This window comes from Rhinatrema bivittatum, chromosome 3 (assembly GCF_901001135.1).
Source record: "Rhinatrema bivittatum chromosome 3, aRhiBiv1.1, whole genome shotgun sequence".
In the NCBI taxonomy this organism is placed as follows: Eukaryota; Metazoa; Chordata; class Amphibia; order Gymnophiona; family Rhinatrematidae; genus Rhinatrema; species Rhinatrema bivittatum.
The window spans coordinates 350,415,153-350,487,241 of NC_042617.1; positions in this window are offsets into that span (position 1 = coordinate 350,415,153).

Consider the following 72,089-nt stretch of genomic DNA (forward strand, 5'->3'; position numbering starts at 1 on the left):
CACCGCCAGCCTGGTCTCTAGTGGCGGCTAGCTGCAATGGTCTTCTTTGCTTCGACCCCCGCCGGCCTGGTCTCTGGCGGCAGCTGGCAGCATCGCTCTTCTTTTCTTCGGCCCCCACCGGCCTGGTATCTGGTGGTGGCTAGCTGCACTGGTCTTCTTTTCTTCAGCCCCACTGGCACAGTGTGCACAGACTCCTCTTGGACAGTGCAATGAGCAGTCATGGCCGCTCAACAAGCTTGAAACTTGCTCCATTTGCTGAAGTGCCGCCGATTGCCTGACACTTAATCTTGACGTGGTCTGTTCTGTTGTTAGCACGCCATAGTCTTATTATTTTTTTCCCTTGTTTTGGGTGGGCCTGAATGGAAAGTGGGTGGGCCACTGCCCACCCAGGTCCACCTGTAGCTATACCACTGGTACCATGTATTACAGGTAATCACCACACCAAAGCAAAACAAAAAAGAAAAGGACAACTGGATATCTTGTACTAATAAATAGCTTGTGGTAATAAAAGGGAAAGGTAATAGACAAAGAGGCAATGAAAGTAACAGGTATGATTTCTAAATGCAGTAATGATGATAGCTTGACAATGCAGAAATATTGTTAGTTACTCAGCAAATAAGTTTTTTATTTGGCAAATGCTTACTTAACCAAAACAGACACCTGAAAATTCCCCACAAGATAGTTTCCCCTTGAGTAACCAGGGATCTAACTCCCTATTTATAACTACTCACTCTATAGTAATGTGCACTTCCAGAAGAGAGAAAACATTTTGAGGCCCTTTGAGCTTTAGATGAACTTGGTTTGTAGACATCCTCAGTATGATTTCTGCAGACTATGCATTTATCCACTTTCCCTGATGAAGCCTCAATCCTCTGTGGGAGCAGGCTGGAATCAAAATTACTTGGCAGACATCTGGCACTGAGAGCAGTGTCCTGGCAGGCAGTACCCACAGAGGGACTCTGTGTTCCAGATGGAAATAAACTGCTACAACAATAAGACTGCAAGAAAAGACCTCCCATTAGAGATGTGCATCGGGTGCCCGATCGTTTTCGCTTTCGGGTTCGTGTGGCCACAGGAAAATCTCGTTTTCCCGCGGATCGACATTTATTTTTCGTCAAAAATCATTTTTCGGCTTAGTGCGTGCTAACCCCCATTAGTGCACGCTAACAGAATAAAACGTTCATTTTTGTTACTTTTTGTTCTTTTCACGCATGGAGCCGGCCACCCGCCCGCACATAAAAATCTGGCATGCATGTGCGCGCGGGACCTGTTAGCGCGCACTAAGCCGAAACATGATTTTTGAATGAAAATTCGGGGAAAGTGCGAACATTTATCCATTTTACCAATATATAACAAATTAAGAAATATCGTACGATATTTTAATTCATCATAAAAACGATTCACATCCCTACCTCCCATATTGCTCTCACTAGAGTGTATCTCACGCAGGTTATTGTACTTATCTCAATCCTTGTGTGAGGAGAGTCCAGCTCAAGCTCCCCGATGCTAGAGAAATCTTGCAGGGGACACTATACTGCTACTGTTTCCCACTGGTCCAGCCTTGTCTGTCTGTCTGTCTCTCTCTCTCTCTCTTTCTTTCCCACCCTGCACAATACAAGGCTGCAGATATCAGATCTGTTCTCCCAGCTCACAGCCTGGATCCTCTCTGACCAGTCTCTTTCTGAACTATGGCTACAACCTTTTACCAGGAAAAAAATAGAAAATTGTTGCCCTGCTAGTATTTCTCCTTTCATTGGCTGAAGACCCACACTGACATTTGTTCCCTAGTTCTCCTGGAGACTTATCGGCCAAACTTATCAGGTGACCTCCTAAGCCAGTGATGGCGAACTCCAGTCCTCGATTGCCACAAACAGGCCAAGTTTTCAGGATATCCACAATGAACGTGCATGAAGTATATTTGCATACTATGGAGGCATTGCATTGCAAATCTTTCTCATGTATAGTCATGGTGTATATCTTGACTGGCTAGCTGAGTCCGAGGACTGGGTTGAGAGCCCCTGCTTTAACACCTACCCACACAGTTATAAAATTATCAAGAGGCACAGTAATTTTATAACAGCACGCATAGTGGTAAAGTCTGCGTGTACAATGTACATGCAGCTTTATGGAGTATTTTCAATGTGAACTCACGTGCATAAATTTGCTTTGAAAATTCTCCAGTAATTGGCCAAGTACACTCACAAATAACCTTGCATAAATCTACACCTTCTCCAAGCAAGGCATCATACATTTTCAGCCTGATTTTAAAAAGGCCACACTCATAAAAAACAGGGATTATGCGTGTGGCCGGGCCTTGAGCACACCGCACACATTTTGGAACAGGCCCAGCCACGAGTGTAACCCCTGTTACGCACAGAAGTGCCGGGCCCTGCAAAAAGGGCAGGCTGGGGGGCATGGTCTGGGTGGGGAGGGGCGAGGCGGGGTAGGCCGGGACAGCACCATTAGCCACTGTCCTGCTGGCACGCGGAACTTACTACTATTAGATAGGGTAGGTTATGGGGTCAGGGAGGAGAGGGGAAGAGGTAGGAAGGGTAGGGTTAGGGATAGGAAAGTTCCCTCTCAGTCCGCTCTTTAATTGGAGCAGACTGGGAGGAAACTGGAGAAGGCCCGATTGCATCGCTGCACATATTTTTCTAAAATCCCCCCCCACACACACACACAAGCATGGAGCAGGCCACCCGCACGCACATAAAAATCTGGCATGCATGTGCGCGCGGGACCGGTATTTTATAACATGTGTGCATCGGTGCGCGCATGTTATAAAACAGCCACATCGATGTGTGCGAGCTAAGAGCCGCACACACATGGATGCATGCACATATTTTTTTAAATCTACCTTTTTGTGGGGTAACTTACCGGTATACTCATTAAAATCAAGAAGTATGCATATAAGTTGCAAGTTCTCCCCATTCCGCTAGCTCTGGAATGCCTGTCCTCAATGCACATAAAATTTCATTTTGAAACCATGTTATGCATGAGCACTGAGCTACTTCTAGATGGAACTGAAGGTTGAGCAGATATAGAAATTTTTGTTCATCACTTAGCACTGTTTATTCTGCTATAAGCGGCATAGAAATCCTGCAAATAAATAAATAGATACATATATAATGCAGACAAACCACTTGGAACAATTTCCTGTGAAAGATGGGAAAATAACTTGCAGGAAATTCTCCTTAAGAACTCTGACGCATGATAACCAGCCAGCTAGTATAAATTCATTTGCCAGATCATTTATAGTGATGAAAAAGGCCAGAGGGTTTACGAGAAAACTGATGCAGAATAGGGGAAGAAAACTGTGCCCTCTTGCAGTTTTTATTTTCACAACAGATCCATCAAAATGTATTCACAGATATTAAGGAACCAAAAGCCTTGGGCACAGTGGTAGTTTCTAATTGATTTTACACAGGTAATCCCATGTCCCAAGACATTTTGCAAGATTAACCAAATTAAAAAAAAACAAAACAGTATCTACAGAATTTTAATTTTATCCATTAAGGGTTAGATGTACCACAGTTTTTTTTGTAAAAGATTAATTTGCGGAAAGGGCCCATCCACTTTACACAGGTCAAAGCTCCCTCATATGTGAGCAGCGCGGGGACCTTTACACATGTACCTTTGGGGGCATTCCCGGATCAGGATTAGACAGGGGAGGCACTAATGTAGGGAATTTTCAGTAATCAAAATGACTCACCTGGTTTTGCCTTTAAAAAGTACCCACCAAAACAGCAGGTGCACATTTGTGTGGCAATCATCAAAGCAAAACGGCCCACTTAGTTTTCCTTTGATTATTTTGGCAAACTCCACAAGCAACAACTTCCCTCAGGTTTTGCATTGACCATGGGCAGTTGAATATCTACTCCACAATGTGAAATACCCTTTATTAACATAGGCCTCTAGATCTGATTAAAAAATAAGTTTTAACTTGACAAGAAATGTATTATCTCTCCTTACATTTGTTATAAAGATGTTATTTTTTTAAAAAAATATTAAATCCATGAAAATCATCCATCCATAGGCTGTAATTCTATCTTTCTGGACTGGAAGAGCAGCCTGGTAATTACAGCAGTAACCTGCAAAACAGGATAACCAGTGTTCAAATCCTTCTGTTGTCACTGCTGACCTTGGGCAAGTTACTTCACCTTCTATTGGCTCAGGTACAAACTTAGCCCCTCATTCACTAAGGTATTTCCCCCATTCTGCGTCTATGGGAAAACGCCTTGATGAAATCAGGTCCTTAGATTGCAAGCCCTTGGGGGCACAGAAATACCTACTGCATCTGATTTGTAACTTGCCTTGAGCTTGTATTTACAAAGGCAAGTAATTAAATCTAAAAAAAAAGCATAAGCAAGCTTACCTAGTTGAAATTCAGTGCACGTATAGATGATTGCAACATGACTTTGTATGTTATTAAACATACAATTAAATTGCAGGGTTGGATTTGATGATGTTAAGTCCATTCTTGAAATCGTATTTGTGCTTGATTAGCCTAATTTGCATAGGTGGACTAATGTAATATAATGTTAGTGCTATTCCCTTTACCATTTTGTGTTTGGTGATTGTCAGACATGAAGGCGGCATTGTCACAGTGGAATTTATTGGCCAACCTGTGGTTTTCCTACTGTTTGAAGCTGATTGTGTACTTTTTCATTGAGGGAGACAAGGAAATAGATTCTCTCACTTCTGTAGCTAAAGGATTATTACTTTAACCACTCCTGCAGGGCATAGGGAATTCATTAAAAAAAAAAAAACCCACAAGAAAAATACATACGCCAGCTCAGTCAGAAAGTTGCCACAAGGTGGACCTCTCCATTTCATTTACAAACTACTGTACGCCAAAAGTATATTTTGTAAAATACTGTAGATTGCAGCAATCTTAATGGGGCAAGTATATGGCACAAGGGAGACATTAATGGCCAACAAAGGAGTCTCTATTGCACAAAGCTGAATATTGCTTTTGGAAGCCATTATTCTATACCAGAAGTATATTGTTTCCTGCCAGTATGTGAGATATAGAACCACCATTCTTTGCTCATTATCAGTGAGCATAAGCCCCTTATTAATTTAATAGACAACCAGTTTGTGTTCTGTTTATATGCAGTAATGACAGTTTGTTTGAAAATAGATTAAATTAGCTCCTAGTGCAGCCGTTTCTGGCTCTTTTGATTTGATTTCAACTGTCAGAATGTCTTTGTGATGTTGCAATCCATTGTGAAAGCAGTCACCTTCTGAGGTATCAATTATATCTCTTTGGTTGCATTGCATGTTATGACTCATTGGGCACAAGTAAGACAGTGCAGATAATGGCACAGTTTTCTCCAGCTTAGGACTCAACAAGCAAAGAGGAATGGCACTGTAAACGAGTGGTTAGAGTAGTGGGCTGAGACTCAGGGAAGGTAGGATTTAAATCCCAATGATATTCCTTGAGATCTTGGACAAGTCACTTCACCCTCCATTGCCTCAGATTTAAACTTACTGGGCCATTTATCAAAATGTGTTAGGGACTTATGGTGCGGGATAATGCCATAATATTCACGATAATGCCATAATGTACACGATAAATACTGTAACGCAAAATGCATATGCAAATGAAAAATTTAGCAATCGTGGGTAGAGCTTGGGCAGAGTTAATGGAAATGAGATTCTGCTAGCATAGAACGTGATACACTAATACACACTAATGTGGTATTTAACACTAGAAATAACTACACCTTTTTTTGTGCATTATGTTGAAAAAAACTATTTATTGTGCTGCCACGGCCAATATCACAGATCACGGGAATTATTGCAGCGATTATCATGCATGACAACATTGAGTGGTCATCATTGCTCTAGCCTGTGTTTTCTAACGCAATTTACGGTTTCATTCTGATTGGTCTGCAGATAATCTTGTGGTTTCTCTTTAAATAAAGCGCGGTAAAGTAATGGTGGATCCTGCTTCTTCAAGCTGTGATCACGCACAAAGCGTCTATGTGATGGGACAAGCTTTCAACAATGAATGCCTTCAGCATTGGATGACGTACGTTCAAATACTTTTTTGATTAACCTATGGTTTATATGTTTAACCTTTGTTATTTTTGTTGTAGACACCGCTGCAAAATTAAACCCCTGAAGAAGTCCACGAAACACGGACGTATCGGGTTCATGCCGGTGTTCTTAGGAAAGCTGTCACCTATGCACGCTAAGCATACAACGACAAGTGATCGGTTTCCATCTTATTTTTACTAAAATGTAAAATCTTCAAAAAATTGCAAAAGTATTGTTAAAATTAAGTGATTGGTGATACCAGTGATTATAAACAAAGCAAGTCTACAGAGCGTATAACCTTGTTCATATAGGGGGTAATTTTCAAAAGGAGTTACATGCGTAAATGTAGCTACTATTGTAGCAATTTTCAAAAGCCATTTACTCAAGTAAAGTGCACTTATGTGAGTAAATCCTATAGACAAGTCAATGGCATATATTGTAGCAATTTTCAAAAACCCACTTACTCAAGTAAAGTGAATTTACTCCAGTAAATCTGGTTTTTACTCGAGTAAATGCTTTTTAAAATCAGGCCCATATTGTGGTTAACGCTTGAAACGTGACTTTGTCTTATAAGAGAGCACCCTCTGACAAACATTGAGAGGCTCTATACGTTTATGAGGTATCACAATCTCAAACACAGCATTTATCTATGATATTCCTAACACTCTGGCAGAGACGAGGTACGAGGCCTTATGTGCTACCCGCTGTGTCATCAAATGCACCTTCAGAGTTCTCAAAAGTCAATTTCGCTGTTTGGACAAGATGTGTAGAGCTTTAATATATACCCCACCCAAAGCTGGAGATATAGTGCTGCTCTGCTGTGTCTTCCATAATCTCACTCTATGCCATGGACTACGAATGGATATACTTCTGGATCTCCTCCTGGATCCACCATGTGTTCCTACACGAGCCAAGGACACCATGCTGAATGGTAGTCAGCTTCACCAAAACCTTATACAATGCTACTTTGCCTGATAGGTCTCACCTACCCCATCTCCTTCCAGGGAAGGGAGGCCAATAGAGAGTTAGCTGCTGCTCTCACGTCTCACGTTGAATGTGAAAGTGGCCCCTAACCCCCTACACTAATACTTAAACCTCACCTCGAGTTACTAGGTTGGCCTCCCTTAGGGATACAAATACCTGTCTAGGGAGGAGGTACTATGGCAAGGTTCTCTCTCTCTCTCTCTCTCTCTCTCTCATGAGGCCCTATGTGACTAAGATAATTAACATCTCTGCACATTAACTTGGATTTTAGTTTTAGGCCACATTCACTAAGTCAGACAAAAACCAGTTCTAGGCTTTGAATATGAGTTTCAAAATCCATAGAAAATATCAAAATGTCATCCAGATATAATAAGAAGATGTTGAATACATAATCACTCAGGGTCAACTTCATCAAACTCTGATAGGTAGCAGCAGCATTGCTAAGACCAAACAGCATTCTAGACCATTCAAACAGACCAAAAGGTGTGGTCACTGAAGTTTTGGGCTTGTCTCTCTCTTCCAAAGCCACCTAAAAATATCCTGAAGTAAGACCTAGTGAAGAGAACCAAGAAGCTTGACTCAAAGCATCTAAGGATTCTTCTATTTGTAGTAATGGATAAGCATCCTTCACTGTCACTTGATTAATTGTCCTGTAGTCACAGCAAAATTGAATTTTACCAGCTTTTTTCTTAACTATGACTTTTGGCAATAACGAGGGGCTATTACTATGTGCTACTAGGTCTTGTATATGGCATTTAAATTCATCATAAATGTGAGGTGATACTCTTCAGTAATGTTTAATAGGTGGGTGATCTTTAGTATGTATTGAGTGTTTCACTAATTCCATATAACAGATATCTGCAACATTTCGTGACAATATGTGTTTATATTTTATTAGTAGAGCTTTCAATATATTTGTTTGATCCATTGTTAAATTATTCCATTGCACTTCCACTGGTATTCCTTCACTAAGTTCTATTGATTTTACTACCCCTTTTAATTTTGAAGGCTGTATTTAAATCTCCATGTTTTTTTGATGGAACATAGTGGGAGCTAGTACATGAATTGCTACAGGCCTAGTTTTCTCTGCTACTCTTGCTTAAGGCTTTTTTCTCTGACATGCATTTAGCAAATGAACAGGTACTCTGCCATCCATTGGTATAGCCAATACATTTGCCACTAATACATCAGATGGCAAGGTCACCAAAAGAGTTGCTGTAATCATCATAGGGCTTGTATTTAGTTGTAATGCTGGACACCTCCCTTCTACTAGAGCTTTTGCTAAAGGAGATAATGTTATTCCTTTATTACCTATTAATTTTATATATCCAATTTTTCCTGGTTCCATGTACTGAATATTAGCCCAAATTATATATATTCCAGATTTTCTATGACTTTCTCCAGCTAGTTGAGAAAGTTCCTTAAAAATTCCCCCTAAACCTTGTAGTATGTTCATCCCAAGTATGCCCAGAATCTTTTCTTCATTGACAAAATTTGTCTAGTTGACATCAGGTACTATAAATATACATTTTTGTTTCAAAGTTTGGCCTAAACAGGTGCTATTAGTTTTTATGCATCCCTTCACTGGTAGGTCTAACCCATTTATGGCTACTAGCTTCTAGAGATGTGCTTCAGGTCTAAATTTCATGTCGGGCTTCGTTTTGGGATTCCCCCGGGGAATTTTGTTTTTCCCACGGTTCAAGTTTTTTTTCTTAGGGGGCCCCGATTTTCGGGTTGGAGCACACTAATGGGAGTTCAGAAAAAATGTGATCATTTTTTTGTTCTCCCGCACTATTCCGAATTAGGCAATTTTGTTGAAATTTTGTTGAAATTGCCTAATTCAGGAAAAATGATTGCATATCCCTACTAGTTTCACCCAACTCACATCGGCTAATTTTGTTATCTTTTCAAAGTGTTGAAACATCTGAGCCTGTGTCTATATAACATTTAACTTTTGTGTTCTGCATCAATACTTCCAGAATTAGACTTTTTCCAAAGGCTTTCTCTTTTTGTGTTGCAGATAAACATGGCTGTTTTATTAAACTCTTCTGAATCTTTACCGTGCTTGTATTAGGAATAAGTACCAGAGGTGTTGTACTGGATGTACCATTCATTGGAAGCTCTTGTGCCTTTGTTTGTGATATTTGTTGATACATTTTCTTCCAATATCAATAGGTCTTTCTAATCTGTAGTATCTAGCTATGTGACCCGGTTCCTGACAATGATAGCAAACTAGTTCTCTTCTCTCATTTCTCAATGGAGATCTTACTGGGGGTCATCTTACAATTATGTCTGTTCTTTGCTCAGTATTATAATTTACTGGTGGTTCTGGTCGATATGAAAACATATTTCTTGAGCTTGGCATTGTGTCTGTTTTATCTATTTTTTTCATAAACTTATTCCTTGAGATACATTGTATATTTGCCTAGTTAATTCTTCTTGTTGTCTCCTAACACATTATTGTTGTGAACATATGTTAGTTATTGTTTTTGTCAATGTGGCCACCTCTTTAGTTGACGGACTATTTTCTTTCTGTTCTATATGTTAATCCCTTATTGCTATTTCTCCTTTATTACTGGTTAATAATTATGGTGTACTCTTTTTTTCCATTTGGATTTCCTCATCTTCTTCCACTCAGACTATTGCCTCTTGTATCAATTTGGGTTAAGTAATAATTTTTCTTCATTTCCTTCTCAGACCTGCATCTGTATTTCCAACTATGAATCCTTCTTTCAATCTGGTTCCCACATTTCCCATATACCCAGGTTCTCTATTAATAGCCCAATTTAATTTTTCTTGTAATCTATACACATAAGTCCTCAGATTTTGATTGACTTGTTGCTTCCTCTCGTAGAATTCCTGTATACCTACACTTACTGTCTCCATATACTATTTTTAACTGTTCAAACAAATCATCTACATCCCTTAATTGGTCTGTAGGATATATTTAATTGTGTCACCAGCTTGTTCTATTAAATGATATTTCACAATTTTTAACTGATCCTCCTCACGGATTCTTAATACCTTAAGTGCTGCTTTAGTTCGTTCTATGCATTCTTCTACTGTCATGTCTCCTTGTTTTCTTGGAATGGCAGCGAAGTATGATATTTTCTTATCTTTCAGGATATACATTGAAATGGTTCTATGACCTTCCATGTACGCACTAACTGGGAGTTAGTGCGTTCTATGACCTTCCATGTACGCACTAACTGGGAGTTAGTGCGCACTAACTGGGAGTTAGTGCGCACTAACTGAAAATGATACAATTTGACACTTTTCAGGTCAGTTAAGGTCAGTTTAGGAATGAATATGTATTCCTATTGGCTGCCCTCTTATTTATTCATGTTACCAAGTTTCCTACTGACAGTATATGGGGGATGGGAAATGGAAACAGTTGGTAGCTTGACAAAACAAGTAATGTGATCAGTCAATGTGACTAGAACTTGTGCCCTAACCCTGATACCAGGGGTATTGTGATCTTCCTGCACACAGTGCCCTATCCCTATTAATACCAGGAGTGTTGTGATCTTCCTGCACACAGTGCCCTATCCCTAATACCAGGGGTGTTGTGATCTTCCTGCACACAGTGCCCTATTCCTGATACTGGGGGTGTTGTGATCTTCCTGCACACAGTGCCCTATTCCTGATACCGGGGGTGTTGTGATCTTCTTGCACACATCCCGATATCAGGGATAGGGCACTGCGTGCAGGAAGATCACAACACTCCTGGTATTAATAGGGATAGGGCACTGCATGCAGGAAGATCACAACACTCCTGGTATTAATAGGGATAGGGCACTGCATGCAGGAAGATCACAACACCCCTGGTATCAGGGATAGGGCACTGTGTGCAGGAAGATCACAATACCCCGGAGGAGTGAGGGTCAGGCAGCTCCCCCCTGTCTGTGAAGCCAGCCTCTCACTAGTAATGCAGGGAGGGAGCTGTCTCAGACTTCACCATCCTCCCCCCCCCCCTTACCCACACACCATTCACTAGCTGGGACATGGGGGAAGTCAGGAGTGAGGGTCAGGCAGCTCCCCCCTGTCTGTGAAGCCAGCCTCTCACTAGTAATGCAGGGAGGGAGCTGTCTCAGACTTCACCATCCACCCCCCCCCCCCTCACCCACACACCATTCACTAGCTGGGACATGGGGGAAGTCAGGAGTGAGGGACAGGCAGCTCCCCCCTGTCTGTGAAGCCAGCCTCTCACTAGTAATGCAGGGAGGGAGCTGTCTCAGACTTCACCATCCTCCCCCCCACCCTCACCCACACACCATTCACTAGCTGGGACATGGGGGAAGTCAGGAGTGAGGGTCAGGCAGCTCCCCCCTGTCTGTGAAGCCAGCCTCTCACTAGTAATGCAGGGAGGGAGCTGTCTCAGACTTCACCATCCTCCCCCCCCCCTCACCCACACACCATTCACTAGCTGGGACATGGGGGAAGTCAGGAGTGAGGGTCAGGCAGCTCCCCCCTGTCTGCGAAGCCAGCCTCTCACTAGTAATGCAGGGAGGGAGCTGTCTCAGACTTCACCATCCTCCCCACCCCTCACCCACACACCATTCACTAGCTGGGACATGGGGGAAGTCAGGAGTGAGGGTCAGGCAGCTCCCCCCTGTCTGTGAAGCCAGCCTCTCACTAGTAATGCAGGGAGGGAGCTGTCTCAGACTTCACCATCCTCCCCCCCCCCCCTCACCCACACACCATTCACTAGCTGGGACATGGGGGAAGTCAGGAGTGAGGGTCAGGCAGCTCCCCCCTGTCTGTGAAGCCAGCCTCTCACTAGTAATGCAGGGAGGGAGCTGTCTCAGACTTCACCATCCTCCCCCCCCCCCCCTCACCCACACACCATTCACTAGCTGGGACATGGGGGAAGTCAGGAGTGAGGGTCAGGCAGCTCCCCCCTGTCTGTGAAGCCAGCCTCTCACTAGTAATGCAGGGAGGGAGTTGTCTCAGACTGGTATCAGGGTTAGGGCACTGTGTGCAGGAAGATCACAACACTCCTGGTATTAATAGGGATAGGGCACTGTAAGAGATGACTGTAGTAGATTGAATAAAGATCTGATGTTTCTGCTCTCCTCACACCAAACAAAAACAACACACAAGCAGAGAAGCCCTTCTTACAAAGCTGAGCTAGTGAGTTAAGTAGGAGGAAAAGTAAACATACTGGTGCCAGTGTGGCTACTTAAAAAATACACTTACCAACAATCAATTACATATATTTGAACTGTGTACAGTTCCAGCCAGGACCACCTTTCTAAATGCACAGTGATTGGCAAATTCAACATGCACTAGCATTTCAGGTGCCTGCTAACAAAAATAATAAACAAACAAGTTCTAGTCACGTGAGTGCTGATCATTACATTACTTTTTTTGTCAAGCTTCCAACTGTTTCCATTTCACATCCCCCCAACCATATTGGTAACATCAATAGATAAGAGCACAGCCAGCCAATAGGAATACATACATACATATTCATTCCTAAGTGACCTTTACTGACCTGGGAAGTGTGAACACTTTGTTTCATTTTCTGTTGGTGTTCGTTAGTTTCCAGTTCCATTTCCCATCCCCCCAACCATCACCTCAGTGGTAACCTTGGTAATATCAATAGATAAGAGGGCAGCCAGCCAATAGGAACACATATTCATTCCTAACTGACCTTCAGTGACCTGGAAAGTGTTTATTTGTATCATTTTCAGTTAGTGCGCACTAACTCGAGTTAGTGCGCACTAACACAATTTAACGATTTTTAACGATAAATCGTTAGAATTTCTATTGTATCGTGTTCTATAACGATTTAAGACGATATAAACATTATCGGACGATAATTTTAATCGTTGAAAAACGATTCACATCCCTAACAAATGATGTAAACCTCTATACTGTGTGAGTTAAAGACTTGTATGTATCATGGCTGATATAGATGGTATATAAATAGTCATGAGTAGTGGCGGCAAATGAACTGATGTTATAACACAGTAGTACGACTAAACATTTGATATAATAACCAACACTTGTTATTTCTTTAACGCTGTTTAAGTTTTATTTAAACAATCAAAATATAGTATATTCAGATTATATGTACGCTTATATCAAATACTTATGCCAATTACTTTCTTGTCATATATCATTTAACAACAATATAAGACTATCAGAACAACATAAGCACTAATTTTCTTCTATATTATTACTAAAGAAAACATATATGTATAGGAATATATGTTATACCCCTATTCTATTTCAGTTCCTCTTAGATAACGGTCTTTCTGCTGGTAAATTTCTTTCTTTGTTACGCTCTGCGGCCACAGACGGCTGTGGCCACCCTTGCTCACCTCCCTTTTTACAACTTTGGCTCCATTGGGCGAACTCGCGGCATTGGCCAGCTACCACCGGTCTTCTGGCCTTCGTTCCTGGGCCTATCCAAGCAGCATGGATGCTGCCGACTGCCATCTTACCCGTGGGGTTCCCTAGGCACGCGCACACGCTCCCCAACCAGCTTTAACCACATCATGGTGGGAACCTCAGGGGTGTCCCTACCAGATGACGTCACTCTGCTCTGATATTTAAACTTGCCAGCCCAGACAGCCGGCAACTTGGCAACGAGTTCACTTGCTGTTCTACCAACTTCTACTTCAGCTTGTTCCAGTTTTGCTTCCATGGTGCGAGACTATTGGGTACCCACTCCTCGGGGGCACCCCTCACCTCTTGGCTATCTGCTCCTTGGAGGGCCTCTCACCCGGACTCCAGCCTACCTTTCTCCTTAGGCCTTCTATGAGATTTCTGCTTACTTCCTGTTGCTGTGAGTACCACTCTCTGGATCCCTATTCTGAATTCTACATGGGAATCTTCGCCGGTGTACCCCGCTCTGCGGATCACTACCGTGTTTTCTCATCGAGGAACCCTCCTGTATAACTTCACTACAGATTCAGTGTGTTACAGTGAATGTACTTTACCGGCACCCCATTCCTCGGGTAGTGCCGCTTCCTCCCTTGACTATGTCTCAAGCGAGTCTGATGTCAGTATCTGTGCTGCTGTTCCGTGGCCCACCTCCTGGGGTCACCCTTTACGTCTCCACCTCTACTTCTGTTGAATCCCATCCCACAGCCGAGGCTCCACCTCCCGACGGTGATGCCCAGTGGGGCTCCTCCCCCTGGGTGGTTCCACCTCTAACCAAGGCTAAAGGGTCCACTCACTTATCCTAACATTCTTTTTTTTTAATTCACAGTCTTTTCCTTATATTAATTTTTGAGCTCAGGCCTGGCTATTACTTTGTTTTATTTCTGGTACTTATCATTCATTGTTTTCTAGGGATGTGAATCGTGTCCTCGATCGTCTTAACGATCGATTTCGGCTGGGAGGGGGAGGGAATCGTATTGTTGCCGTTTGGGGGGGTAAAATATCGTGAAAAATCGTGAAAAATCTAAAAATCTAAAAATCGCAAAACCGGCACATTAAAACCCCCTAAAACCCACCCCCGACCCTTTAAATTAAATCCCCCACCCTCCCGAACCCCCCTCCCAAATGAGTTAAATAACCTGCGGGTCCAGCGGCGGTCCGGAACGGCAGCGGTCCGGAACGGGCTCCTGCTCCTGAATCTTGTTGTCTTCAGCCGGCGCCATTTTCCAAAATGGCGCCGAAAAATGGCGGCGGCCATAGACGAACACGATTGGACGGCAGGAGGTCCTTCCGGACCCCCGCTGGACTTTTGGCAAGTCTCGTGGGGGTCAGGAGGCCCCCCACAAGCTGGCCAAAAGTTCCTGGAGGTCCAGCGGGGGTCAGGGAGCGATTTCCCGCCGCGAATCGTTTTCGTACGGAAAATGGCGCTGGCAGGAGATCGACTGCAGGAGGTCGTTCAGCGAGGGTTCCGGCGCCTCGCTGAACAACCTCCTGCAGTCGATCTCCTGCCGGCGCCATTTTCCATACGGAAAATGGCGCCGGCCATACGCGTATGGCCGGCGCCATTTTCCGTACGAAAACGATTCGCGGCGGGAAATCGCTCCCTGACCCCCGCTGGACCTCCAGGAACTTTTGGCCAGCTTGTGGGGGGCCTCCTGACCCCCATGAGACTTGCCAAAAGTCCAGCGGGGGTCCGGAAGGACCTCCTGCCGTCCAATCGTGTTCATCTATGGCCGCCGCCATTTTTCGGCGCCATTTTGGAAAATGGCGCCGGCTGAAGACAACAAGATTCAGGAGCAGGAGCCCGTTCCGGACCGCTGCCGTTCCGGACCGCCGCTGGACCCGCAGGTTATTTAACTCATTTGGGGGGGGTTCGGGAGGGTGGGGGATTTAATTTAAAGGGTCGGGGGTGGGTTTTAGGGGGTTTTAGTGTGCCGGCTCACGATTCTAACGATTTATAACGATAAATCGTTAGAATCTCTATTGTATTGTGTTCCATAACGGTTTAAGACGATATTAAAATTATCGGACGATAATTTTAATCGTCCTAAAACGATTCACATCCCTATTGTTTTCTTCTTCTTTCTTTGGTCTCATTGCTGGCCAGTGAATTCTTTCATTTTCTTCTTTGTTCTTTCTTTAACTCTATTCTTTAAATAACTAAAATATCAAATTAACTACCATATCAATGTATAACCTGAGTGTAATATGCTATAGTCTTATTGTAACAGTTAAATAACTACCTTTCAAATTAAATAATAATTATTTTGCCTTATTCTTAGTTTAAAAGAATATACTTGTAATAATTCAATTTAATTATACCCTTTCAAACTCTTCTCTTCTTGAAATATCTAGTAATATTAATATATAGAGCTGTTACAATAAATTATTCAACTCTATAATTAATCTCTTTATTTTATTAATTTTTTAAGTACCCCCTTTACAAACCATTAACGGAAATACCACACAATGAATGGAACAAACCAGAAAGTATATTTTTCAAACCAGTGAGCACTTTATTTGCAAAGACCTGTACTGCACTGTATGAAATAAAGTCAATATCTTTGGTAATCACATTCAGGAAGGACAAGAAAGCAAATAGCTGTAAACATACATGAACAACACATTCTGTGTAGACCTGTACATACATTGTTTAAAATGGCATCATTACATATACAGGTTTAGCATCTTATCCTTTTGGAACATACAGGATTACAACAAAGAACATAGAAAGCAGAAGTGGCACTCCCAATAGCTACAGTACAGCTGTAATTTATTTATTTAGATTTTTATATTCCGCTTTTTGGCACTTCAAAGTGTACATCAAAACAGATTACATTCTAGAAATACTATTGGTATTTCTCTATCCCCACAGGGCTTCCAATATAATTTTGTACCTGAGGCAATAGAGGGTAAAGTGATTTGCCCAAGGTCACAAGGAGTGACAGCAGGATTTGAATGCTGGTTTCTCTGGCTTGTAGCCCACTGCTCTAACCACTAAGCTACTCCTCTACTGATAGTAGCCTTGATATGTGATGGGTAGGAAAAGGCCCCAGATAGTTCATGTTTAAAGAGTGCACTCAAGGAGACAGCCTAAGGGCCAAGGCAGCAGAGGTCAAGTGAAGGCCACAGACAGTTCATGTTAAGAGTGCACTCAAGAGTTCATCCTAAGGAGCAAGGCAGCAGAGTTTGAGTGAAGGCCCCAGCCAGTCCATGTTGAAAGTGTGCACTCAAGGGTGAGCCTAAGTGCCAAAGCAGCAGAGTTCAGCAAGAAGGCAGCAGGACTAGGACCAAGGAGCACAGCATTGAGGCAGGAGGTCCAGGAGAAGAAACAGCAGCATGGTGGCAGGAAGCCCAGGAGAAGACACAGCAGCATGCAGGTGGAAGCAGCATGCGTGAGATGAAATGGCACACCAGCATCCGGAGCAGGAGATGAGACATGATGAGAAGAGGCAGCAGCTGGACCATGACTGGAGGCCACATTAAAGAGGATAGAATATGGGCAGAGCATTGAGAAGGACTTTAGAGTTAGACTTCAGGACCACAATGGCTGACAGTAGACCATCCCTTCTGCGAGCTGGCACAGGAACTCTATAGTGAGGATGAACCGAGCAGGCTTCTTCAATCTAGCCAGCATAGGTACTCTGTAGAGGGGCCTACCCAGGATTGTTGATACAACTCTTCTTATTTGGCATTCATTGCCATGACCTTTGGTGCTTTATGACCCCTTGCCACGTCATGGCTTGCCACTTGGGGGGCATGTCTTTTAGTGGCCTACCCCTCATGCATCTGTCAGCCTAGTGACTGCTGTGGGGTGTGGCCTCCATTGATGCTGGAGAAGACTAGGATGGCTGCTCCAGCATCCTTTGAATGATCTACATCAATACGTTTGTCATAAAAGTGACTGCTTCAGCCAGCATCGTAACACTCTGAGCATATTCGGCAGTCTGATCTCACAGGATCTGGTTCTGCCTGCTGATAGCCCTCCTAAGGTATACTAGTTCTGCCTGTATATGTTGGAGGTATACCCCATGCCTCCTTTCCAGCTGGTCAGCTGATCCAGGTATTTCAGCATCGACTTTCTGTTGGTAGTAGGAATGTTATCAGTGCTGGTGCCGGGCCTGGTGGTGGTGCTGGTGGTAATGCTGTGATGGTGGTGTGGAGTGCAGAAATTTGGACCTCCAAATGTGGCATGATGGGGCTTCTGAGCTGCTCCTCTCAAGGGTTTTGGGCTTCAGACTGGCTCTGTGGTATGCTGGAGCGAGGTTATGATGAATCTATAGGCTCCCACTCAAAGCTCTTTTCTTCCATGAAGCCAGAGAGATTGAGGGGCACATTGAGTGGGCTGGGTAGACCCAAGGGATGTGGGATCTACAATGACTCTGAACCTGTGGCTGCTGTTGCTCCTCCTCCTTTTTGCTCACCTGGGCCTGGGCATCCATCAGGAAGGCCCTCTGCAAAAGGACTTCTGCACTGCTGATCCCTGGGTCTTGCTGGCTTGTCCCTAGTACTTCCTGGCTGGGACCAGTAGCTTCATGGGTGAGAGCTGTGGAAACAAAACATAAAACATAAGTACCAATGGCAACATCCTTTTTTCATTTGGCATCAGAGGTGCACTTTGTTTCTTAAGTATTGTGAGCATCTTATACCAAATGATGTGTACACCCATTGCAGCCTGCCCATTTACAGTTGAGGTGAACTTGCCAGCTGCAGCTCACATGGTGTCCAGCCTCTCAGTCATGCCCTTGAAGGCTTCCGGTCCCAGCCTTTGCATGAGGTGCTTCTCCATGGGGGTGAGGATGATGGGACAAGTGTCTCCTCCTCCTGTCAACCGTATGTATTTATTTCTGTCGCCACCTTGGTTTTCAACTGCAACTTAATGTTCTGGTACCTGTGGGCCACCTGCTCCCCACTTCGTTGTACTCTGCTCCACCTGGAGATGCCCTGGGCTATGTTGTGCCATATCTGGCCCTTGGCTGCCTTCTAGGTCTTGGCCACCTGGTTGCTGAACAGCATGGCATAATGCTCCAGCACTCCTACAATGACCATTTCATTATCCTGCACACTGAACTTGATAGCCCTGAGATGAGGGCATCCTGCTGCCTGCCAGAAGGGGGTGCCACTTCCACTTCTGGAGTGATGTCCTCTCTTTCCCACATGCTCTCTTTGAATCCCCTCTCTCCTACCTTCCTCCCCTCTCCTGCCCCTGCCCTGCCAACTCCCTTCCCCTCTGCCCTCTCTATATCCCTAGCCTGCCGCCTCCTCTCTCTGTCCTTGCCTGCCTATCCCCTTCCCCCTCCCTCCTCTTCTTATTCTTTCCCTCCTGCCTATCTCTACTCCTGTCTCTGTCCCTATTCCTACTCTACTCCTCCTCCTATCACTCCTCCCCCTCCTCTCCTCATGCCTTTCGCCCTCCATCCTCGTCATGCCTCCTCATGCTTCCTCACCACAAACACCACTCCTCCATATTACTCTACCAATACCACTCCTCCACTCACACCACTTCCTCTACAGTCCTCCACACTCCTTCTCACTCCTCCACACTCCTCCACCAACACCACTACTTACTCCTCCACTTACAACACTCCATCTTACTCCTCCACCACCACTTCTCCACTCCCCCTCACTCCTCCACTCCTGCACACGAAACAACAGACAGACCAAACTGGACTAACAAACAAAAACTTTAACTCCAACAAAGAAGGCAAAAGACCAAGGTAATGGGAAACACATGGCAACAGAAGATTAGACAACATATTCAGTAATCAATTAAGAAAAAGCTCCTACTTAGCCTATACAACTCAACAAATCTCCTATCCTCTTTCTCCCATGCCTAACACCCTCAAAGAGGCAGCTGCAGGAAGCCAGGATATATAAACTGAAAAAATAACACACCATGCACTAATCTACCGTAACCATGTATAATGATGCAGCATCTGGTGACACAATGCATGATGCAATGACGCAACCCATGATGTGCTGACACAACGAGCCAGTCACTGACACACCATGCGTTATTTACCTATGCGATGTGGTACACTACAAATTATCCTACCTCACCCTTTTTTATCGCGGGCGCTATTTTTGCAATATTTATAACTTTTTGATGAATCTAGGCCTTAGGGCCTTATTTACTAAGCATTTTTTTTTTCCATAGACACAAAATGGGAGAAAACATTTTTTTAAATGGGTCCCTTAGGGACCCATTTAAAAAAATGGGTCCCTTAGGGACCCATTTAAAAAAATGGGTCCCTAAGGGACCTAAGTGGAGTGGTATTGGTAGAGTAATATGGAGGAGTGGTGTTTGTGGTGCTGGCTCGTTGTGTCAGCACATCATGGGTTGTGTCATTGCATCATGGGTTGCATCATTGCATCATTACTAATATTACTAATATTAGTAATATTACTAATATTACTAATTTCCCTAAGGACTGTGAAAGTGGTGCTGGCTCGTTGTGTCAGCACATCATGGGTTGCGTCATTGCATCATGGGTTGCGTCATTGCATCATTACTAATATTACTAATATTAGTAATATTACTAATATTACTAATTTCCCTAAGGACTGTGAAAGTATTACTTTCACAGTCCTTAGGGAAATACCTAAGGACTGTGAAAGTAAACTGCTTTGAAGTGGCTCACCAGTCACCAAAGAAAGTCTGCAATACCAAATAAATAAATATAAAATTAAAAGTGTCTGTAGCCCTGTAGTCTTAAACATAAGAACATGCCTTACCGGGTCAGACCAAGGGTCCATCAAGCCCAGCATCCTGTTTCCAACAGTGGCCAATCCAGGCCATAAGAACCTGGCAAGTACCCAAAAACTAAGTCTATTCCATGCTACTGATGCTAGTAATAGCAGTGGCTATTTTCTAAGTTAACTTTATTAATAGCAGGTAATTGACTTCTCCTTCAAGAACTTATCCAAACCTTTTTTAAACTCAGCTACACTAACCACATCCTCTGGCAACAAATTCCAGAGTTTAAATGTGCGTTGAGTTAAAAAGAACTTTCTCCGATTAGTTTTAAAAGTGCTACATGCTAACTTCATGGACAGCCCCCTCCGAAAGAGTAAATTACTGATTTGCATTTACCCGTTCTAGACCTCTCATGATTTTAAACACCTCTATCACATCCCCCCTTAGCCGTCTCTTCTCCAAGCTGAACAGTCCTAACCTCTTTAGTCTTTTCTCATAGAGGAACTGTTCTCCCCCTTATCATTTTGGTCACACTTCTCTGTACCTTCTCCATTGCAATTATATATTTCTTGAGGTGCAGGAGCCAGAATTGTACACCGTATTCAACGTGCGGTCTTACCATGGAGCGATCCAGAGGCATTATGATATTTTCCATTTTATTCAACATTCCCTTCCTAATAATCCCTTATATTCTCTTTGCTTTTTTGAATACCTCAGCACACTGAGCTGACGATTTCAATGTATTATCCACTATGACGCCTAGATTTCTATACTGGGTGGTAACTCCTAATATGGAACCTATCATTGTGGAACTATAGCATGGGTTATTTTTCCCTATATGCATCACCTTGCACTTTTCCACATTAAATTTCACCTGCCATTTGGATGCCCAATTTTCTAGTCTCATAAAGTCTTCCTGCAATTTATCACAATCCGCTTGTGATTTAACTACTCTGAATAATGTTGTATCATCTGCAAATTTGATTACCTCATTCTTCATATTCCTTTCCAGATCATTTATAAATATATTGAAAAGTATGGGTCCCAATACAGATCACTGAGGCACTCCACTGCCCACTCCCTTCCACTGAGAAAAATGTCCATTTAATCCTACTCTCTGTTTCCTATCTTTTATCCAGTTTGTAATCCATGAAAGGACATCACCACCTATCCCATGACTTTTTACTTTTCCTAGAAGCCTCTTATGAGGAACTTTGTCAAACGCCTTCTGAAAATCCAAATACACTACATCTACCAGTTCAACTTTATCTATATGTTTATTAACTCCTTCAAAAAAGTGAATCAGATTTGTGAGACCTAACCCTTCCCTCCTGGGTAGTAGCCTCAGAAACACATCCTCGGTGCGAGAGGACAATGTACCACCTGGAGATCAGGTCCTTGCTACAGGATCCTTTCTTGCTGCACCAGGTTGATGCTGTCTGATCATGAGACCTTTTTCCTCCAAGGCAGTACCAGGGTTGCCAGTCTGAAGTTGGGAATTGGCTACTATGTCCCTGAAGGTCTCATCTATATACCTCTGTCTGCCTCAGCTCCTCCAGGTCTGCCACTCTAGCCTCCAGAGATCAGACTCATTCTCTGAGAGATAGGAGTTCTTTGCACTGGATGCACATTTACAACGTCTCACCGGCGGGTAAAAAATCATACATGTGCTACTCAATAAAAAAGTCTGTATGGCCCCCCTCTTGCTGCTGGACTGCTGCCTTCATGTGCTTATTAGCTGCCTTAGTGACTGACTATTTAAAAATAAACACACTAACTTCTGTTTATTTATTCCTTACTAACTATTAAAAGCACAAACACACTAAATAATATACCACAATAGTCTACTTCTCCCCAATACTTTAAAAATAATTTCCCAAGTAAAACTTACTGATTTGTTTCAGCCACCAGCAAGGTGATCCTCTCCTCTCCTCTCAGTGCTCCATTTGGCATCAGAGGTGCACTTTGCTTCTTAAGCATTGTGAGCATCTTATGCCAAAGGATGTGTACACCTGTTGCAGCCTGTCCATTTACAGGTGAGGTGAACTTGCCAGCTGCAGCACACATGGTGTACAGACACTCAGTCATGCCCTTGAAGACTTCTTTATTTCCCAAATGTGAAATTTGTAAAACCTAGTTTCTAAATTAGAGCTGCCAAAATTATAATCCTGCGTATCCTTATGGGTATGCACTTTGTGGGTTCATGGCAAACACTGTCGCCGTTGCCGATCCACGGACACCGGAGAGAGCAGCATGAAGACGTGGCAGCAGCCATCTTCCCAAGGCTTGAGGAGAGAGAAGGAAGAAAGGTGAGGCACAGAGGTCAAAGCCATCTGAGACTGATGGATGCAACAGTACCCCCCTCCAAAGGGCCCCCTCCAGACCCCCTACCTGGTCTAGTTTTTTGAGGATGTGATCGATGAAATTGACGAAGCATCTCTTTGTCCACGATATTAGCCAAAGGTTACCAAGAATTTTCTTCTGGTCCGTATCCCTCCATGACAGGAGGTATTCCCAAACTCTGCCTCTCTTTCTTACATCAAGGATGGCATCAACCTTATATTTGATGTCTTCTTCTGCATCAACTGGGGTAGGTTCAGGTGTCTTGGTGGAAAACTCACTAAGAACAAGCGGTTTCAGCAGCGAAATATGGAATGCATTGTGAATCCTCATAGCTGGAGGGAGTCTCAGACTATAGGTGAGTGAGCCCAACCGTGGAAGAATAGGAAAGGGTCCGACAAAGCATGGAGCAAATCGAGCAAATGGAAGCTTAAGTCTCAGATGTTTAGTAGAAAGCCAAACTTTATCTCCAGGCTGGAATTCAGGAGCCTTGCTTTGGTGAGCATCATAGCCTTTCTTTGCTCTTTCTAAGAGCTGCTGTATATCTTTGGCAGTAGATTGAGCTGCCGGGGATGACACAGAACGTGGAAGTAGTAAAGGTGGTAAAGGTTGTCGTCTGTAGACAACTTCAAATGGAGTGGATCCAGTAGATGACGCTGGATGCGAATTGATGGCAAATTCAGCCCAGGACAACAGTTCAGCCCAGTCATTCTGTCGTGAACCGACATAGGTGCGGAGGAACTGTTTTAGAGTTCTATTCGCTCTCTCAGTTTGGCCATTCAACTGAGAATGATACACAGAGGTGAAGTCAAGTGTGATGTCAAATTTCTTACACAAGGCTTTCCAGAACTTTGCTGTAAATTGAGCTCCTCTGTCAGAAACAATATGTTTAGGCATGCCGTGTAGGCAAAAGATGTGACTGATGAATAACTTAGCAAGTTCCATGGTGGATGGCAAGCCAGGGAGAGCCATGAAGTGAGCCATCTTCAAAAATCGGTCCACTGTAACCCAAATGGTATTGTTACCTTCGTAAAATGGCAGGTCCACTACAAAATCTGTTGCAATATGGGTCCAGGGCTCATCCGGTGCTGGCAAGGGTTGAAGCAGGTCCCAAGGACGTCCAGGTGGAGGTTTCTGCCTGGCACAATTGGAACAGGAGCTTTCGTAAGCTAGAGTGTCTTCTTTCATGGTGGGCCACCAATAATACTTCTGTAACTTTGCCAGTGTTCACCGTTGACCAGGGTGTCCAGCCAGTTTCGAATCATGAGCCCATCTTAGCAATTTCTTTCTTAGATTGCAGGGTACAATGGTCTTGCCCAGGGGTACTGGATGTGTAGCTGTGAGAACCACTCTCTTAGGGTCAATAATATGCTGGGGTTCATCAGGTACATCCTCTGAGAGGAAAGAGCAAGATAATGCGCCTACTCTGACATTCTTGTCACCAGGGCGATATTTCAGCAAAAATTCAAATCAGTTGAAGAACAGGGAATACCTCGCCTGTCTATGGTTGAGGCATTGAGCATGACGGAGGTACTCCAGATTTATGTGATCAGTGTAAACAGTAATCTGATGTTGTGCACCCTCAAACCATGGGCGCCATTCTTCATATGCCATTTTTATTGCCAACAGTTCTTTATCCCCAATGCCATAGTTCTTCTCAGCTGGCAAGAAGTGTCAGGAAAAGAATGAACAGGGGTACAAGGTCTGGCTTAGCACGGCCCCTACACCTACATTAGAAGCATCAACTTCCACAATGAAGGGTCGAGTAGGGTCCAGATGGCAGAAACATGGTTTGCTTTGAAAGGTGTCTTTTAACTTCTGGAACACAGTCACAGCTTCCATAGACTAAGTAGCAGCGTTGGCTCCCTTCTTAGTCATTGTTGTTAATGGAACTGTCAATGAAGAGTAATTTTTAATAAATGTCCGGTAGTAATTGTTAAATCCCAAAATTCATCTTAGAGCTTTTAGGCCCATGGGTTGTGGCCATTTTTTAATACTCTCAAGCTTTTGAGGGTCTATTTGGAAACCATTGTTTGAGAGAATGCAATCTAAGAAGGGAACGGATTCTTTATGAAATTATATTTGGACAATTTGGCGTACACGTGGTTCTCGCGAAGTCTCTGCAGAACACTTTTGACATCCTCCTGATGGGATTGCAGGTCCTGAGAAAATATCAAGATGTTGTCTAAGTTGACAATGACACATTGGTAGAGTAAATCACACAGAATATCGTTCATCATGTTTTGGAAGACAGCCGGGGTGTTGCACAAGCCGAAGGGCATCACCAGGTATTCAAAGTGACCATCCCGGGTATTAAAAGCCATCTTCCATTCATCGCCAGAGCGGATGCGAACTAAATTATACACTCCTTTGAGGTCAAGCTTGGAGAATACCTTGGCTCCCTGTATCCTATCAAATAGCTCCGAGCTGAGTGGTAAAGGGTAGCGGTCCTTTATGGTGATCTCATTCAGACCTCTGTAGTCAATGCATGGATGTAATTATCAGTCCTTTTTCCTCACAAAGAAAAATCCTGCGCCAGCAGGAGACTTAGAAGGTCTTATAAAGCCTTTCTGGAGATTCTCCTGGATGTACTCTGACATTGCCTTATTCTCCACTATGGAGAAAGGGTAGATCCTTCCTTTGGGGGGTTCCGTATTTGGCTTCAAATTAATTGCGCAGTCGTATGATCTGTGTGGAAGTAACATATCAGCAGCTTGTCTTGAGAATACATCTTGATAAGATGCATATTGAGGCGGCAACCCAGGCAACAACGGGGTAGTTGGCATGCATGGTATTGGAGAAACTTCCATTAAGCATTTGCCATGACAATCTGGACCCCAACATGAAAGCTTCAAAGTGGTCCAGTTGAATTGTGGCATGTGTTTCTGTAGCCATGGTAGCCCAAGTACCAAAGGGTGCATGGCCTTCTCTAACACAAAGAAGGAAATAGTCTCTGTATGAAGAGCACTGGTATGCAAGCTCACTGGTTCTATAAGCAGAGTTACTTCACCCAGTAAGGGCTCTCCATGAATAGAGGACAATAGTAATGGAAGCATCATAGTAGTGGTAGGGATCCGCAAATGTTCCATTAGACATTTCAAAATGAAATTTCCCCCTGCCCCAGAGTCTACTAAGGCAAGAGTCTGATATTCCAAAGGCCTGCAGATTAAAGATACTGGAAGAGAGAGTGGAGGAGAGGGTTCAGTTAGACCTAAGAAGAGTCCTCCCACAGGACTTAGGTCTTGGAATTGTCTCTCTTTAGAAGTCAAATGACTGCGGCCCAATTGCATTGTTTTTTCTTCACCAGCAACAGGCCCTGGGAGTGTAGGTCTGGGTAATCCAGTGAAGTTATGTTCTTATGTTCTTACAGACTTGACATGAATCTCTCCCTGGAGTGGTCTTCTGGGACTCTTGATCTCTTGAACTTTGTCGCAAATTTGGCGATCAATCTTTGCTTCCAACTGCATAAGTTCCGTTAAAATCTCAGGCATCTCACGAGTCACCAGCTCATCTTTCAACTGGGAGTTCAGGCCTTCAAAAAAATAGGGTTTTCAGGCATCTAGGATCCCAATGTAACTCAGAAGCCAAGATCTTGAATTCAATGGTGAAGTCTGGTAAAGGTTTGTTACCTTGTTTTAGATGAACCAAAACTGATCCTGCTATCGAGTACCGGGCAGGGTCATTAAATACTGACTTAAACAGTTCAAGAAACCCAGCAAGATCATTCAAGATAGGGACATTGCACTCCCACAGTGGTGAGGCCCAAGCCAGCGCTCTTCCGTCCAGATACGAAAGGATATAGGTTGTCTTGGCATAAGCTGTAGGAAAATAATTAGGTTGCAGAGAAAAGTACATGCAACATTAATTAATAAATCCTCTACACTTCCAAACTTCACCCGTGAAGCGTGTCGGAGCAGATAAGGGAACTGTAAACTTGATCGTCACTTCTGGTGGTGTAACTTCTTTACCTGCGGCAGCCGGAGCATTCATCTGTGCGTGTAACCAATTAAAGGCAACAGTCAAGTTGTCTAACAAACTCTGATGTTCAGAGATTCACTGGGCCAGGCCCAGAATGGCCTTCAAAGCGGTGAGCTGAGCCGAATCCATGGAGTTAGCAATCTGTTATGGTTATGAGGTGTTGGAGTGGATTCTTGGGTACTGCGGAGATGGCCACTCCCACGGGGAGGGGCCCCATGAGGAACCGCAGTAATAGGCTAGACTCTATACATGCAGACACAGAGACGTTGTATTTATTGTACAGCTCGATGGTACTGCCCGTGGAGTGGGCAGCAGTGAAGGTAATCCAGTGAAGTAGTCCAGGGTTCTTCAGCAGAGGAGACCAGTCTCACACTCGAGTAGGTGATAGGCAGCACAGCATAGCAGGGACAGGTCCCAGATATAGATACAGAGCGCTGAAGCTGAAGGTGAGACAGATTGAAAGGGTTAGTACTCACTGAAGCAGAAAGCTATATAGTTGAAAGTCCTGGCAGGCAGAAGTTGATCAGTGGCAGGCACCAGATTAGGGAGAACAGGCCCTCGAGGACTGAGTACCTGGTTTCCCAAGATAGGTACCTGAAATAGAGCAGAAGGGCCCCCGAGGAGCAGGTACCCAATTTGTGAAGAATTACCCCGAAGGGCAGCGAGAGCTTCCTGCGGCAGCTGGGAAGTGGCAGAGCAGCTTAGACCGGAGGCAATCCAATCCTTGCTAACTCAGGGCCTCATTTTCTAAAGTATCGCAGGCCTGTGGTACTTTAGGTAATAAGGGGGGGGGGGCCGAAACGGGGGGCGGTCCTGCACTAGCCGGCAGCGATCGCACCACCGCAGTGCGATCGCTGCCGGTTTCGCATCCAATAGCGCCACCATAGAAGGTGTAGCTATTGGCGTGAAATAGGATGCGAAAAGGCCCTTACCTTTTTGTCATCCGCAGTGTCTTCGCGGAGTCGGCCCCGGTGACGCCCCGACTCCTCCTCTTCAGGGGCCGACTCCGCCCCCATCTTGGTATCGCACGCGATAAGGGACTTTTCGCGTGCGAAACGTCCCTTATCGCGTGCGATCCGTCTGGTAAATGACCCCCTCAGTTTGTTATCAAACAAAGGGCAGGTTAAATACCAGAATGTGATGATGTCACTCGGAGGGGACACCCCTGAGGTTCCCGCCATAACGTGGATAAAGACGTGGGTGGCTTGCGCGCACGTTCCCTAGGAGGCCCTCAGGAAAATCATGGTGAACACCATTGCTGTTGCCAATCCGGGGACACCGGAGAGAGCGGCATGAAGACGTGGCAGCAGCCATCTTCCCAAGGCTTGAGGAGAGAAAAGGAAGAAAGGTGAGGCACAGAGGTCGAAGCCATCTGAGACCGACGGACGCAACAAAAGGCTTAGCTCATATCAGTCATAACCAAAAGAATATATTTTCCTCATCAATATTCATCCTTACTTCATTTATTAGAGCAATCAATGCTCCTTCAGTGCTATGCTTCCCCCTAAAACCAGGTTGTCTTGGATGTAGAGCATTAAACTTTGTTGTGAAATTGAAGAGTTGTGCATGAGTTGTGCAACCACCACCTTTTCAATCACCTTCATAATAAAAAGGTAGATTAGACACCAGATAATAGTGTTGAAGAAATAAACGATCTAAATGTTCCTTCTTTAAAACTGATTTCAGATATTTTGAGATGCTGGAGATATACCACGTTTGAGGCTTGCATTAACATAGCCATTAAAACTTTGCAAACTGCAAATTTTGATTGTTTACTAATTGAGTTGGCATAGGGTCTAATGTTGATATACTGTTATTCATCGAGGCCAAATTATTTTCAGTACTCAATTTTACTACAGGATTGAAAGCCTTCCAGTAACTTTTCCCAGTTGGGCAGTCTTCTATAGATGATAAATTAAAATGCTCCTCATCCAATATCTTAGAAAGGCTACCCGTATCTATCACTGCATTTGTCTCTCTTGAATTAAGGTTGTTTACTATGGAAGTTGTAAAGTCTGACTGAATGCCATCAATTTTCTTTTTAAAGAAACCAGCAAAAGCCTCTGCAGTTAAAGATGATGCCTCCATTGGGACATCTTTTTTCAGTCCTGAAAAATGGGAAATAATTGTAAATAGCTGCCTTGGTTTATTTTCTGCTTGCTTTAATTGATTACTAATGACCTCCCACTTAGCTTTTATATTTCTATCTTATAATGGTTAATCACAGCTTTACAGGCTAATTTATACTTGTCAGACTTATTTTACTGCCATTTCCTTTCTAAATGGTTGACTTGCCTTTTTTAACAGACTAAACCTGAATGATACCAAATGTTATTTTGTTTAACCTCCTTAAAGGATTTAAATGGTGCTGATTTATCTAAAGCTGATCTCAATACAGAACCCTGATAGATATTTAAATCTAGTTCTGCAAAAGACATCTACAAAAGAAAATTGAAAATGGTGTGAAATGTATTTTATTGATGAAAATTTTCATTTCATAAGCTGACAAGCAGACTTTTCCTTCTAACTGTCCCCAATGTCACTCTTAAAGATACTGAAGAGGACAACCTAGAATTGATCCTTGTGGCACCCTACTGCTCACTTTTCCTTTGCCAGAGTGGTCACCATTGATTATTAGGGATGTGAATCATTTTTTGACGATTTAAAATATCGTCTGATATATTTTAAATCGTCAAAAATTGTTAGAGGCGCGATACAATAGGAATTCCCCCGATTTATCGTCAAAAGTCGTAAATAGGAGGAGGGGGGAGAGGAAGGGGGAGGGCGGGAAAACCGGCACACTAAAACAACCCTGGGTGCTTATTTCAGCTGCTGCCAAAAGTCCAGCAGGGGTCCGGGAGCGACCTCCTGCACTCGGGCCGTATTGCAAAATGGCGCCGGACGTATGGCCGTATGGCCAGCGCCATTTTGCAATACCGCAATATGGCCCGAGTGCAGGAGGTCGCTCCCGGACCCCCGCTGGACTTTTGGCAAGTCTTGTGGGGGTCAGGAGGCCCCCCCCAAGCTGGACAAAAGTCCTGGGGGTCCAGCGGGGGTCCGGGAGCGATCTCCTGCGCTCGTGACGAAGGGAGACAGGAACCAAAATGGTGCCGGCGCTACCTTTGCCCTGTCATATGACAAGGCAAAGGTAGCGCCGGCGCCATTTCTATTAACGCAGCCGTGGCCCGAGAGTGGAAGATCACACCGGGACCCCCCCCCCCGGACCCCAGGTAATTTAAAACATTTGGGGGGGGTTCGGGAGGGTGGGGGATTTATTTTAAAGGGTCGGGGTGGGTTTTAGGGTTGTTTTAGTTTGCCGGTTTTCCCGCCCTCCCCTGATTTACGATTTAAATGATTTAAAAAAAAACAAAACCGCAACGATCAGATTCCCTCCCCCCAGCCAAAATCGATCGTTAAGACGATCGATCACACGATTCACATCTCTATTGATTATTACCACTCTCTTGGGTGAGGTAATTAACTAAGCTGCATGTTAAAGCACTGACAACATTCAAAATTTGAAATTGTGCATGTTATTTGTAGCTCAACAAACATAAGACAACACATATATGATAATAAGCTTATTTGCCTGAAAATACATATAAATCAGCTGAATAAATATGGATAGCAAATAACACCACGTGTGTTAAAGTCAGCAAGCTGTGTTATTTGATGGAATGTTAACTAACCTCATAAGGTATAGTAAAAGGCCCTCTGAGAACATCGGAACACTAACGTATGAAACAATATTCCCAGGGTCTTCTTTTCAAGGGGCCATGCAGCCCCCAGATACCACCCCCAGCCTGAATGTGAATTCTCTCCAGATAAAAGAATCCATCTGAAGAAAATAGGAAAAAGCATAAGGATTAGCAAGTACATGTAAAACATTGATAAGGTGGGCTTAAAGAGAATTTGAAAAGAAGCAACAACTCATAATAAAAACATTTATCACTATATCCAAAGCAGGAAGTCTGTGAGGGAATCAGTTGGATGTTAGACGATTGAGGGGTTAAACAGGCACTTAGGACAGATAAGACCATCACAGAAAAACTAAATACATTCTTTGTTTTGTTGTTTATTTAAGAGGATTTTGGGGAGTTACCCATGGCAGAAACTGCATTCAGTGGTGATGATTTAGAAGAACTGAAACAAATCATGCTGAAGCTGGGAGATATAATAAGGTAGAGTGACAAACTAAAGATTAGCAAATCACCTGGACCAGAGTTCTGAAAGAACTAAAAAATGAAACTGCAGAACTATTACTTTGTAATTGTTAACCTACTATTAAAATCGTCTATTACACTTGAAGATTGGAGGGTGTTCAAAATACGCGAGCAGGGCCTTGCGCGCCGGCGCGCCTATTTTCCATAGGCCTGCCAGCGCGCGCAGAGCCCCGGGACTCGCGTAAGTCCCGGGGTTTTTTGTCGGTGGCGTGTCGGGGGCGCGGCGGGGGTGGGGCCGATCGACGCGGCGTTTTGGGGGCGGGACGCGGCATTTTGGGGGCGGGCCCGGGGACGTGGTTTTGGCCCGGGGCGGTCCGGGGGCATGGCCGCGCCCTCCGGAACCGACCCCGGGTTGTGTCTCGGCGCGCCAGCAGCCTGCTGGCGCCCGTGGATTTACTTCTCCCTCCGGGAGGCGTAAATCCGTGGACAAAGGTAGGGGGGGGTTTAGATAGGGCCGGGGGGGTGGGTTAGGTAGAGGAAGGGAGGGGAAGGTGAGGGGAGGGCGAAAGAGATTTGCCTCCGAGGCCGCTCCAATTTCGGAGCGGCCTCGGAGGGAACGGAGGCAGGCTGCGCGGCTCGGTGCGCGCCGGCTGCCCAAAATCGGCAGCCTTGCGCGCGCCGATCCTGGATTTTAGAAGATAAAAATCCAGCGTACTTTTGTTTGCGACTGGTGCGCCAACAAAAGTACGCGAACGCGCATTTTTTAAAAATCTACCCCCCAAAGTTTAAAAAGAGATCTGGGATGATCTGGAAAATTATAGACCAATGAGTATGACATCACTGCTGGGAACAATTGTGGAAACCATTATAAAGAACAAAATCACAAAACATAAAGACATGGGACAGAGCGAACTTGGATAACACAAGGGAAATCATGCTTTACCAATCTGCTACATTTTTTGAAGGGGTTAATAGACATGTGGATAGTGGTGAACCAGTGGATGTAGCTTATTTGGATTTTCAGAAGGTGTTTGACAAAGTGACCTATAAGAGACTCCTGAGAAAATTAAGAAGTCACAGGATTGAAGGCAATGTCCTATTGTGGTTTGGAAACTGGTTAAAAGATAAGAAAAATAGAATAGGACTAAGGGGGTCATTTTCCAAGGAGTTACCGCAGGAGATAATTCCGCAAATCGCGCTAACAGCCGTTAACATGATTTGCAAATTTTTAATTTTGTATTCAGGGGGCGGAGCATATGTAAAGTTATCGTGTGCGGCAAAACAGCTGCAGTGTTAGCGCGGCTCATAGCTACAACCCTTTCATTCGCGGTATGTTGTGCGCTAGAGGCTGGTAAAGGTTCATCACGGTGTTTCCAGACAGCCTGGGGGGGGGAGGGGGAGGGAGAGAGAGAAAGAGAGAGAGAGAGAGAGACTTGCTTTAATGTCTTCTCCCTAGACAGGTATTTGTATCCCTATGGGAGGCCCACCTAGTAACTCGAGGTGGGGATTAGGTATGAGTGTAGGGGGTTGGGGCCACTTTCACATTCAACATGAGACGTACGAACAGAACAGTGGCCTTCGGAGTAAGGAAACTCACTCCAAGATGAGATTTGGGCAATGTTCTCTCAAACTAGCTTGATGGACACTCTACCTGGGCAACAACAAGCTAGTTTGAGAGAACATTGGCCAAATTTCATCTTGGAGTGAGTTTCCTTACTCCGAAGGCCATCAACTCTTCACAAGAGACCACTGTTCTGTTCGTACGTCTCATGTTGAATGTGAAAGTGGCCCCAACCCCCTACACTCATACCTAATCCCCACCTCGAGTTACTAGGTGGGCCTCCCATAGGGATACAAATAACCTTCCTGCCCAAATGGCCACCCCCTCCCTCTAAAGCAGCGCTTCTCAACCGGTCTCCCGCTGCTCTTCCCCCCTTTTCCCTCACCGAGTGAGAGGGACAATCTTCCACTGCTGCCGTTGCCGCCCGGGCTATCAGCACGTTCAAGCCTGGATGGGAACGGCAGCAGTGTTAATGGAAGATGGCAACTGCGGCTGGGCCTTTTCTTCTTCCTGCACTTGCCCCCCTGGCCCGGAACAGGAAGTGACGTGCAGTGCGGTGCGTGGGAAGAAGAAAGAGCCATGCCACTTGAAAAAATAGCATTGGCAGCGGCGGCCCCGAGCAGTAGCATGGGCCTGAACCAAAATCAGAAGCAGCCAGAAATCGGCACAGGACACAGCAGAATTAGCCTCCCGTGGCTGGTGATATTCTTCTTTCTTGGCATGCGGGGACTAGAGGAAGAGGCTGCTGCAGCTACCATATGTGCTCGGGGGAGGGGCAGGAAATGGGAGAAAGCCAGCCAGTGAGAGAACGTATGTGTTTGTATGTATGATTGACAGTGGGCATGAGTAACTGTGACTGAGAGCCTGTGTGTGAGAGCATTTGATTGAGATCATCTATGTAAAGTGTGTGAGAGAGCATGTGTGTGATTGAGAGAAACTGGTCAGAAAAGTGATGTGTGTGTATATAGGAGAGACAATGGAAGTGACTGGTCAGGGAGATGGCTGGGAGTGTGTGTGTGTGAGAAAGAAAGTGATTATGGGAATGAGAAGCCTGTGCATGTGGAGAGAGCTAGCATAGGAGTAAGAAACCTGGGTGTGTGTGAGTCACAGCATGGGAGAAGCCTGTATATGTAATATAGAACATGGGATTGGGAAGCTTGTGTGTATGTGTGTGTGTGTGTGTGTGTGCATGAGAGAGAGAGACTGATCAGGAATGTGACTGGTGTGTATGAAAGACTGGTTGGGAGATGATTGGTGTGTGAAAGACAGAAACTGGTCATGGGATGTGACTGGTATGTGTGTGTGTGTGAGAGAGACAGAGAGACTGGTCGTGGGCCCTAAGGAAGAGGAGCATGAGTACAGAGCTTCAGCCACTACTGCTTCTGGTGTGTGCTACTGGCCTGCATGGAAGAAGAGTAGGAGAGCTGCTGGAGGGGGTTAGTAAAGGTGGCTTTTTAAGTTTATTTTTCTTGATTGCCATTTTAATTACTGAATATTATGTGATGTGTCTGCTGTTTTGAAATATTTTATTGTTGTTTGGAGAATTTTAAATAATTTTTTGAGTTTTTAATTGTTGGATATTATTATGTTCATAGTAGTTGTGAAACATTTATTCTGCCTATTAGTATAATCATACAATTATTTCTGTGTTGGGATCACTGTTTTTAGTTTATGTTTATGATGCACCCCTGTTCTATGTGAACCAGCATGATGGGACTGCGTTCTCGAATGCCGGTATATAAAAACCCAAAATAAATAAAAAATAAATCTATAGCTGCTTGGCTAGTTCTGTTTTCCTAATAGGAGGTGTATTGGTGTTTAGGGCCTGATTTAATATTTGTAGTGTTGCCTTTTCATAGATAGGGTTGTTACTGTTTGAGTGCATTCTTTAGTGCAGGTGTAACGGTGTGCAGATTAGTTTATGTGCATTACAGCAGATCCTGGGAGTATGTTAGGTCAGTTCTGTGTATGTGACCCCGAGGTGAGGTATTTTACTGTATCAGTCTTATTTGTTGTATTTTCTCAAGAGGACATGCATTGGGGATAAACTGCTGACTTTTCATAAGTAGGGCTATTGAGCCTGGTAGTTGGAGTTTTTGTTGCTATTACTGAGATGACACTAGAACCAGAATATATTTTTTGTAAGGTGAGTTGTACGGGGAATGTCATAATTCTGCTTTACATCCATAATTGTGGGTCAGGGGGGGCTCCTGTGGATGCAAACTGTACATTTATATTTAGCCCTATGATAGTCATGTGTTCAGTGTGTCACACATGTGAGAACCATCTGTCAGGTGTATTCCAACAGAAAAAAGTTTAAGAACCACTATGCTAGAGAACAACTAATTCATGACCATCTCAAGCTGACTGGAATTAAAAGTTCCCAGGTATGGAGAACTGGGGATTTTTTTCTATCCTTATTAGTTTTAATTATTGATTATTATTTGATGTCTGCTGTTTTTGAAATATTTTATTGGTGTTACGGAAATTTTCAAAAATGTGTATATGAGTTAAATTACTGGAGGTTCTATTCATCAGCAGTTTTGAAATATATATTTTTAGTATGATGTTCCTATTGTGATTGATGTTTTATAGTTCTTGATTTTATTGTTTGATGTTTTATGAGGAATGATGTTATTTTCAGTTTTTCCATTGCTGCATTACATATAGTCTAACTTGTGATTTCCAGTTTAGTTTGTCTGTGCATTTCTGTGTACATTTTATGGTCCCTTTATTCTGTATTTGGTGACTCACCAAATTGTATGTGTAATTGGGTACCCATGGGCCAGTATGGAGAAAAATCCCCCGGGCCACTATTTTCCCACAATCCGCCCCTGGTGATGTGGCTGATTAGAGCATTAGATGTATGTGAGTAAAGTTGCATTTAATTCTGGACAGTGTGTTATAGTTAACTTGGTTCTGCAATAGCTAAAGAATTTACCTGCTTAAAACTTTTGTATATGTGTAAATGCACTCTACGGGGCGGATTTTCATACTCCGCGAATAGGCCTACTTTTGTTTGCGCTCCAGGCGCAAACAAAAGTACGCTGGATTTTAGTAGATACGCGCGGAGCCGCGCGTATCTGCTAAAAACCTGGATCGGCGCACGCAAGGCTATCGATTTTGTATAGCCGGCGCGCGCCGAACCGCGCAGCCTACCCCTGTTCCCTCCGAGGCCGCTCCGAAATCAGAGCGGCCTCGGAGGGAACTTCCTTTTGCCCTCCCCTCACCTTCCCCTCCCTTCCCCTACCTAACCCACCCACCCGGCCCTGTCTAAGCCCCCACCTTACCTTTGTCGGGGGATTTACGTCTCCCGGAGGGAGGCGTAAATCCACGCGCACCAGCGGGCCTCTTGCGCGCCGGGCCGCGACCTGGGGGCGGGTACGGAGGGCGCGGCCATGCCCCCGGACCGCCCCAGGCCGTAGCCACGCCCCCGTACCCGCCCCCAAAACGCTGCCGACACGCCCCGAAAACGCCGCGACGACCGGGACCGCCCCCGACATGCCCCCGACACGCCCCCCTCGGAGAACCCTGGGACTTAGGCGAGTCCCGGGGCTCTGCGCGCGCCGGTAGGCCTATGTAAAATAGGCTCACCGGCGCGCAGGGCCCTGCTCGCCTAAATCCGCCCGGTTTTGGGCGGATTTAGGCGAGCAGGGCTCTGAAAATCCGCCCCTACTTGTGTAAGTGGGCTTTTGAAAATTGCTACAATACATGCCATTGAATTGTCAATGGGTTTTACCCGGGTTAAGTGCACTTTATGCAGGAAAATGGCTTTTGAAAATTGCTATGATAGAATGTTACATTGACATGTATAACACCTTTTAAAATTCACCTGTTTGTGTTTTACATGTAATACAAGGGATAAGGCACCAGGTACAGTTCTACAGGTCTAAGATGAGACTCATGATAACTTCTATAAACCTAAGATGGCATACTACACTACTGAAAAAAAAATCAACTTATTTGCAAAAACTATTGAGAATTAAATGTAGCTCCTGTATGTTTGCAGACATTGCATGGCCACACTCCTGCATTTTCTTCCTTCTTTATTAAAAACCAATGTAGACACATTTCTTTGTGAAGCCAATACACATCCTGGCACAAAGTTACAGCCACTCTGTCCAGACTGCCTTCCTTGTGACCCATGATTGACAGGGATGACATCACTCGTGACAGTTAGAGACATACTGACGGAAAAGTATAAGACATGAAGCAAAACAGAGGAATTTCAGAGGAGTCGCCATCAACAGTATCATGAAAGATGGGTGAGCCTCTGAACTACAAAAAGCAGTTTGCCCAACAGCTTGTAAATCTTATATTACATGCTGAAAGAATGAGTGTCAGAGCCTTGCTTTCTGTTTGTGTATTCTAACAATCCCTAGTGAATGCATAATATTTAAATGTCTGTACAATCGCGCTCTATTCTTAGTAGTCCTCTCATTTGTGGCATTTGTAGTCCTTATATTAAAATATGTTTATTTGGGTGACTTTTCAGTCTCCAAGATTTATTTGATTTTATTGGCAAGTCTGATTGCATACTTTGGCATTGTTACCACTTTTACAGCTAATTCCCCGCACAAACTGGGAACAAGTGGCATTTGCGGCCTGAGTGTTCTGTTATGGGAACTTTATTATTTTGGCCCCAGCTAGTGGGATGTAGATTTTAGAAGGGTGTTTGGCTCAGATTCTTCTGACTCTGCTTGCATTATTTTTGTTATTTTATGCTTCGTGTGCTTTCACTTAACTTTTACACTGCGTTAGGAGAATTATTTTCAAAATCGGGGAAGAATAAATAAAGAAGGAAAAATTATAATTATTTGACTTCATAGGATGATGATCCTATCATATGGTTTTTTTTAATTGTTTTACTCTGGAGAATCTTGCACTATCCAGTATAGTGTTTCATGAATTTATGTACTGTACATTTTTAATAAAGTTATAAAGAGAATTGAATCAGTTTAACTTTTTTTTTTCATTCTGTAGTTTTATACATATTACTCTGTTGGCCCCAAGTTCAATCAAAACCAGAGACAGGATTCTGGCAGCATGCTTACTTGCAATATATATATTTTTTATGTCATTAGATTTATTTTATGTCTTTCCAATGATAGTTCATGTTGAGTAACAAGAACAAAACATGATAAAATGCAATACAATAAATATTAATTTTTTTCAATTTTGAACTTTTACACTGCCTTCCTTCCCCAAAAGGGAAACCAAAGTAGTTTACATATCAGAAAAATAAAACACATTTACATAATACCTCATTAAAGAAAAAGTGAGGTCCACACTCATTAAGCCAGCAAATGGCAAAATTATCCAGTTAAGGTTAACTTGAATCTTTTTACGGATATTCAGCGGGTCTTACCTGGATAAGCCTGCCACTGAATACTTGTGCATAAAATTATGCACAATATTTTTCCAGCCATACCTGTGCACAGAACTTTAGCCTGGAGAGCTCTCAATAATGGAGCCATTGTCAAAAGGATTTACACGATTAAACCTGGATTTTACACATGTAAATGAATTTTACCATGTAAGTGAGCTTTTGAAAATTGCTATAGTATATGCTATTTAATTCTCAATAGGTTTAACATGCATAAGTGCACTTAGAGATGTTAACTTTCAAATGGGCTCAGGCACACATATACATGTGTGTGTGGGCACGCTGCAAGATATGCAGCTATTTTATATACCTGCGTGCACATCCAAGCGCATTTCATAAAATAGCCCTAGAGTGCGTACATGTGCCCCTAAGTTTTACTAGTGTGTGTGCACAGCTGCAAAATGTTGGATTTGAACCACGCAGGTAAAGGAATTTTATAACAAGCTTGTGTCCACGCAATGACCAGTTTCACCAGTTCATCTATAAGTTTGTCCACAGCTAGGTCCTCCAGATGTCCCTGGGTTTTAGTCTGTACTCCCCCCCTCAAACACTTCATAGATGCCTGGAAATAGTTTTATTAAGACTTGACCCTCCTTCATAGTAAATTTGAGCACAAATACACCTGGGAGCGCACCCAGGTTCGTAGGTAATTAAATGCACATTTCTTGGCCTCACCTCAAAACATCCATGCCCCATTCACTAGGAACCGCTTTTCACGATGCAAGATATTTGCGCATTGGGTCTTTTGCACACTTGTGGGAAGCTTATAAAATTGTCTGGACGCACACTAGTGCTACATGTGCACTCATATCCAGATTTTGGCAAGCACCTGGCTTCTAAAATTCACCTTTAAGCACATAAATGGGCTTTTGATCATGACTATGATAGTATATTATATTTAAGCGTGTAAATCCTTTGAAAATTACCTCGTGAGATCACCAGCTAAATTTTTCCCTGCCTCTAGTGATATCTCTTTTTGAGGGTCATTTACCAAGTGGATCACATGCGATACCAAGATGGGGGCAGAGTCGAGGCGGCATCAGCCCCGGAAGAGGAGGAGTTGAGGCGGCACCAGGGCTGCCGCCTCGAAGACTGCGCCGACAGCGAAAGGTAAGCACCTTTATCGCTGTCAGTTTTGCGCCAAATAACTACACCTTTTATGGTGTAGTTATTTGGCGTGACGCCGGCAGCGATCACTCCACGGTGGTGTGATCACTGCCGGCTATCGCAGGACCGCCCCCTCCCCCCCGTTTTGCCCCACACCCCATTACCGCGGGATTCACTATGCCTTGCGGCATTAGTAAATCCAGCCCTTTGAATAAATTTTGTGTGCATAATTGGTTAATCACTCAAAATGTATGCAATCAACATGGGGGGAAGAGGTAAATTTCAAATATCTGCTTTTGTTTGGGTATCTCCAAAAGTTACCCAGACAAAATATTTGAATATTGATCTCATAAAATACTTCACAATAACATAATCAAAAATCCCTTATAATGGCATCCAAACTTCCCACTCTCACTAGGGGTTTGAAAAGCAGTATTTACATATCTAAAAATAACACTCCCTCATATTTAGACTTAAATATATATAAATACCATATTACAAACTAACCCATGCCCAACTAGAAAAAGAAAACATTGCAAAATAGACTATAATAAACATACAGAAAATATTACAGTTCCACCTAGATATACAAAAATTATAATACAAATAAAACTACGGTATCACAGACTCTCAAATCCATCATAATAAATAACATACTAAAATCAGCTAAAACATAAAAGCTGCAGCAGTCAAAAAAGCAAACAGAATGTTAGGAATTATTAGGAAGGGAATAAATCGGAAGATGTCATAATGCCTCTGTATCGCTCCATGGTGAGACCACAGCTTGAATACTGTGTACAGTTCTGGTCGCCGCATCTAAAAAAAGATATAGTTGTGATGGAGAAGGTACAGAGATGGCCACTCAGTGCTCCTACCATGTGGCAGGGTCCGGCCAATGGCACGGATACCCTGTCACATGGTATGGGCAAAGGGCCATCGGCACCATTTTGATTAGTGGCAGCCAACGGCCCGGGAGCGGGAGATCGCTCCAGGGACCCCCAATGGACCACCAGGTACCTGTAAAAAGTTTTTTGGGGGGTCGGGAGGGTGGGGGAAGCTAAGGGATTAGTTTTAAAGGGTCGGGGTGGGTTTAGGGGTTATTTTTGTGTCATTTTTCCCGCCCTCCCCCAAAACAATAAGAGAACCCCCACGATCAATATCGTGGGGTTTTCCTATCGTTTTGGGGGAGCCCCCGATTTCTGATAATTTTGAAAATATCATCCGATATTTTCAATCGTCCGAAGCCCGATTCACATCCCTAATATCTAATACAAATGCAAAACCAGACATGCAGTAAAAGGTAACAGTGGAAAAAGTCAGCTGGGAGTCTGTTTAAAAAAGCCTAGTTTTATGAAGATGGCTAAGAGTCATGAGATTAGGCGGTAAATAGAGTTTTCTGAGCAATTTGCTCCGTGGAATGGGAACAATACAGGAAAAGGCCTGCTTTCAAGCACTAGTCAAATGGCCTTCCTACACCATCAGAATATAAAGAAACTCCTGAACTTTTCCCCCTATTTTACACCCCGCCCCCCCCCCCCAATGTGTCTAATCTTTTCTTTGCACAGAGGATCCTGTGGTCAGAGGCCTTATACCCAGACTCCTTCCACAACTCTTCAATCAAAGATATAGTTGCGATGGAGAAGGTACAGAGAAGGGCGACCAAAATGATAAGGGGAATGGAACAGCTCACCTACGAGGAAAGACTAAAGAGGTTAGGACTTTTCAGCTTGGAGAAGAGACAGCTGAGGGGGGATATGATAGAGGTGTTTAAAATCATGAGAGGTCTAGAATGTGTTAATGTGAACCAGTTATTTACTCTTTCAGATAATAGAAAGACTAGGGGGCACTCCATGAAGTTAGCATGTGGCACATTTAAAACTAATCGGAGAAAGTTCTTCTTCACTCAACGCACAATTATACTCTGGAATTTGTTGCCAGAGGATGTGGTTAGTGCAGTTAGTGTAGCTGTGTTTAAAAAAGGATTGGATAAGTTCTTGGAGGAGAAGTCCATTACCTGCTATTAATTAAGTTGACTTAAATAGCCACTGCTATTACTAGCAATGGTATCATGAAATAGACTTAGTTTTTGGGTACTTGCCAGGTTCTTATGGCCTGGATTGGCCACTGTTGAAAACAGGATGCTGGGCTTGATGGGCCCTTGGTCTGACCCAGTATGGCATGTTCTTATGTTCTTATATGTTCTTATGACTCTGAACCCAGCCACAAGGTGATACTCTTGAGTGCTGACCAGCGCAACTTCCTCACTTTCCTGGGCTTGAGAACACTGCTTCTGTGGTATCCCCATCCATAGCCCCAGCCAACTTGGGTAGCAGAAAATCCAACTCCGGAGACTGAACCTGGCATCCTCCCACAGAGCCACTGGAGCAGCTGAAGCAGTTTTGCCTTATTTATTTCCTCGAGCTGAACCTTTAAATAATCACTAATAATGGATAAAGACCAGGTAAATAATGTCAAAGGTCACCAACAATAAATGAGGATGTATTAATAACATTTCATGGTACAAGTTTTCTTGAGGGATATTTCCTGGTAGACGTATGCCTTTCAGTGAAGGGACTGTATTAGAATGCATTTCTTGATGTTTTCCATATCATATAATTATGTTTTCCCCCAAGTTGAGAAAATACTGTTTACTGAACTGCAGGCCAAAATAATATTTACATGTTACAAGTTCCACAGCCTTAAAAACAGGCCAATTGGAAATTAAAATAATACACAGGCCTTGTTCTATAATTAACTAAAATGAGCACTACTCATCTAGAATAATTCATGCCATAATTTTTGTGAACAAAATAGAACTCTTTCTGACTGCTCTGTGAAGGCCAGCAATTGAAACATTGCTTTTAATTTGCCAGGATAACCTTGCTAAATGCATCGGTAAGTGGATCGTTGGAAAACAGCCTATGCTACATGAAAAACAATTGCAAGCAGTGGCTTGATTTTTTGATTACTTGTAAATGAGTTTGTCTGAAAAACCAGGAGCCCCTATTCTCGAGGCAATCACTACGCATCAGAGAAAAGGCTATTTTTTTTTTTACTTTTTTTTTAAAATCACAAATTTGTTCTTAAAAATGTGCAGACGCCTAGCAGAAAATAATACCCTTATTAAATTTTCTATTAACAATTTGCTTGCTTTGTGAGCCTTTGCAGTTTTCTGTCTAACTCAAATTAGGCCGACTGCAGTGATTATGGCATTTGACGGAAAATCTGTGTGTCTGAAGGAATCTACATGCAGGGGAGAAAAAGTCAGATCACTTTTTTTTTTTTTTTTAAGAGCCTAACCTTCAAACCTATCTAGGTGCAGCGTTTGCATGCACAGGTAGAAGCACCAAGATTAATGCTACTCTTTTCTAAACTGTGTTGGAGAATTATTGTAAATATAAGGTTGAGATGCTTCTTTATAATACTGCTCAGGAACGATGCTTAAAATTGGATTTGTGCTAGACTGTGAAGTTATCATTCATCCCAAGCCTTCGGATCTGCGCAGCATGGTCTGCTTGAGGTGTCTTCCCCATGATTACCCTATCTTACGGGAGCGAACGTTCTCAATGGCCAGGTCCCATCATTTGCCAGAGAGCCGGCGCACCTCGCCATGCACCTATTCATTCAGAAAGGTAGTTAATGGCCTGTCTGTTTAAACCGGCTTTTGAACTTGGGGAATCAACCATCCTTTTTACCCTTCGTGCTGCCTACGCTGTAGACTGAGTATATTCATAGTACAGAGTATTTTTTTAACCTTGTCTGTTTTCCGTGTTTGTTCATGCTTAGATTGCATTTTATGACAGTTTTTACATACCCCCACCTTGAACCATGGATGAGTATGGGCAATAAATCTTTTAAAATAAAGAGAAAGTATCTTCAATCACAGAAATCATTACTTTTAAACATTCCCCTGAGGCAGGCATTTTTGTTGAAACATGGCCATAGTGAGATTTTAGCTTCATTTTTTTTTAACCAGTTCTTTTCACTTATTTAACAGGGGATGTGCTGACATTTGAAATGTCAACAGCATTTGACATAGAAAATGTGAAAAGAATTTCCTAGGTCATTTTACTTTATTTCTGAAAGAAAACAAAAGAAAAGCAAATGAAATTTGGTTTGTTTCAGTTTTGGTGCTCTTTAGAAAAATAGTGCGCACAAAAACCACAACTTACCCTGGCTCCAGCTGCCATTTTAAAATAAAAAAAAAACATGACGAATTAGAAAAACACCTTGTAGGCTTTCTCTCAACCCTACTCCCAGACCTACCCATACTCCATCCCAGCCTCACCCCCAAGCTTAATTGCAATAAAAGTGTCCGAACACAGGATCTAAAGTGATCCCCAGTTGCTCCTGCCATGCTGGTGTGGGAAATCAAGATGATGCCAGCTGAAACTGATGCTGGGGCCCTTGTGATGTATGGTCCATTCATCACAATGGCAGCGGAGTTACATCGGCTGGTGCCATTTTGATTTAAAAGTCTGAATAAACTGGGTATCCAAGAATATCATTGCTGTGGTAACCCCTACCGATGCACTGGGAAAATTTTATTTATTTTTTTTATTTTCATTATTGGGAGATATTTTTCTCCATGAATTTCGTTTTCTTTAATGTTTATTTCATTCTCTTATGTTTACAAAAACAAAATAAACATTAAAAAAAAAGAAACTGTCTTAAAAAAAAAAGAAGTGTGGCCAGATGTCAGTTCCTGATGCAGGGACCTCAGCCAAAGCCAAGGCCCAGGTCCTGGCCTGATGCCAGGCCTTGGCTGGGTGCCCATGTCCATATACCTAGGTCTCAGCCTCGGCCCAGACCTGATGCCAAGGACCCACTCAGAGGGCAGATCCCGATGATGGGCCCCGGCCTAAGCCCAGGCCCCAGCCCAGAGGCTGGAAAAAAGGCTGTGGAGCTCCTCTTCTTTCTTCATTACTTCTTAAAATTATGTCACCTGCCTGAGGACATGCTGGAGTAACTTAACTCCGATGCCTTCCTCCTCAGTGGAGGGGTGCCATTTTGATTTAAGGTAATTAAAATGAAATGCCATGCGATAAAATGGCACCCTCCACTGAGGAGGAAGTCATCAGAGTAAGTTACTCTAGCACATCCCAGAGGAAAATGTCATTGTAAGAAGAGAAGTAGAAAGAAGAGGACTTCTGTGGTATGGTCTCCTGCCTCTGGGCTGGTCCTTTGTGTTGGGCCTAGGCTTGGGCACAGACAAAGTCCCCTGCATTGGATCCAAGCCTCCAGGCCAAGTCCCAGCATTAGGCCTGGGCCTAGATGTCAGGTCTGGGCCACAGAGTCAGAACCATGATGGAAGGGGCAAGCGGGGGCCAGGAAGTTTCCCAATCCCAGCAAAATATTTCCAGGCCTGGGACTTTGCCAGGTCTTGGTGGAGGCTCTGGTATCAGGTCGAGGTATAGGCCATGAACCTGATGCTAGAGCCATGCCTAGGTGTAGGCCGTGGCCTCACATCAGGTCTGGATCTATGCCTAGGCGAGGCCCCGATCTTGGACCTAAGCCTAGGCCAAGGTGCTGGAATCGCACTCCAGGTATGCTGCAGCTCCTGCTTTGGGACTCGACTTATCCCTAGGCTAGGCCCTGGCCTCAGGCACAGGCCTAGACCCAATGGGTGAATTTTTTTTTATTTAAAATAAATGTGAAAAACTATTGTTTTGCTTTGAAAACAAATGAAACGAAATAGGAAATATTGTTATTTCCTATTTTGTTTCCAACAAATAGGGCACCAACAACATAGGAAAATGTGGGAGAGAGGTTCTAGAAGCCAAATTTAGAATTTTAGGTAGGAAGTTGAAATCCAGAACCTCCAGGGTGGCATTCTCTGAAATGCTTCCTGTTCCATGAGCAGGTCCCCAGAGGCAGGCAAATCTCCAGAGTTTCAATGCGTGGATGAGACGATGGTGCAGGGAAGAGGGATTCAGATTTGTAAGGAACTGGGGAAAATTTTGGGGAAAGGGGAGACTTATCCGAAAGGATGGGCTCCACCTTAACCAGAGTGGAATCAAGCTGTTGGCACTAACTTTCAAAAAGGAGATAGAGCAGTTCTGAAGGAACTAAAAAATGAAATTTCAGACTTATTAGTAAAAATTTGTAACCTATCATTAAAATCATCCATTGTACCTGAAGACTGGAGGATAGCACATGTAACCCCAATATTTAAAAAGGGCTCCAGGGACAATCCGGGAAACTACAGACCGGTTAGCCTGACTTCAGTGCCAGGAAAAATAGTGGAAAGTGTTCTAAACATCAAAATCACAGAACATATAGAAAGACATGGTTTAATGGAACAAAGTCAGCATGGCTTTACCCAGGGCAAGTCTTGCCTCACAAATCTGCTTCACTTTTTTGAAGGACTTAATAAACACGTGGATAAGGGTGAACCGGAAGATGTAGTATACTTGGATTTTCAGAAAGTGTTTGACAAAGTTCCTCATGAGAGGCTTCTAGGAAAAGTAAAAAGTCATGGGATAGGTGGCAATGTCCTTTCGTGGATTGCAAACTGGCTAAAAGACAGGAAACAGAGATTAGGATCAAATGGACAATTTTCTCAGTGGAAGAGAGTGGACAGTGGAGTGCCTCAGGGATCTGTATTGGGACCCTTACTTTTCAATATATTTATAAATGATCTGGAAAGAAATACGACGAGTGAGATAATCAAATCTGCAGATGACACAAAATTGTTCAGAGTAGTTAAATTACAAGCAGATTGTGATAAATTGCAGGAAGACCTTGTGAGACTGGAAAATTGGGCATCGAAATGGCAGATGAAATTTAATGTGGATAAGTGCAAGGTGATGCATATAGGGAAAAATAACCCATGCTATAATTAAACAATGTTCGGTACCATATTAGGGGCTACAACCCAAGAAAGAGATCTAGGCGTCATAGTGGATAACACATTGAAATTGTCGGTCAGTGTGCTGCGGCTGTCAAAAAAGCAAACAGAATGTTGGGAATTATTAGAAAAGGAATGGTGAATAAAACGGAAAATGTCATAATGCCTCTGTATCTCTCCATGGTGAGACCTCACCTTGAATACTGTGTACAATTCTTGTCACTGCATCTCAAAAAAGCTATAATTGCGATGGAGAAGGTACAGAGAAGGGCTACCAAAATGATAAGGGGAATGGAACAGCTCCCCTATGAGGAAAGACTAAAGAGGTTAGGACTTTTCAGCTTGGAGAAGAGACAGCTGAGGGGGGATATGATAGAGATGTTTAAAATTATGAGAGGTCTAGATGTGAATCGGTTATTTACTTTTTCGGATAGTAGAAAGACAAGGGGGCACTCCATGAAGTTAGCATGGGGCATATTTAAAACTAATCGGAGAAAGTTCATTTTTACTCAACGCACAATTAAACTCTGGAATTTGTTGCCAGAGGATGTGGTTAGTGCAGTTAGTATAGCGGTGTTTAAAAAAGGATTGGATAAGTTCTTGGAGGAGAAATCCATTACCTGCTATTAAGTTCACTTAGAGAATAGCCACTGCCATTAGCAATGGTAACATGGAATAGACTTAGTTTTTGTGTACTTGCCAGGTTCTTATGGCCTGGATTGGACACTGTTGGAAACAGGATGCTGGGCTTGATGGACCCTTGGTACTCACCAATATCCGCTTCTGTGGGACCAGCAGAAAAGCCCGCAGAACCCATGCACCTGAACCCCCATGTGCTCTGACTTACCTTTTCCCCAGTAATTGGGTGAAGCGAGCCTCCCCAATGTCTCCCTCGCCCTGTCACTTTTCCCCCACCCCAAATTTAACATAGCACCAGGTCGAATTTGATACTCCTCCATCTCTTCTTCCATCCTGTCCTTCTGCCCGCTCACACCTCTGCCACTCAAATTACTCATTTCCTCCCACTGACCGCTGAGGTTAAACCTTGACTGCTCCTCACCTATCTCTCTCTCTGAGATTGAACATGCAGTGCGTCCACTTACTCGCCTATCTACTGCTACCTTCCGCTGCGCACTTGCTACAATAACTTTATTCAACCCGCAGCTACTAAATGTAACCTCCTTAATAGACACCTGCCTCTTCTTACCCCTCTGAGGGGCCTTGCTGAGGCCTGTTCCTAATTGTGCCCCACGTCCAGTAACAGGGAAATCTTCCTGCACCTGAAAGCTGACCCGCCTGCCTCGATACTGAGCTCCAGTCCCTTGTGCTGCCCGACTTTGAGTAGGGGTCTTTCTTAAACTCCTGCCCCTTAATGAAGTGGACCCTAGACTGCTGGCTCCCACCTCCCTGATCGCCCCGTGCTTATTCCTTCCTGCTGGAGTCTCAGGGTCTGACACAGGTGGGAAGTTTAGCATGTCTCCTGAAACATTCAATGAAATTTCTGAGATATCAATGTCCTCAGAACTATACATCTGGGAAGGGGAAGGGGTGGGGTGGTGTCTGCCTCCAGCCCGCTCTCACCCGATGCAGAAAAGGGGGAGAGTGGGGGGGGGGGGGAGACTGGAGGAGAAGAGGGGACCAACGGGCTTGCCTGCGGGTTTTCTTTCACAGAGTCAGGGGGCCTTCCTAGCACCGATTTTCTACTCCCTGCATGCTGCTGACCGTCGCCTCCGGACTGGGAACTCCTCTCCCTTCCTTTCCGGTTCATCGCGAGGCTCGGCATCGGGCTTCGCGGATTTGAAGAAGGACTTGAAAAACAATATTAAATATATATATATTTTTTTATTTTTGGGGGGATGACACAAACCTGGGCGCAGCTCCTGAGGAGCAAAGGAGAAAATGCTCTGCGGATAATAATTGCTCTGCGGATAATAATTCTCACAGAAAATAACAAGGGAGCCGATGCAAGCAAGCCCCCCCCCCCCCCCCCCCCACGCAGCCTGCTCCTTTTTGCGACCTGATCCGTCTGGCAGGCAAACCCAAAGGAGTCAGCCGTTGCCTGCCTGTGCCACCAACGCTGGCATTGCGCTATTGGCCCAGCTTTATCTCCCATCTCTCCCCTCTCCCCATCCCCCCGTGAACCTTGCCGCCGCACGCCTTTCCCTCTGTTATTGTGTGTGGCGCCGGACAGGAGCAATGGATGGCCCGCACCATTTTCTAAGATGGCGCCGGCCATCCATTGCTCCTACCATGTGACAGGGGCTGACCAATGGCACCAGTAGCCCCTGTCACATGGTAAGGGCAAAGGGGCACCGGCACCATTTTTTTTTACTGGCAGCCAATGGACCGAGAGCAGGAGATCGCTCCCAGGACCCCTGCTGGACCACCAGGGACTTTAGGCAAGTTTTGGGGGGGATTTAATTAACTAAATCTGAAGGGTCGGGGTGGGGGTTTTTTTTCCCGCAAAACTTGCAGAGAAAAAAAACCCAACTCATTAGAAAATGAAGTTTTCCAAGGGTCACCCGATTCGTAGCCTGATCCGTCATAAAAAAGAACGATTCACATCCCTAGTATACACCAAAGCAAAAAATTGTTTAATCTTTCTGCAATGGCCTTATCTTCTCTAAGTGCCCCTTTAACCCCTGGATCCAGTCCAACTGACTCCCTCACAGGCTTTCCGCTTCAGATATATTTTTAAAAGTTTTTACTGTGAGTTTTTGCCCCTCGGCCAATTTCCTTTCAAATTCTCTCTTAGCCTGTCTTATCAATGTCTTACATTTAACTTGCCAATGGTTATGTTTTAACCAATTTTCATCTGTAGGATCCTTCTTCCAATTTTTGAATGAAGATCTTTTGGCTAAAATTGCCTCTTTTACCTCACCTTTTAACCATGCCGGTAATCGTTTTGCCTTCCTTCCACCTTTCTTAATGTATGGAATACATCTGGACTGTGCTTCTAAGATTGTATTTTTTAACAATGTCCATGCCTCTTGCAAACATTTTACCTTTATAGCTGCTCCTTTCAGTTTTTTTCTAACTATTTTTCTCATTTTATCAAAGTTTCCCTTTTGAAAGTTTAGCACTAGAGCCGTGGATTTGCTTACTGTGCCCCTTCAGGTCATTAATTCAAATTTGATCATATTATGATCACTACTGCAAAGGGGCCCCACCACCATTATCTCTCTCACCAAATCCTGTGTTCCACTGAGAATTACTTCTAAAATTGTACCTTCTCTCATTGGTTCCTGAACCAATTGCTTCATGAAGCAGTCATTTATTCCATCCAGGAATTTTATCTCTCTAGCATGTCCCAATGATACATTTACCCAGTCAATATTGGCATAATTGAAAACTCTCATTTTTACTTCACTACCAATTTGATTAGCTTCCCTAATTTCTCTTAGCATTTCACTATCTGTCTCACCATCTTGGCCAGGTGGATGGTAGTATACTCCTATCACTACACTCTTCCCCAACACACAAGGGATTTCTACCCATAAAGATTTGATTGTGCATTTAGTCTCATGCAGGATGATTATCCTGTTGGACTCTATGCCATCCCAGACATAAAGTGCCACACTGCCTCCCGAATGCTCCTCTCTGGTAATTGAGAAATAATTTGTACCCCTGTATAGCATTGTCCAATTGGTTATCCTCCTTCCACCATGTCTTTGAGATTCCAATTAAGACTATGACTTCATTCACTGCTATACATTCTAATTCTCCCATGTTACTTCTTAGACTTCTGGCATTCTGCTTTTTAACTGATAGGGATAAATTTGAATTTTTTAGCTCAGGTGAGTTTTTAGTTACAGGCACTTGGACTACTTTTCTTTTATTGGAACCTCACTGTCGGGATGCCCTAATTCTAATGCATCATTAGTATCCTTTGAAGGTACCTCCCTCCGAACCATGCGCTGCTGAGCGACTGTCGGCTTTCCCCTTTGTTCTAGTTTAAAAGCTGCTCTATCTCCTTTTTAAAGGTTAGCGCCAGCAGTCTGGTTCCACTCTGGTTAAGGTGGAGTCCATCCCTTCAGAAAAGACTCCCCTTTCCCAAAAGGTTCCCCAGTTCCTTACAAAATGGAATCCCTCTTCCTTGCACCATCTTTTCATCCACACATTGAGACTCCAGAGCTCTGGCTGCCTCTGGGGACCTATGCATGGAATAGGGGGTCTCCATCCTCTAATGTATAATAAATTTCCTTTGACGCAGCCCTGAGGGGCAACGGCATGCCACATGGCATCTGGGATCAATTTCTCCCATTGAACATGCATAGTAGCTGTCCTTATTTGGAATAATGGTTCACCATTTTAGCTGGATGTATGACACAGTATTAAGATAAGTATATTTTTGCCTTTTGCTGGTATTTGGGGGTGGGGGGGGGAGTAGCATACTGAATTGGTTGGATTTTGCTGGAATATCTGGACACTTTATACATTTCTTTAAATACAGTTCTTAAAATATTTAGTTTTTTTGCCTTGCATGTTATAACTATGATTTCATACCAATTTGTATGATCTTAGCTAATACTATAATGTTGCAATTGAAGAGTTTTGAAGTTTTTGGGGGAAGGTTTTGATATATTTATTGATTTAATAAATGCAGTCCTGTTTTGAATTTTTGCCTCAGTTCAATCCAGTCATTCTCCAGAAACTTTTCATTTGTTGTTGCCTCTATCTGTAGGAATTTTCATAGTGGGCCTGGAAATAACTGAAGAAAATCTAGAGGGCTATAATGACTCGTATACAGTATATTATAGCATCACTTTTGTTGGCCCTTTATCACAACCTACAAGAACTCTTGAGCTTGAGTGCATTCAGTGCTATTTAGCCAGATAAATGGGACTTAAGCAGCTAAATAGGGGCTGCTGAAAATGCACCTATGGCTAAAAGTGACATGCACAAAATGTAGGCATGTACTGGGTAGATCAGGGGCAGAGCGAGTTAGCCATATAACTTATACTGCTAACTACCGATATTTATAATTATCTGTATACGTATCTGGCTAGTATATGTGTAAGTTTAGATGCACCGTAGAGCAGGTCTAAACTTAGCCAGGCAGACTTATCCAGCTAAATGCGTATACATATGTACATATTCCATGGCTTTGCCATGCCAATGAATATACATTGTAACTTAGCCTGATAAGTTCTAACTGGCTAAGTTACTTACACAGCCAGCTTTGAATATCTACCCTTTTCTGTCTTAAATAAATGCAAGAATATTCAGTCCAATAGGAACCTATGCCATAAACCTTTGCTTGCATTCTAAGGTCCCCCACGTGCATGTTAAAAGTAGTATGTTATGCAAGAAAACCTTTTCATGCATGTTAAAATGGCAGAAAGTTTAGTATAAGAATGCTAAAATTAGCCTGCAGATGCAAATTCAGGATTGTCATATGCAAATGAAGTATAAGCGATGATACAGAACCTGACATTCAACAGATCTATGCTCCTAACTTTAAGAGTCAGGCACCTTGATCTGAGCAATTGAGCAATTTTCTAAAGTTATCCATCTTAGAAGTAGTTGAGGCCAGGGGAGATGCCAAGTCAGGGGAAGGAAATTAGGTGCCCAGAATTTGGGTGGCCAAATCAAGGCACTAACAGGGTAGCCCTAAATCTGTCCACCCAGATTCTATTTTCTTTCCCATCCCCATGCAAAATTTAATGCAGGCTGTTAGCCCACATCTTCCTCATGCCCATTCAAGGTAGAAAGAATAAGAGGAGAACTGACCTTCATTTCTCTCACTCCAGCTGGATTTTACAAAAAATGAGGCACAGAGTCCTAACAATTCACGCCATTAGAAATGCCCCTCTGAGTTCATAACATGGATTTGTCCCTTATTGAGAACAGATGGCAATGAATAAATGAATATTAAATGTTATTAGTTGTTACTGTTACCTAAGTGAATCGGGGACATTTGATTTGGACATATATAATACAACGAGAGGAACTAAAAGCTAAGTGAATCAGGGATTGATTGCATTTGACGAAGTGAGATAAGTAGATGGTATTTAGTAGTAGAATAATATGAATGATTTTATACTCACAAGACACAAGAAAAATACACAGAAAATAATTAAAAAATTAATTTAAAGAAATAAAAAATAGGTGGTTGGGAAGGAGGTAGGTTCATGATTACATTAAAGAAATATCTGTAAGCAGGGCCATGGAGGCAAGCAACAGATTGTTTATGAAACCTACACCATCCCATATAATAATTTATTAAATTAAATTTTGAGTGAGACTGGGGTTATTTTGTAGGTTGGACTTGGCAATGGGTGACATTTTGGAGGGTCAGATATGGGTGGGGAAAGGGGTTTTTGGCAAGATGACATCTGCACTGCATGTTTATGCAAACTCTAGTGAGGGTTGGGGACTCTATGCCTCATTGTTTTCTTTTAAATCTTTAGCTAGAGTGTGTATTTGGGGTGATCAAGAGAGAGACTCTGCTCTTATTCAGGCAGGTGAGAGGGAGCTGCAGGGATGTCAGCTCTGCAATAAATTTGAACTTTTGTGAGTGGGTATGTGTGTGTGTGTGGGGGGGGGGATGTTGGGGAGCTGTCACCGGGGGGGGGGGTGGTTTAGATTCAGTTTGGTCTGGGAGAAGACTTACATGGTTGAACACTGAACACTGATTTTCAGCATAGTCAATTAAGTTTATTTAGTAACCTCAGTTTTAGATGTCTTATTTTTTTTTAATTAAATTTTTTCATATTTTAAGATACAATACACAAATGTTATACAGAAATTTTCAATCAGAAATTATAACATCAGCCAATTGTATTAACATTCAATGTATTTTATCTAGAAATTACAATCATAGGATAATTGGGATATTGGAGAAGGAAAACAAGGAGCAGTAAATTACTTTGCAATATAATATTTACATCATTTGTGTTGTTCCCCAACTAAACTAATTTCTGCCAGCTGATAAATCAAAATGGTGAATCTAAGAATGGGAATTCAAATAAGAATGTAATTGATCCGGTTGGTTGAATACATATTTTGTATCCTGAAATATAACAATACATCGACAAGGAAACTTTAAAAGAAATTTAGCTCTTCTTTGTATTACCTCTGTTCTCATTTGTAAAAACTCCTTTCGTCTAATTTGTGAATCATGGGCAATGTCTGGAAATATCCTGACATTTTGGCCGTGAAAATTAGTATTTTGATGCCTAAAATATGATCTAAGTACTAGATCTCTCTGATATAAATGAAAATTGTACAATAAGAGTAGCATGTGTACTGATATTCACTTCAAAAGATTTTTCTATTAGTTCTGAAAGATTCAAGTTACTATCCAATTGATTTACCTGTCTTTGATCTTGAACATTCTCTTCTATCTGAAATTGAGAGACATAATATATTCTAGAGATTGCAGGTATTGCAGTGTCTGTATACTTCAATATATTTATCAAGTAATTTTTAAATAAGTCCCTAGGGGAAATCAGATGTGTCCTGGGAAAATTCAATATCCTGAGATTGGGTTTCCGAATTTGGTTTTCTAACAATTCAATCTTATCTAATTGGAGCTTTTCAGATCTAATTAGATTACCCTGGATTTTTTCTATTTCAACCATGTTGACCTCTAAAGTATTTACTGAACTATCTAACTTCTTGTCTGTAAAATCTTATTATTATTCAAAGCCTCTTGCTTAATTGAAGTTGTTAAATTATTTATAGACTTTTGCATAGATATTATCATAACTCCAATTTCTTCCAAAGTAAACTTCTTAGGTGTAATTAGTGGTAGATCAATCATAGTTCTTACTTGGTTTCCTTCACTTCTTTTCTCCATTGGAGCTCTTCTGGAATCATCATATTGCTGTAAAAACTCACCACTTTGTTCTCTGGAACGCAGCCCTTTAGAGTTCTCCGAGGAGCAAGATGACCATTCTGCTCCCCTCTGGTCTCAAAGTGATGTAAAATCCATACTTAATTCGGGCTCCTCAAACAAAAGTTCTCCCCCTCTTTTTCCGATTGGAGGCTCTGGTGTTGCTGGCGCACCAGGCAGGGCTTAATGATGTTTCATATGTCTGGAGGTTTATCCCCTGCTCCTTGTTTAAACCTCCTGCCGACTCACTTTCTGGTGTCATCGAAGGGGCCTTTGCAAAGCAGTCCTGAATGCATGGCTGGTTCAAGTTTACTTTTAGAGTAGAAGAAATTTCTCTCAATTTTGCCTTCCTCTTGGTGTGTGGCATTACCAAGAGGAAGAAAGGCCACTTCTAATTAGTAAAATTAAGATAGTTCCCTTAAACTTGACTGCTTGCAACTCCAACACAATCTTTTCTTACTGCCTCCAATTTCCCATGGCTGCCGATTTCCAAACAGAAAATCAATAATCTCCTCGCAAATCCTCGCTAATCTGGACTAAGCTGAACAAAGGCACGTGCCCCTTAGGCTCGTGCAGCTTTGGCGGTGCACCGACGGCGATGGTGCACCATCCAGACGCCGATTTTGTAGGCGTTTCTCTCAGGCACTCCCTCCGACATCACTCTAGCAGCAAGGAAAAGTTAAAGGGCTCGCATCAGCTGGGCTCTCACCACAAAGCAGGAAATGTTGGCAGCAGTAGTGCGCAGTCCAGACGCCGATTTTGTAGGCGTCTCTCAGGTGCTCCCTCTGACATCACTCTGTACCTTCTCCATCGCAATTATATCTTTTTTGAGATACGGTGACCAGAATTGTACACAGTATTGTACACAGTATTCAAGGTGCGGTCTCACCATGGAGCGATACAGAGGCATTATGACATTTTCCGTTTTATTCACCATTCCCTTTCTAATAATTCCCAACTAATTCCCAACTAATTCCGTTTTATTCACCATTCCCTTTCTAATAATTCCCAATTAATTCCCAACTAAGCCGTGTCGGACCATTTCCCATCCAGTAAATGCTATTTACTGTGTGGTAAATGTCCTAACATAGGAACAAAGCAAGATATGTATCTCATTATTCTGCCCCAGCACTGCATGTATTTTTACTGGTGTGGTTTACAGGCCTCTGACTCAAATGGAAGAAATTGACAGATATCTAGTTAAAGACATCCAAAAGATGGCAAAGAAGGGAGAAGCATTGATTGTTGGAAACTTTAATCTGCTGGATGTAGACTGTAGAATCCCTTCTGCTAAATCCACCAGAAGTAGAGAGATAGTGGATGCCCTATTAGGGGTTCCCTTCAAACAAATGGTAATGTAACCCATGAGGGGAGGGAGTTATACTCGTCCTAGTGCTCACCAACAGGGATATTATCTCTAATGTCCGGGTGGGTGCCCACCCCAGCACTAGTGATCATCAAATGAAGGCAGAACTAGAAGACTGGGTGAAAATAGGAGAGGACAAACAATAGTGGCCCAAACTAAAAGGTGCAATCACAAAAGCAACAAATCTAATGTTGGAAAAGTAAACCAAAGTAAGAGAAATAAGAAACCATTCTGGTTCTCAAAGGAGGTGGCTGACACAATAAAAGCAAAATGAACAGTGTTTAAGAAATATGAAGAATCCCAAGATGAGGAACACAGGGAAAAATATCTGGTGAAACTGAGGGAGATGAAGAAAGTCATCAAGAAAGCAAAAAGCCAGGCAGAAGAAAGAATTGCCAATTAGATAAAGTGAGGTAAAAAAACATGTTTCAGCTATATCAGAGAAAGAAGAAAGGTCCAAAGAGGTATTGTGAAATTGAAAGGTGGCAAGGATCAATGTGTGGAGAGAGACAAAGACTTGGTGAAAATATGAAACAAATACTTCAGTTCAGTTTTCACTAAAGAAGAGCCTGGAGAAGGACCATTGCTAGTTAACAAGACTGTGGAGGGGGTGGAGTAGATGAATCTTTGTTTACAGAAGAGAACATATGGGAAGAGCTAGGAAAACTGAAAGTGGACAAAGCCATGGGGCCTGATGAGATACTGAGAGAGATGTGCTGGTGGGTCGACTGAATGACCTGTTCATTAGATCCCTGGAAACGGAAGTGGTGCTGAGTGATTGGAGTAGAGCAGTGGTGGTCCTGTTTCACATGAATGGGAGGAGGCTGGAAACTACAGGCCAATTAGCATCACCTCAGGAGGATTGCTGGACCCAAGGCTGGACCAGGGGAAGGTCCTGTCAGACAAATCTGATTGACATTTTTGATTGGGTGACTAAAGAATTAGATTGAGGAAGAACGCTTGATGTGATATACTTGGATTTCAGCAAAGCTTTTGATAAGGTCCCGCATTGGAGACTTGTGTATAAAATGAGAAGCCTGGGAGAGCCAATGTGGTGGCATGGATTACAAACTGGTTGATGGATAGAAGATAGCGTGTGATGGTAAATGGAGCCTACTCTGAAGAAAGAATGATGTTGATACCGGTCCTGTTCAATATCTTTGTGACCGAAATTGAAGAAGGGATAGAAGGTGAAGTTTGTATTTTGCAGATGATACTAAGATCTGCAACTGAGTAGAGAGAGACAATGAGAAGTGATTTAAGGAAGCTTGAATGGTGGCTGAAGATATGGGAGTTGGGATTCAATGCCAAGAAGTGCAGAGTCATGCATCTGGGGTGTGATAACCCAAAAAAGCTGTATGTCTTGGTGGGGTGAAGGGCTCTTGTACATGGAGCATAAGAGGGACCTTGGGGTGATAGTGTCTAGTGATCTGAAGATGGTGAACAAATGTGACAAGGTGATAGCTAAAGCCAGAAGAATGCTGGGCTGCTTAGAGAGAGGAATATCCAGTAAGAAACAGGAAGTGATAGTTCCCTTATACAGGTCCTTGGTGAGGCCTCACCTGGAGTGTTGTGTTCAGTTCTGGAGACGGTATCTCATAAGGGACAGAGACAGGATGGAGCTGGTCCAGAGAAGGGTGACAAAAATGATTGGGGTTCTCCATTAAGTGACTTATGAGGAGAGGTTGAAGGACCTAAATATGCAAACCCTGGAGGAGAAGAGGTACAGGGCAGATATGATACAGACCTTCAAATACCTGAAAGGTTTTAATGATACACATTTGACAAACCTTTTCCATTTGAAAGAAATAGGTAGAACTAGAAGCCACGTCATGAAACTCCAAGGAGGACGACTCAGAAAAAACATCAGGAAATATTTCTTCATGGAGAGGGTGGTGGATGCCTGGACTGCCCTTCCGGAGGAGGTGGTAAAGACAAAAATGGTGAAATATTTCAAAGGGGCATGGGATAAATATTGTAGATCGCTAAAGGCTAGAGGATGGAAATAAGAAAAAGAGCGCATTGGGTTAACTTGCTGGAGTGATGGCTACTACCCTTAACCATCAAGCCTTCAAACTGTTGATACAACGCATTATTGCTGTGTGCTTTAACAGCAGGGGAAAAGAGGAAATGGAGAATTAATTTTGCAGAGCAACCAACAAGGTCATGAATATTATATCTGGGAAAACAAATAAGCATGGAGGCAACTTGCTAATGTAGCTGTTACGACCCTTAACCAATAAGTCTTATACTTGTGGTGTAACTAACATTGCTCTCTGCTTCAACGACAACAGATAAAGGGGAATTGGACTCAGAGAGAAATCAGCACCGGCCCTGACTTTAACGGTTTGTGAAAATAAGTATGGGAGGTAACTTGCAAGGCAAATGCCACCCCCTGATGATACCTTTATGGGGGAGACCTGAATGGCATAGCTGCTGCTACCATAAGCTTGCTGGGCAGCCTGGATGGACCATTTGGTCCTTTTCTGCCATCATTTCTATGTTTCTATATTTCTATCAGCTGATTAGCTTGCAAATGCATGCAAATCAGCTCATAAATACTCTAAACAATGCAAATCTAATAATGTGGCTTACCAAAACTTTTGAAGCATTATTTGATGTGCAGATAGCAGCAACCCTTGATGTACCCCTGAATGTCGGTATATAAAAGCTAATAAATAAACAAATAAATAAATAAAATTGTAGCTAACTTCCCTGGGAGCACTAGGACACTAACATAGAAACATAGAAACATGGAAATAATGACAGAAAATGACCAAATGAGTCATCTAGTCTGCCCAGCAAGCATGGTAGAATCTGCATTGCTGTGCAGCTTACCAACATAGTTATCAGTTTTCTAGACCTTAAAAATCAGGGTTCTAATTGGTTACTATCTGAATCCAATTCCCTGTTACCCCTTGCTGTTGAAGCAGAGAGCAATGCTGGAGTTCCAGCAAAAGTATCAGGTTTATAGGTTAAAGGTAGTAACAGCCGCATTAGCAAGTTATCCCCATGCTTATTTGTTCCCCAGGTCATAAACGTTGCGGCCCTTGTTGATTGCTTATGCAAGTCTTGCTGCTCATGGGCCTATCCTTATGCCCCAATACCAACCCCCAAACCCTCTGCATCAGTGCAAAAATCTAGCCTCCCAAGGATTGGAACCCTCACCCTCCAGACCTCTCTCATAATCATTATTTTGTTCCTGGTGGTCCATTGGGGGCCCAGATCACTCCCTAGGATCTAGGCCTTCTGACGACCATTTTTTAAAATGGGGGCAAATGACTGGCCAGCACCATCATTTAATATGGCCACTGCCATACACAGTGCTTAGGGGGCATTCTGGGCCCCCACTAGATCAGCAAGGACAAAATAATGAGTAAGAGAGATCCAAATTGTGAGGGATGGGGTCCTAGCCTCAAGGGCCAGATTTTTGCACTGATGGGGAAAGGTTGGAATGGGTCCTGTGCCACACTTTTAAATGATTAAAAAAATATTTTTCTACTTTGACTGCTTCCAAGGACTGTGTGGAGGCAGGGAAGGGTGGGGTGGGATAGGGGTCTATGCAGACCTCATTACCACATTAAGGGGACGTATACAATCAGTTTCAAAAACATCAAATAATTTACAATCATAAACACTTTTTATTTACTTAAATACCTTGCAAATTCAATCAATTTAACTATACTTATAAAAAGAAATAAAGAGAATTACATATATATTTATTTCATCAAAAACATAAAGAACATATACATAAAAAGTACCAATCATCATCCATACATACTACACACATACTATATAAAAACTAAACAGAAAAAGTCCATCAAAAAAATATTACAATTGTTCAATTCATCACATACTAGTTTTTCAAAGCCCCTTGAATTGGCAGATGAATGATGATATGAATATGTGAAATCCTCCTGAAGGAACAATCAAAACTTCAAATCACAAAATTCTTGCTAAATCCAATCTTCAGTTTACCCCATAGATCTTCATATGAGAGATTTTTCCTAAATAAATATGCTGAAATATAATCCTTGATTGAAAGCAGAAATCCCGACTAGGGCCCAAGTTTCTCCTCCAAAGAGAAGCTGCTTCTTTACACAAAAGAAGGATTGAGGAAAATATCTAAAGCATTTTGAATACAAATTTATATCCTTACTCCCAATCAACATGGGTCTTTGTTACTTGCCTCGGCTATGCTGAGACTGCCTTGTACAGAAAGAACCTCGTATAACTGTGCACAATGTGGAAAAAATTGTTACGATAGGAATACTTCGAACTGCACAAAGGACCAACAGCATGGAGATATGTACCAAGAGTAAGTCAATCCACCATTATGTATAGTATACCAATGATAGTTAAATTTCCTGCTAAACGTTTACAGTTCTTAATACCTCTCTAAATATTCTATAGTTCACTACTACTTCTTCCAAACTTTGTAATCCCACAATGCCTCTAATTTGTATGCCACTGTTTTTGATCACAAAGTGTATCTTATTTACGTCCGTTCTCAAATTGCATCTTATTTATGTTCGTTCAGTGCACCTGTTAGCTGTTCTATGTAATATTGTTTCTCTTGCAAACCATTGTGAAGGCCAGTTCCAAACAACAGTATATAAAAAACACTTAAATAAAAAAAAAAACTAGCTCAGCCAGAAAAGCTGCAGGCCCCCATGGGGTTTTTTTTATGTTCAAAGGTGTTTTACTGAAAACTAAAATACCTTACATAATACACTATGACTGGTTGTCAATTCCCAGTCCCGTGACAAGCTGAAAACAGGTTTCACACTTTTATCAACCCTACCCTCCCAGCCTTCCAACCCTACCCTCCCAACCTTCCAACCCAACCCCTCCCCAGAGGAACCATGAACAAGTCAACAAGTACTCCACAGCTACACAGTACCTGCTATATGATAATAGACAATAAGGGATAACTAGTTCTATTTATTTCAAAATAGTCATATGTCATTTATAAATAGAATATGCGCTCTGTGTGTCAAAAATTTTGTTTTTTTTAAACACTTTTGGGATGGTGACTTGGGGCTAATGGATCCTTTTAAGCCATGGCAGACCCACAGTCTCAGGGCCACCATTGCGCTTTCTCTGGGAGCATTCACCATTGTGGTATTTTTCCCCATGGTAAAATACCACAGGAGTGTTAAGCTTACTCTATGCTTATGGCCAGGGACACAAGGACACTTGGACTCAGTAAAAGTATAATGTATTTTTTATTAGTCAATATAAGTGTTCTCGGGAGATGCTGGGTACTGGGTGCCCTTCGTCTTTCAATCTGACCAGCATCTCTCTGGATACAGGAAGTGATCCTTCTTTTAAAGATAACATTCAAATACAGGGTAGAAGGTTCTAGAGACTTGCATGACTGCCCAAAGGATCATTTACATAAGTTGTGATGTCAACTGCATGATTAAATCATCACTAACTATCCCTGATTGGCTTCCCAGGATGTGTAGCCCATTTCCCATGACTTTCTTTGTTCTGGTAAACTGTTACTGGTCAAGACAATCAACACGTCTGTGACTGTGTGGATTACAATCTCCTGAGAATAGTGCCTGAAGCTCCCCTATGGTGACTCTATGAATAGACATCACCTGTCTGGTGCCAGCTTGCCTCCACAGATATCCAGGGACATTCTGTAAGTCACTCAGAGTCCATTCAGCCCAGGCAGGCCAAAGACACGCAGAGGGTTCTGGGGATTTCCTTCTCCATGTTGGCATACTTCTCATTTCCCTCTTGTGCCACTTACAAATGGCAAAGTGGCACACCCAAGTACCAGTTCGGAGGACAGAACTGTATGAAGTCATTATGGCAAATGGGCTAAATGTGTAAGCTAAGCTAACCTTGTGTGTGTTATCCCTCTAGATCCCCCCTAAAAGTAAATGAGACTAATAGGCAGACATGCACTCTTGAATTGACAAATAATAACAGCATAACTAAGTTTCAATAGGTAGCCATTAGCTCTATGATTGAGCAATAAGGGTACCTGCATTATAAAAAAAGACCTAATTTATAATAGCAAGACCACATATGTTATTTTTCAGAGTCAAGTAATTACACAATAGTGGAGTAACAGGTAAAGGTAAGGAGAACAAAGAGAGACTAGTATGAAAATATTATGTTTCTCATATAATACTAGGTATACTGGGCAAATCTTTACAAGGAATACTGTTATTGTAAACAACTACCCAGGATAATATTCATTACAATGGCAAGCAGGGATATAATCAATGCACGTTACCAGAAAAGTGAAGGACAGCATAAGGACTCAAACTAGGTTGTGCATACATCCTGTGGGACAAGTTATAAAAGTGTTGCAAAAAAATAAGACATGTTCTGGTCATAGACAGAAATGGGCTTAGGTGAACAGAAGTATCACACTACCAGAGCACATCTGTGAGCGCTGGTGACTAAACTCTAGGTAAAGAAACCAATAGGTAGTGGTTCAAGTCCCTGTTCAGGTGCCAAAAATGTTAAGCTTACTCTATGCTTATGGCCAGGGACACAAGAACACTTGGACTCAGTAAAAGTATAATGTATTTTTTATTAGTCAATATAAGTGTTCTCGGGAGATGCTGGGTACTGGGTGCCCTTCGTCTTTCAATCTGACCAGCATCTCTCTGGATACAGGAAGTGATCCTTCTTTTATAGATAACATTCAAATACAGGGTAGAAGGTTCTAGAGACTTGCATAACTGCCCAAAGGATCATTTACATAAGTTGTGATGTCAACTGCATGATTAAATCATCGCTAACTATCCCTGATTGGCTTCCTAGGATGTGTAGCCCATTTCCCATGACTTTCTTTGTTCTGGTAAACTGTTACTGGTCAAGACAATCAACACGTCTGTAACTGTGTGGATTACAAACTCCTGAGAATAGTGCCTGAAGCTCCCCTATGGTGACTCTATGAATAGACATCACCTGTCTGGTGCCAGCTTGCCTCCACAGATATCCAGGGACATTCTGTAAGTCACTCAGAGTCCATTCAGCCCAGGCAGGCCAAAGACACGCAGAGGGTTCTGGGGATTTCCTTCTCCATGTTGGCATACTTCTCAGGAGTCACAAAGCAGCAGAATAATTTACCACTGCTTTTGGCTCTGCGATATTTTTCTCTCAGGAAAATATGCCATGACTTTGTGAATGAGCCCCAAAGTACGAACCTGAGGCAATGGAGAATGAAGTGACTTGCTAAGATAATATGAAGCATTAATGGGAGACACAAGATTTGAACTCTGCCTCCCTTGTTCTCAGCCTACCACTAATCACTAGGATACTCCTCCACTCAGTGAAAACCCAGGATCCATTAGAAGGTCAAGTTCAACATCCAGAAAGATACAAGGGGCTTTTGGTGAGCATGGGAGAGTATTGGGGTCTTGGTGGGAGAGTTGTGACTCTGGAATGACCTCTGCTGCCTCAGAGCAAAAGGTGTGGAAGCTCAGGTAGATAATTCAACTGTGGGAGCAGCCAAGAAGAAGACACTTCAGCAAATGTAATCCTTGATTGGGTCTTTAAACTTACTGTATAGAGTCATTCCAATGGAGAGAGCATTCATCAGAAGGTTTTCGGTTTTGACTGCAGGAGTAAAGTCAGCCCATCACTTTGTGTAACTAGGAAAATCAGGGGCGAGTTGGGTGTATGGGCTACCGTTTTGGAATCATTTAACAAAGTTTGTATGATGCAAGAATAGCAAGTGACTAACTTGGATATCAAGCTCTATTTGGATGTAGCAGGAGTATTTGGCTTCTGGGTGTACTGATGGGGGGGGGCCATGGGGGCAGATTTTCAAAGGGTTACACACGGCTGCGCGCGCATGTTATAAAATCAGGCATAGATTTGTGCGCGCCGGGTTGTGTGCACAAATCTACGCCCATGTGCATGTTAGAAAATCTGGCCCATGGTGCATGGACCATTGGCTGTCTACATGGGTGGAATCAGCAGTAACTAAGAACAAAACTTTCTTAAAACTATTCCCATGGTGTTGGCCTTGGTGTTATGAGGCCATAGTTTGTGGGACAAGAAGGTTCTGTTTGGGTGTGATAATCTGGGTGTGGTGGAAGTTATCAATCAGCAGTTGGCTATTTATTTATTTATTTATTTAAATTATTTTGATATACCGATACTCAAGACTAGGGTCTTATCGTACCGATTTACAGCAAAACAAGGGGTAACCAATTAACTAGAAAGATAAAGTTACAATGAACAGGGATTTACAGAGTGGGAGAGCTGAGTGCAAAAGAATAGGATTAACATCACAAAGTTTAACCTAACAATATTTAACATAACAAAGTTTAACATAACAAAGTTTTTAGACCCAAGGAACGAATGTAGCAAGCTTTGACAATGGCTTAGCGAGCACGTGTCTTCTTTATTGTGGGAGTTGGTGTTGCTATGTCTTAGCAGTAATGTCACTGCAACAGCCAGGCATGTTTCAGGAGTGGAGAGCTCAATTGCTGATGCCCTTTTTTGTTGCAAGTGGGACACCTTCCAGAATTTTGCCCCTCCAGTGGACCAGATGGGAGCAGCGATTCTGGAGTACCTCTGGTAGTTTGGTCTGATGAAGCGTGGGAAATGAATAAGACATAAGTGGCTCCAGCAAATGGAGAATCTTATGCAACAGGCAGAGGCATTCTTTCCTGTTTATTTTGAGCTCAAGAGTGGAAAGAGGGGACCATTTTGGTCCATCATCCAATACATATTGTGGGCAAAACAGTCTGGTTATTCCCTGGAGACTGTTCTGGTGCAGGTAGCAGGATTTTCCTTCTTTTGAAAGGTTGTGGGTTGGGTTATCCAGCAGTGAGCTTCTCTATCAAACATATTTTAGGGGGTTGAGAGAAGGGTTGGGTTTGGCTAGGGATCAGCAGCAGCCAATTCGGTGTGCAGAGTTGGTTATCTTGGGATATTTGCCAAGTCGGTTGGTCTCCATATGATGTAGCTCTTTTTCATGTAGCCTTTGTGATGGTCATTCACACAATTGTTTGGTATATATAAGACCTTTATTACACATCTTCAACTTTTTTGAAGTGAGATTTCAATTGTGATTTTTGTATTATTCTAACACTTATGGGTTTTTTGATATATAGCATGAAAATGCTTCACAGAATACCATCAGTTGTGCATGGTGGCACAGCAACTCTAGTAAGGAGACACTGAGCAGTTTTCTTCAATCTAGATGGCACAGCAACTCTGTAGTGAGGACACGCTGAGCAGGTTTCTTCCATCTAGACAGCACAGCAACTGAGAAGAGGCCGGCCCAGTCTTCTTGCAAAAATTGTCTTCTTGGCCCTTACTGGCCATTTTCTCTACTCATTCAAGGCCCCTTGCTACGCCGTGGCTTCCCAGTCAGGGAAGCATTGCTTTTGGGGGCCTACCCCTGTGGCATCTTGAATCTCTGGGACTTCTGTAGGGTGTAGATGCAAGGGTTGGACCTGAGAACTCCAAAGGCTGCTCCAGCATGCAGTGCAGTATTTGCGTGAGCTTGTTGATCATGTTGCTGATGGCAGCAACAAGGATGTTAGTATTTTGGGTGTTAGCAGCCATACATTGTTGCAGGATCCTGTTCTGCTGCTCCACTGATCTTCTAAGGACCTGTATCTCTCGCCACAAGTGCCTCAGTTCACCTGCAGACATGTTTTCTGTAGGTGCTGGTCCTGGTGCCATTCCTGATGGCAGTGTCCATGCTGCTGGCAGTGTCAGTGCTGCTGGCGGTGTCTGTGATGGTGGTGGTGTTGATGTCAATGGGGCTATCTGTACCAATGCTGATGGTGTTGGTGGTGTATGAAGGTTGGTCTATCTTGGTGATGGGCATAGATGGGATTGTGCCCACCACATGGCCTGGCAATGGTGAGTCACCATGTTGGCATGGTCTTCTGGCTCATAGAAGATGCTGGTCATAAGGTTGCCAGTCAAGACTGCCTTCCTCCATGAATGTTACCAGATTGAGGGTGACGTTAAGTGGACTTGTTGAGCCTAGGTGTTGTATCAACAACAATGGCTGCAATTTCTGTGCCTGCTCCTCCTCCTCAACCTCCTCACTCCACTGCATCTTGGTGTCCATCTGTAAGGGCCTGTGTAGTACCGCTAGTGGGCAGCTGCTCCTAAGGGCATCCCGGCTGGTCCCTGTGGCTTCCCAGCTGTGTCCTGGGCATTCCTGGCTGGGACTGGCAGCTTCCTCCTTGAGAGCTGTGGAAACAAAGAGAAGAAACAAAAAAGAAGACATAAATACATATGCCAGCAAGTATCCTTTTTTAATTTGGCATGAGAGGTGCACTTTGCTTCTTTGCATAGTGAGCATCTTTTGACAAATGATGTGTCCACTCATTGCTGCCTGCCCATTTAGGGGTGAGGTGAACTTACTGGCTGCAGCTCATGTGGTGTCCAGCTGCTCAGCCAAGCCCTCCAAAATGTCTGTTCCCAACTTCTCCATCAGTTGCTCCTCCATGTCTGTGAGCTGTATTGGACAGGGCGCTCCTCCTCCTGTCTGCCGCTGGTATTTGGCTCTCACTGCCACCTTGGCCTTGAGATGGGCTTTAATGTCCCTGTATCGATGGACAACCTTCTCTGCACTTCTTCCAATGCTGCTCTGCCTGATGATGGACTGGGCGATACAGTGCATATCTGCCCCTTTGCTGCCTTGGACGTCTTAGCTGCTTGGTTGCTGGGATAGCTCTGCAGGACCCCTGTGATCACCAGGTCTTTCTCCTGTGTACTGAACTTTATGGCCCTTAGACAAGCACGTGGTGCTGGCTGGCTACCTGAAGGGGGTGCCACTTCCTCTTTCAGAGAGGTGTCCTCCTTTTCCTCACTCTCCATCCCACTCCCCTCTCCCCTCCCTTCTGCCTCCACTCCTGCCCCTGCCCTATCAACTCCCTTCCCCTCTGCTCTCTGTCTAACCCTAGGCTCTCCTCTCCTCCCCCTGAACTTGCCTGACTAGCCCCTTCCCCCTCCCGCTCCCTCCTATCTCTTCCATGCTGCCTCTTTCTACTCCTGCGCCCGTCCCTACTCCTACTCCTTCCCCTGCCACTTCTTTCCACATCTGCCCCTTCCCTCTCCAGCCCCTCACATTCCTATCCTGACATCTCTTCTTGTTTCTCTCTCCATGCCTGTCACACTCCATCCTCTCCACAAGCTGCAAGCACACCTCCTTCACACACACACACACACACACACAGATCTCCTGAGCACACACAAACCTCCTCACCACCTCTATTCCTCACCAACACTCATCCTCACCACGTCCAATCCTCATCACCTCCACTCCTCACCACCACCTCCAATCCTCACCACCACCTCCAGTCCACACTACCTCCACTCTTCCACACCACCTCCACTCCTCACTACCTCCACTCATCCACACCACCTCCAGTCCACACTATCTCCACTCCTCCACACAAATAGACAGACAAACTGACAAAACCTTTCACTCTAATAAAGATGACAAAAGACCAAGGTAAAGAGAAACAGATGAGAACAGACAACAAGACAATGCACTCAGAAAATCCCAAGCTAGAACTTCCTGCTACCACTCAACAACTCTCCTCTCCTCTCCCCAAAGTCCTGACACACCCTCAAAGAGGAACTTGCAGGAAGCCTGTATTTATACTGAAAAAAAATATATTACATGGCGTGATGATGCACCACAGCGAGTAATAACGCAATGCTGCATACATTATTTAGCTATGCGACGCAGCAGTCTGGCAATTTGAATATACACACACCTTTTCTTTACCGTGCACGTTATTCGCATGATAAACATGGCATTTTGATGAATTTAGGTCAGAAATAGCAGTACTATTTTGTTATATTTTAATAGATTTAAATCTCTTGTATTTTTTTCTTAAAGAAGTGAGATTTCAACCCATGTCTCCAGAGGGAAGGTTAAGCCACTGTTTTTAAACTGTGTATAAGATCACTGGAAGTTGGAACAAATGGGTGTGGTTTGGGGAGCACACCAAAGCAAAGCAGGGCTCTTAAACTAAGCTGAAAGAAGAAGGAGAAGCCAGTTGGCTTAATTGATGTGCATTGCCATGTACTTCAGTTTAGTGGGAGTTCCCCAGTTCTAATAGCCGGCTGAGAAGGGGAATCTTAGACTGGAGGTCTGGCAGATGGAAAATCCAGACAGGCCAGTGAAACCACTCCCAAATGCTATGGATACCCCGCCAGAGTCCTGTACCATGGAGATTATTGGGCTTCCCTCACAAGAAGAAGAGTCTGATGAAGAAGACTGGTGGTTCGAGCAGGTAACAAAGGTGGAAAGGGAGAGGGCCAAGAAGATAAAGCAGCTTCTAGAAAATCTGCAGGCGATATCTAGAGAGATCATCCAAAGGGAGGCTGACCTGGAGCAAGTCACCAGAGAGAATGCTGCATTGGTGAGTGAAGTGAGGTAAACTATCAACTGTCCAGAACTGAAGCCAGGCAAGGTTGAAGGGATCCTAGAAACTAGGGATGTGAATTGGGCTTCAGACGATGGAAAATATCGTCGATATTTTCAAAATTGTAGAAAACCCCACGATATTGATCATGGGGGTTCTCTTATAGATTTGGGGGAGGGCGGGAAAAGCGGCACACAAAAATAACCCCTAAACCCACCCCGACCCTTTAAAACTAATCCCTTTGCTTCCCCCACCCTCCCGACCCCCCCAAAAACATTTTACAGGTACCTGGCGCGGGCCATCCAGTGCTCCTACCATGTGACAGGGGCCGGCCAATGGCACGGATACCCTGTCACATGGCAAGGGCAAAGGCCATCGGCGCCATTTTGATTAGTGGCAGCCGACGGCCCGAGAGCAGGAGATCACTCCCGGGACCCCCACTGGACCACCAGGTACCTTTAAAATGTTTTTTGGGGGGTTGGGAGGGTGGGGGAAGCAAAGGGATTAGTTTTAAAGGGTCGGGGTGGGTTTTTTGTTTATCGGCTCGGGCGCAGCCGATAAACAAAACCGCGATCGGGCCCAATGAAAAAAACCCCACATGTGAATCGGAAACGGAATCCAAACCGATTCTGGTTCCGATTCACATCTCTACTAGAAACTGAAGAGATACTGCAGACAGTTGTAGCAGAAAGCAGCAGTGGGGATGAAGCCCAGACAACCTTTACATTGACAGTATTTCCTGAGGTTGGCACTGCAGGTGGTCCTGAAGAAGACACTGCAGAGTGCCCAAACACTGTTGGGAGCCACAAAATAGCTCCCATGAGAAGCTCTGAAACTGGGGTTGTGAAAAACCTTGAGAGAGGGGTCACAGAAAGCCCTGGGGAGGGCAACACAGACTGACAGATAGAGGCAGTATTGAAAGGCCAGAGGAATGCAGTAGTAAAAAGCCTGAATTGGGCCCTGCATTGAGGTCTGAATTTGGCACCAAAGGAGGCCCTGAGGAAGGCCCTGTGGCCAAATACTGAAGAGGAGTTAGTGGAATCCCCAGCGAGAGGCAGCTCAGAGGAGCCAATGCATAGCAGTGATGAGGAGTCAGTTAGAGCTGCGATGGAGTTGACAGAGTGTGCTGGTCATGACAGTGCAGAGGATGCACATCTCAATGCAGAGTTGAATGAAGAGTACTCACCACAAGTCCCACAGCCACTCCAAGGAGTCCCACTAAGATGGAATGGAAACCCAGAGCTACAGATGAACTCAGTTAAAGGACTGTGGGTACACACTAGGTGATGACCACAGTGGATGGTACTAACAGTGTTGTTGGGGGCAACCTTAATATGTGGGGGTAACTGAAACACTAGATCCCCCATCCCCAAGCATAGCTGGTGGGAGGTCAGAAGAAGAGGAATGAGATGTGTTATACTTCTCTGGATGGGATCCAGGGGAAAATAGTGATGCTTGGACCAACGGGTCAAAGTTGGGGTTATGTACCAGAGTGACCCTGTTTCCTCCTTGTTGTGTGAGCTGGACTAGGCTAGATTCCTGTTCCACCTTAAATCCCACAGAGGGAGAGAGCTCAATGGGTGGGACCCAGCTGCAGCTGGGATAAGAGGGCAAGCCCAGCTATGTTCAAGAATCCCCTATGCCCCAGGAGGAAGACAGTTCCTGTAAAGTGCTCTGTCCAAACCAGAAGGGAGTGAATGTACACTGACCAGAAGCAAGGCAATCTTTAGCCCCTGTGTGTGTAAGTGACTACTGCTATGGTAGAAAGTCTATTGTGAAGTATTGTGTTTGCTTAATAAAGTTTTATCTGCACCAGAAAGTCTGGAGTCAGTGTGGCTTTCTGTCTCCAGGCAGGAAAACACCGCACAGTCTCCCATAACAGTGTCTTAGGCTCTCTGCTATTGGAGACCTATGGTTTACTTCAATGAGAGTCGACAAGGAGTGCAGAGATGATGGGCCAGCTGTCCATGTTTGGAATTACAGTTCACCATTTAAGCTGGAATTATGACACACCATAAGAATTTTTTTTGTCTTCAGGTGGACTTTGCATTCATTGAAATATTCTGATATTTGGATTTTATTGAAACATCTGGAAACTTTATAAATTTCTTTGAAGACACAATTTGTTAAAATTGTATTTATTTGTCTTAAAATTATTGTACTATTTGGCCTTGTATCATATAAAAGCGATTTCAGACCCATTTGCATGATTTTCTGTTATACTATAATGTTATGACTGAACAATTTTGAAAATGGGGAAGTTTTGTTATTTTTTTAAATTTTTTTCCCTATATTATTTCCTGGTACAGAAAAGATGTGGCAGCTGACCTAGGGAATATTCAGTTTCATGGAAATGTATATTCATTTCATATAGTATTTTACAAATATTGCAGAATAGAGTCTATTAGGCATAATTCTGTACAGTATTAATAGTCCCTCTCTTCTAACAGCAGTTTATATAATAAACTGTCAATAGCATAAAGAATACCACTAAACTCATGATACCTAGTAGGATAAACAGTAGTAAAAGCAAATGCAAAATGAATAATGAGACTTGACATTAATTGCTTTTCTTAATAAACTTGGCCATTTAAATGTTTTAACTTCATTGTATAATCTCTACTGGGACTCATCAGTCCTATCTGTCAATACATTATTAGTTCATGCAGATATATATATAACACTAATTCAAGCAACATCCTGACCACTGAAGTTGTGTTCTGCATTAGTGGTTAGTTAGGCAATTAATCTGTAAACTCTTCCTGTGTAATTTCCCTTTGAGCAAAAGTATGAAGATAAAACTACTGCAGGATTAGAATATCCACTTCTATTTATTAAAAATTTGAAAGAAGCTAATGCTTATAAAATATTAAAGTGAGAGTTATTTTGTTGATAGGGGACAGCTTCCATTTTAGTTCTTCAGTCGTTGGGTACCTCAGGGACTCAGTACTTCCTGGAAAATTGTAAAAATATATATGTTTCTTCCAAATGGAAATTGTGAAACTAAGTAATCTATTGGAAATATATCTACTTTAAAATAAGATAACATTAGATAAGAATCTAAATGTAACAAAATAGATAGGAACCTAAATGGTAATATATAAACAACCTGGAATCTGAAAATTTAAGATTATTGAACAGGATAAAGAAACAAAAGACCAATTTACAATTCTTATATATGGCAATAAATCCAATACATTCCATCTTTTCAAATGCACCTCTTTTCAAGTATGACAATTACAAGTACACTATGAGATGAATGCATTAAACATATACAAAACATCACAGCAGTACGTATGCATGTCATATTATTATAAAACTTGCCTCAACCAAAAGTTCTGGCCAGGGATTTTCAGGTTAAGCGAAGGATATAAAAATGTTTATTCTGAGCTCAAATGTAAGGCCAGAGGAGTAATGCATATCTCCTCAGTCTCATTTCACTGGGGTGTCTGAAGTTTCTAATGACAGCTTCTGCCTTTGATTATGCAGTTCCCCTCCCAGGGAAAATAAATTTTAGGACTTTGGACTTCAACTAAGCACATTTCATTTTCAAGTGGTGTTGCAACAAAATAAACTTTCAGCAACATTCAACTTCTTCAGTAATCACTCTTTGACATATAGTATATTTCTTAAGAGATGAATCCATATCTTCCACCTGTTCATTACAGACATGTTCCCTCAGGAACCCTGCTGTTCTCTGACAGAGGTTTTCCTCGTGGGTATGCTGCAGGACTCCTTTAGTTTTTGGAACACCAAGGAACCTGTTTTTCCAATGCTCCAATGTTGTATGTTTCCAATGTTGTATGTTTCCAATGTTGTATGTCCTTTCCTTCTTTAGTGTGCTGGATGGACACAGTTCCTCTCTTTACTCTGGTATAATGCCTGGGGATCAAAGTGGACAAGCTTGATACCTTCTGTGTCATTTAGATAATGTTTGTGTAGCAGGTTGGGACTGTCTACATTGCAGATATCAACCTTACAATAGAAACGCAACTGTGGCTTTTAGGTGGCATCCCAGGATACTATGAGAACTCAGAGATGTCCTGGCAAGTCCACTGAAAGACCTGTTCAATAGATCCCTGGAAATGGGAGTGGTGCCACAAGATTGGAGAAGAGTAGTGGTGGTCCCGCTTCAGAAGAGTGGTAGCAGAGAGGAGGCTGGAAACTACAGGCCAGTTAGCCTCACTTCGGTGGTGGAAAAATTAATGGAAATGCTGATGAAAGAAAGGATACTGAACAATCTACAATCCTGTAAGTTGCTGGACCTGGGGCAGCATGGATTCACCAGAGGAAGGTCCTGTCAAACAAATTTGATTGATTGTTTTGATTGGGTGACCAGAGAATTGGATCCAGGAAGAGCGCTCAATGTCATTTATTTGGATTTCAGCAAAACATTTGATACTGTCTCACATAGGAGGCGTGAAAAAAATGAGAAGTATCAAGTGAGTGCCAAGGTGGTAGAGTGGATTACAAACTGGTTTACTGATAGGAGACAGCTTGCAATGATAAATGGAACATACTCTGAAGAGAGAATCGTGTCAAGTGGAGTGCCACAGGGCTCAGTATTGGGACTGGTTCTGTTCAAAATCTTTGTGAGCGACATTACAGAAGGGTTAGAAGGTAAAGTTTGTCTATTTCCGGATTATTCCAAGATCTGCAACAGAGGGGACATGCCAGAAGGAGTAGAGAGAATGAAAAGTGATTTATGAAGGCTTGAAGAGTGGTCAAAGATTTGGCAGCTGGGATTCAATGCTAAGAAGTGCACAGTCATGCATCTGAGACGTGGTAATCCAAAAGAGCAGTATGAGATGGGAGGGGGGGGGGGGGGGGTAAGACTGATATGCATGGACCAAGAGCAGGATCTTGGGGTGATAGTTTCTGGCAATCTGAATATGTTGATGCAATGTGACAAGGCAATAGCTAAAGCCAGAAGAATGCTGGGCTGCACAGAGAGAGGAATAACCAGTAAGAAAATGGAGGTGGTGATGCCCTT